Genomic DNA, 72,089 nt, shown 5'->3' with positions numbered 1-72,089 from the left:
TCCAAACAAAAACTTAGTACTTACTTGGGTTGATTATTCCTTCAGGGAGGCTCACTAGCATGACCAATGAGAAGGCAAAAACAAAATTTGACAGTAAATTCAATCTGAAAGAAAGCCATTCCATTGCAGACACATTATGAAACCATGGCCTTGAGAAGCCATCCACAAGGAGAAGATTGGTGTATATGAAACGGCCTTCTTGATCAAAAGCTCTTATTGATGCTGCTCCTGCCAAAGATTCTGAAAAATGATGGAGAATTGGAGTGATCTGAATCTGCGCTAAGCGAGCCAGTTCTCTAGCTGTAGGAGTATAATATCTCTGAAACAAAAATCATTCAACCTCTGTTAGGATTAGAAACTGAGAAAGAGACTAACTTCACAGTCATTTTCTGTCTATTGGTTTAAGATGAGTACGGCTAAGAAGTGGACTTTAAACCTAATTCAATCTTACAAAATCGGTTTATAAGGTAAGGTTTGAATCCCATATATATAAATTGTCTTATTTCTAGTCGATACGTGACTTCCAACAAGTACTATCACTTCCTTACTGTGTTTAAAATGTTTTATTTAAAATTCAAATTGAAATTTCACATAGTTTGTAACATCCAATTCCAATGTCTTAGTTTTAACTTTGTTACATCATTGACTGATGTGACTTTCATTGCTTGAGAAATCATATTAGATCTAGTGTACATTTTGAAAATAGGAATGTGTCTCACTTTTTGTTTGTGCTGTCATATATAGATCAAAAAGGAAAAGGAATCACATACTTGATACCATATGCAGACTGCAGTAACTGGAATGAAGATGACAAATACTTGCCATGCCACTTGACACATCACGGCAATGGTTCCTAGAATCTGTATTATTGAGAAAGCACACCATCCTACTTTGTTTGCCATTTCCAAATCTAGCACACTTTGATCTGTGGAAGCCTGAAACAAAAGTTTTCAAGTGTTGGTATTATTGAGAAAAGAACACTTCAAGGAAGATCCACAGATACATGGACACGTCAAAGTTCATGTACTAAAAACATATTTAATCCTAAATATAATTGTTATGAATGCGAACTTACCCTATTCAAGATTCTTCCAGCTGGGGTAGAATCAAAAAAGGACATGGGGGCTCGGAGCACACTATGCAACATTTTTGTGAAAAGTGACTGTGCTGTCCAAAGTCCAGCATTTAACACCATCATGGCTCGCAGAAGAACACAGAATGAACCAGCAACTGAGAGTGCCATATAAATAAGTAGTATGAAATTCATGTCAAATATAGGCTTGGCATCACTACTTGTGGGGCAAACCCAAGCCATCCAATAGTTACTGGCAATCTGAAGAATTTGGAATGAAGATTGTGCCAAGAGAATGAGAGGAACAAACATTCCTCCTTTGACAGTGGTCAAATAAGTCCAGTAAACTTCTTTTGCTATGCTTCCTGTTTCTCTTTCCTCTTCTTGCACCAACTTTCCATCATTTCCTTTGTCCTCTGGAGGATTGTCTTGCACTTTGTCATGCTGAAGACTTGACCTGGAGTTCAAGTTGGATTCCCCTTCTTCAGCTATTGAATTGAAACTTGTTCTACTTGAGTTTTCAGCAACAACAATTGACTCCAGAGCTTTGCTGTGAGCACCAACCAAAACTTCAAATCCTATATTTTGCTTTAGAAGATCTTCAAATTTTCCAGCTTGTGCTATCCTTCCATTTTGCATCACCTAGATTCATTTGGGTCACCATTTGTTATACACTAAGCAACACTGACAATATGCTATTATATATCACTATCATATTTTAATGTCTTCTACTAGCATTATTTGATTTGTTCTTCAGTGATTAGAAGAAAGAAATAAACAAACTTTCACAGTGCATTTACCAGAATGAGGTCTGCTGCTGGGAGAAACTCAACTTGATGTGTGACAAAAATTATAGTTTTCTCTTTGAGAATCCCCATAAGGCACTCCTGCAGAAAACATGTGGACAAAATAGTAAAGCAATTGTTTCTCACACCATGAAGTGTTTGCACACATTTTTGAAGTCTGAAGAAAATGTAACTAACCTTGAAGAGGTGAGTACCGGTATGAGCATCAACAGCACTGAAAGGATCATCAAAAAGGTATATATCAGCATCCTGGTAAACTGCTCTAGCAATCTGTATCCTTTGTTTCTGTCCACCACTCATGTTAATCCCTCTTTCTCCAATCTCTGTCATGTCACCACATGAGAATAGCTCAAAGTCCTTTTTTAATGCACATGCCTCAACAGTTTTGTCATACTTATCAGCATTGTACTCTTTTCCAAAGGTGATGTTGTCCCTTATGTTTCCAGTGAGTATCCATGCAGATTGTGGAACATAAGCTTTTGTTCCACTGATCTTAACATTCCCAGACTGTTTATATATTTCTCCCAAAATCCCTGATAGAAGACTAGACTTTCCTGAACCTACAGATCCACACACTGCCACCTTCATTCCCCTCTTAACTCTCAACTCTATTTCATCAATGGTTGGAGTTGTTGAATCAGGATCCCAGCTGAATCTCCCTCTCTCAATAACCACATCAAATTCTGTTCTCTCCTTTGCTACATTTTCAATGACATCATGCTGGATTTCTTCCTCACGGAGGAATGAAGCGATTCTATCAACAGAAACTTTTCCCTGAGCAATGACATTGAGCAGATCAGGCAAGCTGAATATAGGATCCTGCAGCATTCTGAATGTTGCAAATGCAGACAAGACCCTTCCTGCTGTCAGTTCAATCCCCATGAACATGCATGCCCAAAAGGTTATCACAGAAATGAATGTAGGTGACCCCCAGAAGATAAAGGCAGAAAATGCTGCTTGCCTCAAGGACTTTGTTAGCCAATTGTACTCCACATTCCTCAGTGCTTCTATCCTCTCACAAAATTGACTGTCCCATGCTTGAAGCTTCAGAGTCCTCATGTTTCTGAGGACTTCTGAAGTTGCTTTCATTCTGTTGTCCTTGGCATCCATGATCTTGGCCTGGTATCTTTTCTGTATCTTTGTTAGAGGTATGTTCAAGGTCATCACTCCCAATGTTGCAGCCAGTGCAGCCAATGAACCTAGTCCTAGATTCGTATGCAGAATGAACACTGCTAAGGAAATTTGTATTGGCAGCATCCATATCACATTCACGTACCAAACAAAATCTGTGATTCTCTGCACATCTACACTCATGTAGTTCATAATCTCACCACCTGTGTGACTCTGGCGCGATCTACTCGACAGATGCAGACCCTTCTGATATATATGAGATATCAATGCAGCTCTGAGGCGAAGGCCTAATTGTCTGGCTCCAAAAATCCATTGGCGCTGAGCTATGGTTTCCACCATTTTGGCACAGAGAAAAGCCAGTGAAAGAAGGTATCCACTCTTCAAGCCACGAGCTTCCTTCTCTCCCAAGAAATCCACAAAGTCTGTTATCAAGTATGGACCAACATAAGATGCTGAAGCATTCACCACTGCAAACAATGCATTCAGTGCAGCTTTCTTCCGAGCAAAAAGGTAGATCGCCTTGTAGATAGAAGGGTTTGCAGTGCCATCTTCCTCCTTGACTTTCCTAAGGCTCTCATCAAAGGAACATGTCAGAAACTCAGCAGAGTCTTTGATGTCAACATCAGGAATGTCACTCTGTTCAAGGGGTTTCTTATACCCTACTGCAAACAAAGGGTTGAGCCATGAGAAATTAATGAGTTGCAGAAGCGTGGCTTTTCCATATGGAGATTCCTTTAGAATCTCCGAATGTTTCTCAGTTTTCTCTCCAAGAAGTGGTTCTGCTGCACCATTTGTGGCAAGCATCACAGTGCCTGTTTTCCCAGTTGTGGAAACAACCAGAAGGCATGATGAAGCAATCAAACCAAGAAAATCTGCATATTCTCTGATGCTAATCTGGCCACTGTTGGTGACACTGAAATGGACATGAAGGCCTGTGCTTATGATGCACACGATGAAACTGCAGAGCCACCAAGCCCTCAGAATCCAAGGGAAATGTGTGCTTGATTTTGATGTCTTCCATGTTGCTACAAGACTAGTGACCCATGATAACACCTGAACTATCTCTGATGTGAAAGCCTGAAGCTTTGAGGTGCATTGAGTCTCTTGATTCAGCATCAGTAGCAGCAGTGATGCATGAACACCCAGCAACAGTGTGTTGCTGACAATGCTGATTTTGTAAGCAAAACCGTGTTTGATTGCTGGTGGATGCATCGATTTTGTGGCACCATCTGGAACCTTGGTTTGCTTTCTGATCAGGCTCATATATTTTCTTAGGAGTTGGATTAACAGGATCACAGAGAACCCAAGTTCCACTGGTAAAATCACGTGCTCCAACAAGCATGGTGATTCTAATGGCTGCCATGAAGTCCAAAACTGCGTTTTTTGCTCTGTCAAAGTCAAGAAACCATTCATGTCAACTTTTGAAGATATATGTCATATAGTTCCAACAAAAGTTAAGATTAAACGTGATTAGGTTGTTTCATTGTTCAAGAAATTAACGATGTCGTTCATGCATGCAAGACTTGTTTTAGGAATAACAATGAAACCGGAACTGATAATTTTTTTTTTTTGCAGACTTTTTTTTTTTTTTATAAACTTTGATAAAGTTTGTTTTTTATTCATACCAAACATTTTTTTCTTTTTTCAAATTTTTTTCAAATCTTATCAAAACTTCTTTATCCGTTGAGATGCTGATAGATATGCATTGTAAAAGGTTTGTCAAAAAACCTTTATTAAAATCTAATTTTCCATTATCAAATATAATATTATCAAATATTTAATATAAAAAATAATTTTTTATATAAAATATCAAATAATAAATTATAATTAATTAGAAATATTAAATAACAATGGAATAAATATACAAAAATGTCCCATAAATGTTACGAAACTAATGAACAAATAAATAATTAAAAATATTTTGATAATCGAAAGACACAGGAGAATGATTTATATATTTATATATGTAACTAATTAATTTGTAAATTCTCTATCAAAATTGGGATAATTTGAGAGAATATCCACGTGGCGAAATCATTCGCCAATATCATTTTCAATACTATGCTTAAGTCAAGTATACGATTTTATGTTTAGGACATAGTTTTTGAAAACAGTGGGTACAGTAACAGTTACATTATGAAGTTTTTTAATTTCCATAAATCATTAATTCAGGTGAGTGTGTTTGTTGAATAATGTTTATTGAATAAATTGTTTTATAAAGACAGTTAAAAATAAAAATAAAGTACAATAAATTGTTTTAGTAAGTGTTTATAGAATAAACACGTGTTATAATTTTATAAAGTTAATTATAGTAACGTTTAGACAATTATATAAGTTATATAAATAAATTAGATAATAAAACTTAATAGCCACTAATTCAATAATCATCACTTACCATTGAATAAAGTAAATCGAAAAAAAATGCGAATTTTAGTTCTTAAACACATAAGATACTGTTAATTTAATTAGTAATTGAAATATTGAAAGTGTCAAAGATCCATCAATTATATCTTCTTGTGTTTTACGACTAATTTATTATTAAAACATAATTTTAAAGACTATTAACAGTAAATAACAAAGACCATTCTGTCATTATTAAATTATACTATTCAAGGTTGAATCTATATAATTTCCACACATCCACATACCAATTCAGGTTCTTACTTTTTTTAAAGACTAAATTAATAGCCATGCATTTAAAAATAAAATTAATAAATTAACTATACATTTATTCTTTCTTTATACATATATTTTTGTTAATATATATATTTTTTACTTATTGATTTATTTTTATTTTTCTTTCACGTAATTCCCAAAGTTATTCTCTTTCCCTCCTCACAAGATCTATATCTGTCTTTAACAACTTTCAAATTCTCTATTCCCTCGTTTCATTTGTTATTCCTATTTAAAGAAAGCAACATAAAAATAAATAAGTATGCATTAAGAATCTAATAAACTTAAAGTAATATAAAATGATTCACCAGTCCTAAAATAACTGTCTAAGTTGTTTTTATAATTAAAAAACAGAAAAGAACAAAATTATGAACAATGATATTTTAACTACTAAATTTTTTCTCTTACAACATGATGTATTATTTTTTAAATAATTTTGAAATATTAAAAAAAAATTTATTTAAAAGATATTACCTAAGATTATAAGAAAAAGTTTATGAAAATTTAGTAGTAAGATAATATTTTCAATTATTTATATATAAATTATGAATCAAAACTTCGAATATTTCATTGAAATAACTTATAATATTGGTAGGTGTGTGACTCTGCATTCGGAGTATGATTTTTAACATTAGTTTAAGTAGTTTGTGTGAAGTTGAAAGCAATGTACGAAACAACTCAGCAATGATTGTGAAAGCCTTTGTCTTGTTCCTAAAATTTAATGAATTAAGGAATATTTGTCGTATATTCATTATGTAAACACAAAAAGTTAAATTTTGCGAGAAACCCGAAACCTATAAACAAAGTAATTGGAATCACTGCACCGCATCGTTGTCACTGTTTTTCAAAACAAAGTTTGTTTTCTCGAAAACATAAATTTTTCTCTGATTAGTTACTTATTTCATCTTAACATGTGTGCCATGTTCTCATTCTGAACATTTCATATAATTATTTTTTTGTTTAATAGTTTTTTTTCTCCGATTATTATAGTATTTTTTTTCATTATTTATATCTTGAGTATCTATTAGTTTTGAAATGGTAGTGTGAAGATGTAAACATCGGAATATAAAAATATTCAAAATTAAAACTTTAAGGTGTGATGGGTAGAAAAGAGAAAAATAAATAGTTGATAAAGTGAGTAAAATAAATAGGTGAAAAAGATATTAAAATCTAGAAAAGAAAGATAAATAAAAAGGAAATTAAAGTAAAAAAAAAATATTGATCAATTCACTTATTTCTTTTTTTTACGATACCAAATAAACCTAATTTATCTATTGCTTCTATTTTCACTTACTTCTTTTAAACACAAATTTTTTTATGATATAAAAATTAGTGAGTTATTATTTGGAATGAATTGAATGTGTTAGTGTTTTTCAATTCAACATTATTTATCCCAAACAAACTTTTTAAAACATTAAAATTCTTCACATAGTGACGATTTTAAGTTACTACCTTGAAAATTCTAATCTTTTAAGTAGAAACTTCACAAGACACCCCTTGGGATTCCAACCCATATTTTGAAAGATCAAGAAAGCAAAGTTTAGGTTTTGTTGTCTTTCCCACTTGAAGGAAAAAATTGGAAATTTATTTTGAAAGAAGATAAGAGTGAGCATGTGGAGTATTATATTAAAGGAAAATGAAAATGGTGGAAAATTATTTTGAGCACTTAGAACAATGAATCCAGCCACATAAAACTAGAAGACAATGTAGTTTCCGACAGCTACAAAGGTCATGTCATGTGGTATTTGTCATTTCAATCTCACACCAATCACTTTCAAGTATGTGGAACCTACTAGGAAAGCACTTTGTGGAATTATTTGGTTTAATAATTCATATTTTGACATTTATATATTATTATACAAGTGTTACACTTCACTTTGAATACGTAAGAAAACTAATTTTATTTAGCATGTTATTGTTGAAATATATGTTATTTTAGTCACAACTATAGTTTAAGTTTAAGTTTGATCTTCACCTTGTCATTATATACTTAAGTGTGTTAGAAAGTTTTAGGAAGTGTGTGTGTTTAATTCAATGATTGAATTGTCCTTTCATATCTTCTAAAGACAAGATTAATATAATAATTTTAAGGATTTTATATTAAAGAAGAAAGTTTAAATATCTATACAAACACATTTGAAATCTTTATAGATATTTAATATAAATAAAAATTAAAAAAAAATTGAAAGAGTAAAAATGTTTTTTTATGAAATATAGTTTAAGTTAAGTTATAAGTTAGAAACAAATCTCATTTTAGATAATAATCTTAGACGTAAAGGAACATATTGAAGATTAAACGTTATAAGTGAAATGAAATTATTACATATAAATAAGATAAAAATTTATTTATAAATTAATTAAATTAATTTTATGAAGTTCGATTAAATGTAAAGTTCACTTTCTGACATTATTAAAAAAGAAAACTTAAAAGTGTATGAAATGATTAAAGGAGAATATGCACGGAAAGAAAAAGTAGAAAAGAGAAACCATTATGTATGGTTGAGTTGTTATTTTCTTATGAGAAATAAAGAAAACGGGTATCAAAATAAAAATAAAAAACTCTATCATGAAAAATTATAAAATAAAATTTCACTAGTTATGTAGACTTTTAAAATGATTATATTATATTCTAAAAATTGTATAACTTTAAATCTTGATCATTATGCATTATTAATAACGTGAATTTAATTCTTTCACCATTATATAAAACTAACTTATTATATGAATAATCAGAGACATGTTACAAATATTACATACACTAGTAAAAAATTTATATTTTTTACCAATTTTTAATTTTGAAATTTGTTTTGTAGAAAATCACTTATACGAAAATTTTTAGTAATGATACAAATCACTCAATAGATTGCGAATAATATCAGTTTATGATATATATATATATATATATAATATAAACAAGTTAAAATTGTTGATAGAATGTATTTTTGGAGAAAACAAACTATATATATTTCATATTATGAATCACAAACTAGTGATTGTTTTTCCTCTCTTTTTTTTTTCTTTTATTAAATATTAAAATCTCTTTCAACTGAAAAACAAAATTCCTTCAAAACATGGGATAAAACAACAGAGGGGTCATCAAAGAAGTGAAGAACAAAAGGACAAATAGAATAAAACATGAAGTAAAATGCTCACACATAATCTTAATTAGTTAATTAGTATTGTAAACTCAGATTAAACCCTCAGTTTCAATCAATCAAAACAAAATTTTCACCCTCCACTGATCTTATTTATCACTGCAAATAAGACTGGTTTCAGTTCTATGGATGAGAAATTCAATGTTATATATACGTAAAGTTCTGCACTTTATGTAGTATATAGTAAATGATGGTGGACTGAAAATTTCATGACAGAAGAACATTTCATGACAGAAAAAAAGTTTCAGTTTTGTTTTATGTATTTCATGCATATATAACAGAAGAAAAAGGTGCATAAAACTTGTAAGAATGGTTAGAAGTAACTTACTTGTGGCACCAAATATGTTGTAGAAATTCTCCAAAGCCATGCTTGCTTCTGAACTTGAAGCTCAAATTCTGCAGTAAGTTCTGCAGAAAAGAGTCACACACATCATCATTACTTGGTTTTGGATTCAACACCTTGTATCTTATGATAATATTCATAATAACTACAACAATATTATATATACACAGACATAGCCACTAACATGTAATGAGTTTAGAGCTTCTGAGAGCTGAGAAAACAAGCATGAGAAAAGTGGAGAGAGTCACATACACAGAGAGAGTGAGAGAGAGAGAGAGAAGTGTTAGGGGAGATTTATAAGAGTTGCAATAGAGAAAAAGGTAAAAAGCTAATGTGCAGAAAATATGTTTTTGTTTATTTTATGGTCAATTTTCTTGGTGAGAAAGAAAATTGGACTGCTATTGTGTCACGTGAGAGTCTGCAAAATTTGATTTTGGCATTTTATGTTGGACGAATAAATGGTTTTTGTGGTCTCAGCATTCCAATTTTGATAGAAAGAAAAGCTGCCATTAACAAATGAAAGCAATCTGTGATGGACCCAGTTGAAGGGAAATACCATGAGTGTTGCAGACTTCAATTAATGCACTTCATATTCATATATATATATATATATATATATATATATATATATATATATATATATATATATATATATATGTCTCATCATTGCACAGTGCATGATGAGTTTTTGGGTCCTTCACAGGAAAAGTGAACAACTTAGGCATGTTATATAGACTTTAGAATTGGTCTTGAAATGGGTTCAAAACATGAAAGATTATAGAAATGGTTTTGGAATTGACTTTTGTGGACACAGATGGTTGGATATTGATATTTTTTTATTAACTGCACAAAAAGTTAATAAATTTCTGATAAAAATTCAAAAGGGGCACCAGTTTTTTACTTGGAAATTCAGACAAAACCCTAATTACAATTTCTCATTTAGGGGTAAAAGAAGAGATACATATATATCCCACATTTAGGTTAAATATTTGAGAATTATGCAAGTTTTCTGATGCAACATACTAAAAATTTCTTACCTCTAACGCAGGAAAAAGAAGAAGAAGAAGAAGAACAAAAAGTTGTTGCTCATAATTGGTTGAAAACCTAAAATTTCTTCAACCATGTTTGGGATTGCGTATGTAAGTACAATTAATTAATTGTACGAATTTTTCAATGATTTTATGAACGAAGAATTGTGAAAGAATTCAATGATTTTCGCATACCTAGATGTCAACATCATCAGAAGCAGAATGTTGGAGTTTGTGGTTGGAAGAATGATTGATAAAAGGAATTTTTTGAGATTGGATTGAAGAACAAAATTGTTTGAGAGGTTCTGAATTAATCCCTCAAAACCACACCAAACTACAATTTCATTTGATTGATGCTTTGTTTGCCACCATCATGTTTATAATGGAGGTAGAGATAGTATACTGTAAATACAGATAAAAGAAGAGCAATTGAATTTGGTTCACAATTTACCTAGAAGATAAATAAATAGAAAAAAAAAATTATTTAGTTCATATTAAATTTGTTTTTTTTTTTTAGTTTTAATATTGAAATTGTTTTTTAATACTTTAAAATATGTCCTGATATTAATTATTATAAGTTAATTAATATTTCAGAAGATGAGAGTGATTTGATTTTATGATTATTTAACATGAACTGGTTGGCATTGATTGTGATGGACATTTGATATTGAGGGAACAGAAATCATGATTCCTAGGAATAACGAACCAATTCCTAGCAAGGATCTATTTTGTTGGTAACAAGTATCAGTTCTTTTTAACAGATTTTATTCAAATCAAGTAGCAAAATGTTATTTTTTTCATTAAGTAATATTAAATCGTTATCATGATTCAGTAAAATCGTTATCATAATGACTCAGTAAGAGTGTTGTGATGTTATTTTCAATATATATTTTTTTTGGCGGAAACTTCATTTTTTGGGAATTTATTTTTAAAAGATAAATCAAACTTGATCTAATGTCAAAATATCTAGAAACTAAAAATTTTCTATCTAGTAGTCATTTGAAATATACACTACAACTACATAGGATGGCAATATGGTCTTAACCCGTTAAAAAAATCAGGGTAAGTCAGGACATTAAGTCTGCTGGTCCGTAGAAGTCTAACCCATAAAAACTCGCATAAATTAATAAATAAATAAATAAAAACTTGCACTTGTGTAGTTACTTTACTTATAGATTTTTGCATGAACATTCCAAAGTTTTGTATGACTAGAAAAGACAAGTATTGTGTATTTTTTAGTGTGCTAAAATTTGAATAATACATAGTGTATGTCCAAAAAACGAATATGAATATGATGAAAATGTTAAATTATCAATTTATCATCCAACTTTCCAAAGTCTTTACTTAATTTTGTGAACTTATTAAAGTTTCTTAATTTGTTGAACATTGAAAACTTTATCATATGAATTAAAAAAAAATAGGCGGGTTGGCCCACGAGCCCGCACTTATGCGAGACGAACCAAAATTTTTAGCCTACGTTGAAAATGCGAGGTTGACCAGCCAGCTCACATTTTGTAGGCCAAGTGCGGGTCGGGCCGACTCGCATTGCCACACCTAACACTACAATAAATGTTTTTATTAATAACTAATTTTGTAAATAAAAAATAATTAGTCACTATATATAATGATCAATTTAGATATCAACTTATAAATTAAAATTTATTGATAACTAAAATAGTTTCTAGATTGGTTTCTAAATTGACATACTAGTGCAGTAAGGGCTTTTGACCCCGTTGTTTCGTTATTCTGCCTCGATTTTAGAACTGAGGCATATTAGGGCGAGACCAAAAGGGGTGTCTTTTGGCCTCGAGTGATAACCGAGGTCATAGAGGTGCTTTTCTGCCTTGGTTGTAGACGACCGAAGCCATAGAGGCGCTTTTCTGCCTCGGGTCTGTCATGAACCGAAGCCATAGGTTCACAACATTTTAATTAATTAAAAAATTTGTAGAGCATTTGGCCTTGGTTAAAAACTATTTTAGTCAATAATAAATTTGAGTTTATAAATTAGTATCTAAATTAATTATTATAGTGACTAATTAGTTTTTGTAATTAAAATCGGTGACTAATAACAAATTTTCTTGTTGTGATAATTGTTAAATGTCACTAACAATAGAGATTAAAAACGAAATTTCAGATAAAAACCAACAAATAGAAATATATGGGACTAAAAGTTCAAACCTAAAAATGTATAAGTTTATCACTACAAAACTCTGGCACAAGTTTAGTGTTTAATTAATAATAATTTAGACTTATTAAGGTAGAAGACGGTTTTTAATTTTAAGATCAACAAGAATAATTTAAATTTAAGAGAAAACAAATTTATTTCAAATTCAAAAGATTAAAGTCGTATCTAAAGCTAAAATAAAAAATAAAAAGTGTATTTTTCGTTAATTTCTTAACAGGTGGAAATTTAAAAAGTAATTATTTTGTTATTATCAGCAATTTTAAAAATATAATTAAGTTACCGTTGTTACTTATGTTTTCTGAATTGTGTGGAGGATGATAAATCATGTTGGACTTTAAGGAGTCTAAATTTGAATTTTGTTATACACACAATTCAGAGACACATTAAGATGTTAGGTATTATTCTAAAATAAGTATGAACAATGATGTTGTTGATTTTGTGAAACAAGATCCTAAAAAAGAACTTAGGTCTTTAATGTCATTCGCGTAAGTTAAAATCAATATTGATGTAATTGTCAAAGGATATATCATTCTGCTTGTGGAGACATTATTAAAGAAAGTTCTTTGAAGAGTTTATGGTTGTTATATTGACGATAAGTATTTTTTGTAAATTGTGGTTATAGATGGTTGTTGTTAGAATACAAATCAATTTGTTAACTTTTTTCTTTTACATCGTTCTTTGGATTTTCAAAGAAAGAAAGATGAATTGTCTTAAAAATTATGAAATTTAAGATGTCTCATTTATTGTGGAGCCATTATCAGAGGGAGCAATGAGAACTACATTAGTCTTTCCTTTTTTTACCATAGCATTATCAGATCCTTTTATGCAGAGCTTATGGTCGGTACACTAAGGATAAAGATTTTAGTAGATTGTGGTTATAAATGTTTGTTGTTAGAATGTAACTCTACTTTGGTTGTCAACTTTTTTTTTCAAACTATTTTTTGTTACAGGTGACATCAATTATGACCAACGCCAAATGGATCGGGTCACAATCAAATCATGATGTTTGGGCTTGTGTTACACTTTTGAGTAAAAATTGTGCCGTGATTAATGACTATAACTTTTGGTCTAGTGGTAAATGCTTGATCCTAACATTTCTTAAGTTTTTAAAGGAAGATGGATGAAATGAAAGGGTCTATAAATTGATATTTTAAAATTGATAGTGTGTTTAAAATATTGACATTAGATTATTTTAATATTAAAAAGTTAAAGTATAAATAGAAGTTTTATAAACGATTTTTATTATTTAAAAACACATTGCCTATGTAGAAACCACTTTTATATAGCTCTTTCACTTCTCTTTAGAGTTTCTCACTCCCCATTCCCCTGTTTGAAGATTGGAGATTGTTGGAGTGATCCTTACAGCAAACCCTCAACTTCTATCTAATCAGATTCTCTTTTAGAATAAGTTGATTTTCTTTCATGGGTTTGTTTGTTCTTTCTTTTGCATGTGAGTTCCTTTAGCTCGCATGTGGCGTTTCAGTCTTCTATACAATTATTTGTTGATCAGTTGTTCCAATTGCGTGTCATGAACATGTTTGTGTTGTTCCTAGGTATAGATAGATCATTCAGTTAGTTTAAAGGAAATTTGGTACTCTTTGAGTTTTTTAGTTGTCTACGAGTAAGAGAAAATCTAATTGCATTGTTTCTAAGATATACCTATGTTGAACTTACCAACTATATGATTGTACTATGAGTTATATAAATGATTGAGGTGTGTGATGAGTATTATATGTTGAGTTGGGGTTAGGATTCTAAATTGTATGAGTTAGTTGCTTTATAGGATTTTGAAATATAGTCTGATTAGTACCATAATTGAGTGTTAGAAATTTTCCAAATATGTGATATGTGAGATAATATGAGATACTCACATGGTCAATTATTTCCAATAGATGTAGATGTGGTCCATTTGTCAATCAATTTTATAATTATTGTATAAATTTTGATATTGTAATCCCATATAATTGACAACAACTACTCTTATATAATTGACAACAACTATTATGTGATGGGGGTAGAGAACTCTATAGATTTCACATGTGCTTTGAATCATCAAATATGCTCTCTTCTCTCTTCTACCGTATATTATACCATCAAAGTATCAAAGTATAGAGATTGGGAGTTTGAAATGAAAAAACACATTAAAGGATTCTTATGATAGTGACAATGACTAAAGGTTAATCCTTATCCTTTTTCCGCATTAGTTTTACATTTGGTATTAGAGCAAGGTTAAATACCTTTGCCTTTGTCTTGTTTTGGATCTATTGCGGTTGTCCTTCTGGATTCTTTATTTGTGGTTTTTTTTCTTTATGTTTGGTGTCAAACCTAATATTATCAGCATTGGTGGTGTCGTTAACCCACCGTTGCGTGTTGCTGTTAGGGGTACAAAAGGTCTTGGAGCAACGACACTACGACCTTTCGAGGCTTTGTCGAAATTGCTCTAAGGAGTCCGAGATTTGTTTTATGTACTCATGTAATGCGAAATGCTGCTACTTGCTTATGACAATTGATACCATGTGTTTGGACAATGGGTGTGATGATTATTTTTAGGTTGAAAATGAATTAAAAATACACATTCTGTTTTGTTAAAATAACGAGGAGTATATAATTTTGTTTTATATCCATTTTTATGATGAAATATTTATTGGTATGATGGTCAAATAGTGCATTTGTGCATTTTGTTTGAATTACAGTATGAGTTAATTTAGGATTGACATATGATTTTTTTTTAGATCTATCTGATGAAAGAACTCCTTCATATAAAACTGAAGAAAATATTACTATATGTTTATTGTACGTACTATATGTTCTTATACGTAATATATGTTTTGTATGTACTATGTTTTTTTTGTATGTAAGATGCGTGTTTGCACTGTAAAACATAATAGTTTTATCATTTGGTTTTGGTTTATATGAGCCTAATTGAGTAAGACTTTATCCCACAGACAAGTTTTATGTCACTAAATTCACAACTAGAAAAATGTCATTTAAACACTAACGAAATCGGTCGCTAAATGGGTAAAATCGATGGCAAACACCTCTAGCCACCGAACATAAATAGTGGCAAAAACCTTAGTCGCAAAACTTTTAGCCACCGAAATTGTAGTCACTAATCAGTTACTAAAAAATTTGGTCACCTTGAAGCATTGGAGACCAATGTCACAACTGAACTTTCGATCGCAAATAGGTACGTTTTTTAATTTAATTAAAATAGTATTGGTGGCAAAATCAGTGGCTAAAACAATACCTAAATCAATGGCTATAATTATATTTCAAACAACCAAAAGAGAGGTGAAAATGGCTTATTCAAGAACTACAGCCTTCAATCTTATAAGTTCAAGCTTCTTGCGTATGAAATTGCAACAAGGATATGAAACCCTAACATAGAAAAAATAACCCAATGTGGAAAAAATCCCAATGCAACATAAAAAAAACATTCTGACCTGTGTAAGCGATAACAAGAACGGACACGGAGGATGGATGCAATACCTCGCAAAGTGAAAGAAAATGGAGACGGGGATCGTGAGTTCTGAGATTAAGCAAAATGGGGGATGAAAATATAATAGGGCACATAGATACAACTGAAGCGTGAGTTTGGCCAGTGAAAATATAATAGGGAAAATAGAATAAAGTTTCCTAACCTAGAAACAGAAATGGAGTTTGGCTAGAATACACAAGAAACTCCACAAGCTATGACGAAAATACAAGTTGTTGACGAATTTACGTTCAAACACGAGTTGTCCAGAGTTGTTGACGAAGCTAGGGTTTGGCACGAAACGTTGGAGCATAAGTGTGACACAAAATCGAATTTGGGGGTAAACTGAAAATCACTCAATTTGGGAGTCGAAAAGAATTGAGGGACAAGTCGAAAGGAATGGAAGAAAGGATTGAAAATAAAATTGAAAATAGATTAGCCACCGAAATACTATTCAATGACTAATATTTTAATTGGTGGGAAATTGGATTCATGTGTTAGCCACCGAAATCCTTTTGGTCGCTATTTAGCCACTACAACAAATGTAGTCACTAATAAATTACTTTAGTCAGTGGCTAATTCGGTGGCTAAAATGAGCACTTCCATTCTATTATTCACATCCACTGATTTAGCTATCGAATTGTTGCCACCAATATTTGTGATCGCTATTTCAGTCGTTATATGAACCAATATCACTAACAATCCAATCAGTCGTTGTTTCGGTATCTAATTTGACACTGATTCAAATCGATGGCTATTTTGGTGGAAATTAGTGACCACATTGTTTCGATGGCTAAATGACATTTTTCTAGTAGTGATTCTAGATTCATTCATTAAGGCGTGTGTTTGCATCGATAAAACATAATAGTTCTATCATTTGGTTATATGAGTCTACCTAAGTAAGACTTTAGCCCACAAAGTTTTATGTCACTAAACACATTCATTCAAACATGTGCACATCTGTAAAACATAATAGTTTTATCATTCAATTATATGAGTCTAGTTGAGTAAGACTTTAACCACATACAAGTTTTATGTCACTTAATTCATTCATTAATCCATGTTTGCATTGGTAAAACATGATGTTTGTTAAAGTCTCAAATTATGTTTGTTATAGTCTCAATATGATGAATATGTATTTTAAAATTTGCAATTTCTCAATTTGTGAATATTTCTGATATCCATGTTATTTCTAAAATAAAAAAAGGATAATTATAAGTTTTGTAAGAAGAAAGTTCTTCTCTATTATGGGTATTGATTATGTTAGTAGAAAAATAGAATTATTGTTATTACTGAGACTCGCACTTGCACTCCAAATGCTCTTTGTATCTATGGAAAGTGGAAGAGGTTAAATTGTTACTCTTGACATTAATAAAGATAAACTTTTTACTAGTATTCGAGTTCTGATCAACATGACAATGTGAGAGATTTATTAAAGGTTATTGATGAACAATTCATCACATTTTTTAAATCTCTTACCAACAATATAATCATGTATTTTCCTCATACTCATACTCATACCCAATTGAAAAAGTCGGGTATTTTTCATACTCATGCCTATATCCAATAAATGCAAAGATTCTCCTTAAAAACGGGGATGAGTCAGAGTAATACTCACATGGGCTGGTTTAGTTATCATCTTTAGTCTATGCTAACAAAATTTGTTCCTTTTGGGTATATTATTTTACTTTTTAGAGGTAAGCTAGGTTTAAAATTCAATTTTTAACTATTTGTATAGTTATAAAATAAAATACAATTACAAAATAAAAATATAAGATATATAAGAAAATGAAAAATCTCACTATATATTGCTATAACATGTTACTTTTTTAATTTTAAAATATAATAATAAAACACAAATATCAAATATATTGCTATTTTATATATTTTTAATTTTTATCTTTTAATATATAAGGGTAAAATGAAAATATAAAATGTATTATTAGTATAATCATAATCTATAATAATATATAAAAAGATACCCTCTTCCATGTCCACATCTCGTTATTCATGTTTTATCTATTTTTTTTTATCTTTAACAATTATTTTTAAAATGTATTTTTTATGAACAAATTTATTTTTTAATTTTACATTTAACAACTATTTTAAAAATTAATTACATATCTTTTGTGTCGGGCATGTGTTTTCGCTAATAATAACAATAAGGTTAAATTATACCTTTGATTCCCATTTTCGTAGCAAAATTTCAATTTGGTCCCTCAATTCTTTTTTATCTCAATCTAGTCCCTATTTTGGGAAATTTGATGCAATCAAGTCCTTTCAGTGATGTAGTAACCGTGATAAATGGGATGCCATGTGTCAGCTTATGGATTTTTTGAATTTTTTGAAATTTTTTATTTGTTTTTTTTTAAATTAAAAAAAAATAAAAATTTGCCATGTGTTAAGCTGACATCGTGTCACATGGCAGTGAGAGTGCCACGTGTCACTATTATGACATGTGTCATTTTCTCATTCTCAATTTGGTCCATGTATTTTAATTTTTGTCTCAATTTAGTCTATTTTTTTTTTAAATTATGCAATTTCGTCCCCCTCCAAATTGAAACAAAAATTATAAAATGTTATACAAATATTTTTATTAAATTTGATTTTTTTATTCAAATTGATATTTTTATTATATATTTTCAATAAAACTAATTTTATTTAAATTTATTTCACATTCAATTTTACTCAAAATTGTTTTCAAATTTTAAATTTATTTGCTTTTGATTGTTACATAAACAAATTAATTTTTCTTAAATTATATAATTGTTATTTTTATACCAACTAAAACATTTATATAGAAATTATTGAATTTTACACCTTTTAAAAATATGTAATTATTTAAAACATAAATTCAAATAAAAAATAATATTAAATTATGATGTAATAAAATATCAATATAATTTATGAATTTTTTTGTTATTAACATATTTTCTATTAACAACTTTGAAACAATTTTAAATAAAGTTTAATGTAAAATATAAATTAAAATAAACTTAATCTTGTTAAAAATATTTACTTGAAATATCAATTTTGATAGAAATATTTGTACACATTTATATAGAAATTAAATTTGGTTTTAATTTGGAGAGGGACAAAATTGCACAATTTTTTGCACAACTTTTATAAAAGTTGAGACTAAATTGAGACAAAAATTAAAATACTTGACCAAATTGAGAATAGGGAAATGATACATGGCATAATTGTGACACGTGACACTATCACTGTCACGTGATACAATGTCAGGTTGACACGTGGCAAATTTTTAATTTTTTTAAAAATTAAAAATAAAAATAAATAATAAATAAAAAAGTCAAAAACAAATTCAAAAAAAAATCAAAAAATCCAGGAACTGACACGTGACATCCCATTTAATGGAAAGGACTTGATTGCATCAAATTTCCCAAATAGGGACCAAATTGAGATAAAAAAGAATTGAGGGACCAAATTAAAATTTTGCTACGAAAATAAGGATTAAAGAGGATATCCTCTTTTGTATAATATATAAAGAAGATATTCTCTTTTTATTTACATTTCGTTATTCTAATTTTATCCTTAATTATTATTTTAAAAATTAATTATTTTATAAATAGTTTATCTTATTCTAAAAATTTATTTTCTCTTTAAGAATTATTTTAAAAACTTATTTTCTATATATATTTTATTTTTTTAATTTTAACAGTTATATATCTTTTATTAATTTTAACTCAAATTTTTATAAAAATTAAAAAATACAAACACACATACATGATCTGTGTTTTCACTAATAATAACAATAATAATAATAATATTAATAATAATAATAATAGTTATTATTATTATTATTATTATTATTATTATTATGGGAACATATCCAATTGTATATTATTTATCGTATCGGATCCTAATTTCAAAATTTGCTTCGAATAATTCCAAATGTTTGAGTTTAGATTGTGAGATCAAGATTCATTTTACTCACTACTCGATCGTATCTGATTTTGATTCGAATATTCTGAGTTAGGTACACGTTATTGGATTCTGAATTATTTATCGTATATATGCGTTAGAAGCTTATTTTGTAAATTTGTTCTTCTTATTATAAAATATGAACAATTTTAATTTTCATATATTAAACTGTTCAATTTTAGTTTATAAGTTTTAAAATAATTTTTTTTTCTTAGAACCTATTGTTCTACTTTATATTATTTGAAAACTAAGCAATTCTATTGTTATTGTTAACATACTATTTAAAGTTTAATATTTTTTGATCTTCCAATTGATACGAAGGTACAATTAATACAGTGATCATTTATATATTAAGTTTTAATTTATTTAATTATTTTTAAAATTAAATATTTAATACTTTTTTATAATTATTTACAATAGTATGTAATTTATTTATGAACCACTCCAATATATCCAGAAGCAACCAACACCAATATATCCGACAGAATATATTTACAATAATTTATTTATTCCGATCTTGTACCAAATCATAAAAACCTTGTTTTAAATAAACAATTTATAATTTCTTTGGCATAATTTATTTTTAAAAATAAAAGTCGAATATTTTCTATATTTATACCCATATCTAATCCATACAAAAAATTTTAGACAAAAGGTGGATTCATTCGATGCTCACGACGCAAGTTTATTCGTCATTTCAACTGATAGTGTCTTCTTGTATCTCCATAATTTTCTTCCTGTTTCCTGTAATTCGTTTTTTCCATTTTGTTATTATATAATTTAAAAATTATATTTTAGTTTTTGGTTTAACCAATCTAAATTAATTTGAATTGTAAAAAATAAAGTAAATTTTAAATTTTACAATCAGGAAGCTATTTTCTTTTTCTAAAACTATGGCTTCTGATTATACATTCAGAAAATTAACGATGACTTTTAGATTATACAATTCAAAAATAAAAAATACTTCTCGATTTACAATCTCTAAGCTATTTTTTCTAAGATAATTTACAAGTCCCTAAGCTCCGGATAATCAGGAAAGGATCAAGTTGGAAAAATCTTTTATGGTGGTGCAGAAAGAAAGTTACGGAGGTGCATATAGAAACTGCCCGCAAAGCTCCATTCACATAGGCCCAACACTACAGTACAAATCTAATGGAATCCATGTTACTTTTACCTTCCTTTTCTGTAATTCATACTCCATTTTTTTAATTTCTAAAATGACTACACTATACTTATTTATATAAAACCTTTTTAACATATCTAACTTTCTTTTTGCTTTTTCCTCTTCTCATGTGACTTAATATTTGATATCTCATATTGATTACAAGTGAGTTTCAAGAATTTCATTGTAAATTTCCATGGAGATGAAACTACTGAAATTCAAGTAAAATAATACCTAAATAAACGAACTATTATTGTAATTTATTTTTTCCTTTTTTATTGATAAATGTAGCAAATCATGTTTTTTTTAAGCACATTTCAATTTTGAATAAAGATGATAAATAAATCCGTTTCATAAATATTGTTTGAATTCATAACTGTTTTGATAAAGAAAATTTCAAAATGACTTAGATATGGATAATACTTAATTTTTTTCAATTTTGATATTGTTTGTATTTACTACATTAATAGTCCCAAATTTTAACATTTGCTGTATAGTGAACACATTATAAACCTTTTTCTAATGACGAGAATATGCCCATTTCTTTTAAGGAAATTCAATAAAAATTTGATATGAAGCCCACATTATCAAATATCATAATCACTTAGATTTTAGAAATGAGTTAAGTTTATAACAAAAATATACATTCAAACCGTAAAGTTGTGTTATAAAATTAACAAATTTTAATATTGAATTTAACAAAAGTTTGTATGATTATAACTTAAATATAAAGTCATGGACTGATTTCAATAATATATTTACATTCTAATATTTTCTTAATTTATTAATATGGAGGATATTTACATTCTACTATTTTCTTAATATATTAATGGTTAGTTAGAAAACTCTATAAGATTCACTCTAAATCTTTTAGATAACTTTCAACATCAAAAAGAACAAATCTAATTGATTTTTTCTGAAGTTATTTACACAAATATTCTCAAGAGCTTTCTAACTTTAGAAAATTAAAAAAATTGTGCAAAATTATCAAGTCTAAGTGATTGATTTTGTTGTGCTAAACTCTTTTCAATTTATTTTCTGAAAAATTTCAATATTTGCTTACAGATTTGTTAAATTAGTGGGTGTGCTGGTAGTGTCTTGATTGTTGTTCTACTGCTGTCCTTTTCAATAATAGTTTGTTGCATGTTTGCAACAATAGTTGATAACACATAGATCTTCTTGGATGATTAGAGTGGATAATGTAAGATCTCGGCCAGATATTACTAATTTAAATAAAATAAAGTAAAAAAATATTAAATATGTCATTATTATTCAAAGTTATTTCCCAAAACACGGAAAAATTAAAACCTTACTAAAATGTCTCAAAATTCAAAACCATAAAGTAAACTCCATGTTTACATAGTTCAAAAATGTTCAACTAAATGTTTACAAAATAGTCAAATATAGTCTATAAAACTTCCCAAGTTAACCCCTCTCCATCTTTAAGTGTCACCAGCTCCACCTGAAACAACGTCTGCTTCCGTATAACGAATTACACGATCATCGCCAAACACACTCAAAAAGGATGAGCTCATATAACAATATAAACATATAATTTAATACATAGAAGTTCACCCCCAAATTACTTTATTTCAGCCAATGCTTAACCAAGAAACCTTATTGCCCTAAGGTTTCCAACCCACAATTTCATGACCATGGACCCAGGATATATATGCTTCCACGAACCTGCCCACTCGTGGTCTTACCTCTACGAACCTCCCTGCTCGCAGCAGCCCTCAAGTGTGAGCACGGAACATACGAACCTCACTGCTCGTATCCTCACACGAGAGCATCATAATATGAACCTCCCCGCTCATATTATCACGTGTTCACCACCAGCCATGAACCTACCCGCTCATGACACAGTCAAGCACCTCCTGGTCCAAGTCCATATCGCAACACATTAAAACGAAATTAAGAAAAACACACTGCCCTATACAAGATACATACTCAAGTTGGTCTTAGAGATTCCAATGCTTCCACGAACCTACCCGCTCGTGGTCCAACTCTACGGACCTCCTTGCCTGTAGTCCAACTCTACGAACCTACCCGCTCGTAGTCCAACATGCGTGAACACCTACTATAAACCTCCCCGCTCATAGCAGCCTCAAGTGTGAGCACGGAATATACGAACCTCCCCGCTCGTATCCCCACACAAGAGTACAACATATATGGACCTCTTCGCTCGCATCAATCACGCATCTCAAATCTCCATTACGAACCTCCCGCTCGTAACTAATCCAGCGTATCCCTAACCAAACCCTCAAACCCATCCATGCAAATCCATCTGCAATGGACCCTTGCCCCTGCACTATCGCCTGGGGCTATTAAAGCACCACCAGGCGAAATGGAAGTGCATACCGCTTGGCGGTTCCACAACACCGTCAGGCATCACGACACACAAAGCTTCCCTATTTCTGTTATTGCCTAGTGGTTCACTCTGCACCGCTAGGGGCTACACCAGTAATGTGACACTACTGGTTTTAGGTACTCTAACTTAGTTCCTAGCATCCAACAATTCAATTCTCAAACATCCAGAATCCAAAATGCATATTCATATATTCAATATACTTAAATTTACAACATCACAACTCATATGCATCATTCAAGTATAATCACACATCTATCCTTTATAAATTCATACAAAACCATGAAAATAAAGTGTTATACCTAACACAATTATAGACAATCAAACAATATACAACCTAGAAAGAACACATAACCATTGCCCCAAAATATCACACGGACAATAAAATAGTAATGATGATAACAATAAAAATAACAATAACAACAATAACAACAATAATAATGATAATAATTATAATAATAATAAAATGAAACAATAAAAATAAAAATAATGAAAATAATAATAAAATAAAATGAAACAATAATAAGAAAACCATAATACTAATAAAATAAAACAATAATAAAACAATAATAATAATAATAATAAGAAAATAAAGCAATAATAATTATAATAAAATCATAAATAAAATAAAACAATTATAATAAAATAATATAATCATAATCATAATAAAATAATAATAATAATAATAATAATAATAATAATAGTAAAATAGTAATAGAAATAATAATAATATATGATAATAATTATAATAATAATAAAATGAAAAAATAAAAATAAAAATAATGAAAATAATAATAAAATAAAATAAAATAATAATAAGAAAACCATAATACTAATAAAATAAAACAATAATAAAATAATAATAATAATAATAAGAAAATAAAGCAATAATAATTATAATAAAATCATAAACAGAATAAAACAATTATAATAAAATAATATAATCATAATCATAATAAAATAATAATAATAATAATAATAGTAAAATAGTAATAGAAATAATAATAATAATAATAGTAAAATAAAATAATAAAAAATAATAGTAATAACACTAAAAATAATAATAATATAAATAACAATAATAATAATTATAATACTAATAATAATAGTAAAAGAAAAGAAAAGAAAATAATAATAATAATATTAAAATATAATAAAATTATTATTAATAATAATAAGAATAATTATAATGATAATAGTAATATTAATAATAATATTAAAATAAATTAATAATAATAATAATATTAAGGAAAATAATAATAATAATAGTAATAATAATAATAGAAATAATAATAATGATAAGAATAATAATAACAATAATAGTAGTAAACTAAAATAATAATAATAATAATAATAATAATAATAATAATCATAATAATAATAATAATAATAATAATAATAATAATAATAATAAATGTGTTTTGTTTAGAAGAAGAACTCTAAACACGTACCCTAGAAGTCGAATGCAACTAAAGCCAATTAATTAAATACCAAACTAAATTAATAAAATCACCTATGTAATCCCCATTTATAAACCCCTTGCTATAACTATTCCCTTCCCCCTTTATATAATATATTAAAAATTATTAATTATAGCACATCATAATTTCTATAAAAAAAAACACTACCAAAGAAAATTACTTATTCTAAAACCTTAACTGTAGCATACCAAAAGTTTAGTCACTACCAAAACTTAATACCTAAAAGCTACAAGTCATGTATAATATCAAATACAACAAAAAAAAGAAAGAAAGTCAGCCCCACTTCTAACCTTCTTTATATATCTTTATATATATATATATATATATATTAAAAAAACTTTTAGTGTAATCGATGCTTTGCACCAAAACAAATAATTTGTTTCGTTTTTTTTTCTTTAATATTATATAATGAATGTCGTAAAATATCCTCCTAAAATGTTATAACATACCATAACTCGACATTTATCTACTTTTTCATATAACTAAAAAAAATGAAAGCTTTAGAGTGCAACCCCAAGTCACGCCACTATAAAAGAAAAACATAAACCCTAACATTTCCTTTGCATCATTCACCCACAGATCAAGAAAACCTCAATGCATTCATGCTATATTAGATTTCGTATCACTAAAATTCATCAATCACATACTTAACATTCAAACGAAAATTTGATGATACTATATCACCATTACAATTAAAATTTCTAAAATATAAAACAAATGCATCACATATTTTTTTTATTGTAAACAATAATTCAATCAAACAAAACTTAAAATCTTCTTTCATAGGAAGATATTAAACTAGTCAGCTCCCCTTACCTGGAATTCCCGCTCCAATTGCGCTCCTAACGTTCCTTTTTGCCCAAAATTGATCTACCTTTAGCTTCTCCCACTTGACACTCTTTATAACCTTTTCACTCTCTCCTTGGCTCCATTTTCAGTGCTCTCACATTCTCCATTAGCAGTTGTACCAAAAACCCCTCCAATTCCCACTAACTCTCCTTTTAAATTTCATTTTTCAGCCCTTAAAATAATTTATTAAGATTAAAATACGAAAATTTAAAACAAAAGGTTAGTGGCCATCAAATGCCATTAACATGGTGGTTTCTCAACCCTTCTAGCTTCTCTCTATGACGGCTAGGGTCTCTGTGGTAGCCAGGGTTTTCTGACCATTCTCCCTCGTGCCAAAAAAAAAAAAGATTTGGCAAAAAGAACCTATCTCACATCCCTCAAGATTTGGCAAACTCACCTAGAGGAGGTCGAGATAATGGTCACTGACGGGAAGGATCACGAAACACTGCAAATGGGGATGAAAATGGAAAATATTCGGTTCAAAACATCTAAAATCAATCCACAATCAAATCCCAACAAGTTTGGTGGTGAAAAACGTTCAAAAATTACCTAGAGGAGCTCAGAATGGTGGTCGCCGACGAAGAAACTTCACGAAAAATTGGTGGCGCAACGAAACAATTAGGGTTTCTGTGTTTCGCGCAGAGAAAACCCAAAAATTGATGTTGGGGCTGCGTGGTCAAACGTTACTTAACGTCGGTGCAGAGGGGGTTAGACGTTAAATTAAGTCGGGGCAGAGTGGGTCAAACGTTAAATTAAGTCGGGGGCAGAGAGCTTAGACGTTAATTTTTACATAACGTCGGGGTACTATGGGTCAGATGTTAAATTACGTCTGTGTTGGAATGGGCAGACGTTAAAAAAGTCAAATAATTTACAAAAATGCCACTGGTCATTTTTAACGTGGGACTTTTTTTGGGCAAACATTATATGAGTGACGTTATATGACTTTTTTGTGTTAGTGGTTGGACCTATCGTAGTAAATGCATCATCTTATGTCGGACATTACTAGGTTCGACATAAAAAAGTATATCACCATAAAAAAACTACAATGAATGAACATTTGTGAACTTATTTCAGTTTAGCATGTTGCATATCAAATAAAGGATTTTGATAAAGTGAAAGAAGAGTTGGTGAATAAAGAAGACAAACTTAAGACAGAGGTTGGGCCACACGGGAAGAAGATTGATTTTTACATGTTCAAGTGTATTCAGTAATCTTCGAATCTGGAATACCCTTGAACTTATTCAACTCAATGTTCTCCCATAGTGACTCAATCTTTGTCCTACATTTGACTTCTTTGTTCAACATCTATTCTTTAACTCTATCAAAATCCTTTCTTTGATATGCAACACCTCAAATTGAAACAAGTTCTAAAATACCCATTTCATTGTATCTCATTTTATCGGTGGTAGAAATGAACCAAGGTGAGCACAAGGTTCAATTTTGATTTTAAATGTCTTGAAAATAAAAAAATAAAATTGTACTTTTTTTTACCAATATAATGTATTCGTACAACGACAAACACAACAAAAAAAGTCCCTAATTAAAAGTTACATTGACAAATGAAAATGCAAAAAAAGCAAACAAACATCATCGACAAAGCAAAGCCAACTATGACACCACTATTTGATCAATGGAGAACAAACCCTAACTTACAAGTGAATTTTGGTGTTTTCACATAATGAGAAATGAGGAGCAAAAATCCTATATCTAATATATATATATATATATATATATATATATATATATATATATATACAAAGAAATTTACACAAACATATCACATACGTCAAATTTTGTAGTGTTTGGCTTAAATTTTGATATATTTATACGAACGTTGCCACACTTTTTTTTACATAAATGTCTTTGTTGTTAGATGTAAATTAGGTGACGTAAATGACTACTTTTGTGTTAGTGTATGTTATGCCGTTTTCTAGTATTTTTAATGGTTTAAAAGTACTAGAAATATTTTCATACCCTAATTTGTTTTAAAAAAGAAAAAAAATTATAATTTTAAAACAATAATAAATGAAATTAAACCATATTCGGTTTGTTCAAACAACTTGTTTATCAAGTTGTTTTACACCTACAAATAGTTATAAAAGTTTTTAAATAGTTTTGCAGATTTGTAAAAAAAGTCAACATATGTTAATTTTGGTTTAAAGTGATTTGAAAAACACCTTTTACACCCAAAAAAAGAACAGAGACAACCAACAATGATTTAAAATTTAGCTACTCCAGATATACCATTATCAATACATCTACCATATATAAAAGTAGCAGCCAATTTTATATACACAGACATTTACCTGCTTAAACATTCTTACATCTTCAGCTAAGATCAAATGATGACCATCATGAGTCCATTATCTTTTTCTTATACGGTATGTTACTTTTATTGTCAATGTTGTATTACTACCCTTTCATTTCAATCTTATTGTATTCACACCTTTTCATAGTATGTGTTTAAATAATCTACAAGATTATCAAATGATTGATCCTACATACACATTTTTATGGCTAATGTTAATGGTTTATGAGTAGGTAAATATGGCGACTGCATCTAAAGTAGCAATGATTTCATTATCAATAATGATGATGCTCTTTAGCACAACACTATCAGTTAAGTTAGAGTTTGATGAGAATCATATCAAGTCAACCACTTTTTTTTCTGAAAAAGTTGAGGTGGGGCCAGGAAAAATTGCAGTGAAGACATTATTTGATATTGACTTTCCAAAGGGTCACATTGGGATCAAGAGTTTTGATGTTGAAGTAGTTGATGAAGATGGTAATTCGGTACCTTTATATGAAGCTTACCTTCATCATTGGTTTGCTGTAAAATATATTGAAAACATTACCATGTCAGAATATATTAAACAATCTCACGACATTCGCAATGGTATTGAATATGAAAGAAATGATGGTGCATGCCAGGGTTTTTTGCTTCCACATTATTGGGGCTTGGGAGGAGAATCACGAGGAACATCTTCAAATCTCCCAGGTCCTTTTGCAGTTGAAGTAGGTAATCCTACAAAAATAAAGCATGGCTTTACAGAAAAATGGTTGTTTAGCATCATGCTCATTGATACACGTGGCACACACGATAGAAAAGGTTGTACAGAGTGTAGGTGTAAGCTTATGAATCTCCCAAAGAACTTTTACAATGTCACAACAAACATTAATGGTCAATTGTTGTCTAAAAATTATAAAGGAGGACTCTTTTGTTGTCAAGATAACTTACAATGCAAATTAAGAAATGGTTTACAAGGCCCAACGAGAAAGCTTTCCCTAAAATACAAAATAAGGTGGGTTGATTGGGATGAACACCAAGTGCCTCTTAAGTTCTATATACTTGATTCAGCTGATCGTGTCATATCAAATGGTTCTACACCAATTCATGACTGTCAGGTAGATGATTTATTCGATATATATTATAATTTACAAATGAAAAGCAAACTTTTAAAACTCATTTATATTCCAAACAAAAAATATTAGGCTATTAATTACTTTTCTCGTTGGGACGTGAGTAACATAACTTTCCAAATTTGTTATATAGGTAGAGTATAAGATCCCGAGAAATCATGACAATGACTTTCCTCATGTTAAGAAAGCAAATATTCCAATAACAAAAGGTGGTTATCTTATACATGGCACTGCTCATATGCACACTGGTGTTTTCAATATTACTTTATATGGACAGGTAATATTTGATATTTGTTGGTGTTCCTATATAATCTATATCATGTAGATAAACTAATATCAAATTTTATGCGCTTAAACTTTGTTGATAAATTCTATATCTTTGTGAAAAATTTACTATTTTAATGCATACTCTATTTATTTATGTTTTCACTAAACTTAGGATGGAAGAGTCTTATGCACGTCGAATCCAAAATACGGAATAGGAAAAGAGGCAGGAAATGAAAATGGTTACCTAGTTGGAATGTCGGTTTGCAATCCAAAACCTGGTTCCATCAAAATTAAAGATGGTGAAATTCTGACAGTGGAATCCATATATGAAAACAAGTTTCGAACCGGAGCAATGGGGCATTTCTACATTTACTTGGCAGAACATATACCAAAAGAAGATTTGGAAATTTGATGTGAAACTATTTAGTTATCTTTCTATAATAGTTTATCTGTAATACATGAATTTCAGCTCTATAGTGTGATATGTGTACTAATGTTATTTTACTTTTAATATTAGTTTATGATGGTGTTGTTTTTTTTTCTATATTGTGTCTTTTTAATGTGTTATTCAGTAGATAAAATAATTTTTATACTAACCAATACACTAAAAAATCTACCAATTGATCTTATAATTTAATAGAAAATAATGTGAACTTAGTGACAATTTGAGTGTAAGAATAACAATATATTGTGCAAAGTTAATTATAAATCACATCAAAATGAAGATGAAGAAAACAAAATAAATATAAAGTTGGAAATGAATAAATCATAAAAAGTAAACATTTTTTTTTTACTAGAAATTCTCATACATGAGATTTTTCTTGCAAATTTGTTAAATTGGTTTGCAAGAAACGACTTTTTTTTGCCATGTTTTCTAAGATTTTTAATTGGTAGGTAATTTCTTTGTGGGTAATCATTTCCTACAAAATTATAAAATTTACAAGTATTTTCTACAAAATTTGTTGCGAAAAGTGTTTTATGCAAAATATTTTGCAAGAAAATTGGTAGCAATTTCTTATAATTTTTTTTTCACAACAAAATTTGTAAGTATTTCCTACGAAAAAATTTTAAAAATAAAATTGGCAGGAAATATAAGTTTTTTTAGTAGTGAGATTCATATAGTTTACTCTTGGCAAAGGAACATCAATAAATATATATATATATATATATATATATATATATATATATATATATATATATATATATATTGATAACAATGTTTCCTACCTTTTATTGATTTTAAGTTTTGTGAATAAAATCAATTCCTACATAACTTTTATCTTGTTTAATCCTCTAGTTTATGTTGTTTTTGCATTGTTTCGTATTTTAGTTGTTTTATGCTTTCTTACTTCTAATCTCTATTATGAGTGTGTGAAATAAAACAATAGGAAGCAATTCTGGTGGAGGAAAACAAGCTGAAACTCAAGGAAGCATGATTGGACATGAAAGATTGACTTTTACAAAAATACCCATGTCGAGGGGCACCGAGATCAAGTCCAACACTGCAAACATGGAGAAAGGACTCACCTATATGTATATACTGCCTTGGACCAACCTTGGAAGGCCAAAAAATGACCATTGGGTGTCAAGGTCACTCGCTGGGCGAGCTAGTGGCTCGCTGGGCGAAAATGACAGACTAGAACTGCAGTATTCGAGTCGCTGGGCGAAAATATGGCTCGCCCAGCGATGACATGTCTGAGAACGTCGATTTTAGCCCTCGCTGGGTGAGTGTAAAGCCGCTGGGCGAGAATATCGACCCCAATACGCGAATATGGTTAATCAATCATGTTTCTACAAGAGTATTAGGGGGATTTCTCATATTTTATGAATAGAAACACCTAGGGTGCTTGGGAGAGACTCTTCGAGGCTATTAGGGGTGTTGGGAAACTCTCCCTTCTCCTTCTTGAGTCTCCTTCTTCATCCATGGAGGTTTTACACCCTTTTAGGTTGGAGAGGATGATGGGCTACAAAATTGGAGGCGAAGATGTGAATGGGAGGCGCAATTAGAGCATGAAGCAGTATTCAAGAACCTTGGGAGAGGGATTGTTTCTACTTTATGGTTCAAATTTCTTCCCTATTCTTCAATTTTGTAAAACCCTAGGTTCTCCACCACGGAGAGCAATTTCTATTTGTTGAGATTAGATGTAAAACATTGAATTCTTGTGTAAAATTGTGTTATTAATTTATATGCTTTTCCAATTCATGTTAGTATTTGATTTTCATGCTTAATGCTTGATGTGGATTGTTCCCATGCTTGATTTGTGATTCTTGAGGTGTTGGGAAACATCTTTAGAATCTAGATTTGAAATTAAATACCTAATGGATGCTTGTATCTAGAAATAGAGCTTGGTTCATTAGTAATCTTAGATTCTTGAACCTAATGCATGATTTCACTTGTTGAGGATTCAAGGAATTGAAACTTTATGAGTGATCATAGGCTCAAAGGCTCTAGGAATAGGATTTGAGTATTCTTGTGAATTGATTTTGACATGAATATGGAATTGGGATAATTTAGAATGCACGAGAATGAAATGGTTGAAATCTAATCTTGACAAATTGTAAATACACCATGTTAATTTCTTGTTGCACACCAACTGTTTCATAAAATACAAAAAGAGTTTCCATTGTGTTTGTGTGAACTTTGTGTCTAGTTGAGTTGTGAGTTGCGAGAGTTGTCATACGTCCTTTGGGAGAGAACGATAAAATACTTATTACTTGCTATGTGCGACCAATGCACTTGCTGTGTTGGTTTGGTTATTCATTATTATACGATCCAATGAATCTTTCATCATATTATCTATTTTTTAGACATTTAAAAACAACTAATCTATTACAGAAACAATTCGGAAAAAAAAGGTACAATTTTTTTGTTTATTTTGTATAATTTTTAATCTTACTGGTATTAAAAATTTTGATATATAACAATATTTGATATTGATTTATAAACTATAGAAAAGTGTAATAAAAAAATAATGAAGTTAACAAGTCATTTATCTAATCTTTTAAATATTAAAAGTATTGTAACAAATTTCTTTATCTTAAATATTACTTACACTTTTTTCTGTCAAATAACATCAAAATAAAAAAAATTGAAAGCATAATGATATATATATATATATATATATATATATATATATATATATATATATATATATATATATTGTTGAATACGTCATTTCCATAAAAAATCATCATTTATTTTATTTGGATGAAGAAACAAGTATATTAGAAGCTTATAAAAAAGAGTACTTATTAGAAATATTTATTGGAGTCCAATGCTTACTTAACATGATGTGATCATGAAAAGTGATTGTCCACCTAAAAAAAATGAAATAAACATTTCTAAGAAATAAGATAAAGAATATAAATATTTGAAAAATATAACAAATTTTTTCATGTAATAAATATTGTACGAAAAGTGAAATACTCGGTATTTTTTTTCTCTAAACCAAACAATCTTAGCATAAAATAAAAGTATAGTGGTACATCTATCATATTTAAATGAAAATTTATATCTCACATCCACAAATAAAGTTTGGATCTTGACAAAAAGGAACCACGTAAGTTTTATAAATAATCTTTAGAATAAAAATATTTGAGGCGTTTGCATCACCTACATCAACATATGTTGCATATTGGGTTCTTTCTGCGTCTCTATAACTTTTTCCTCCACTCTGATAAATATATTTTCCCATCTTTTCTTTATGTATAATTTAAATATTATTTTTGAATTTTCAGCTTGTATAAATTATTATTTTTTAAAATTATATAATCTATTTTTTTAAAATAATCATATTACACAATTTAAAATTAAAAATAATTTTCAAATTATCTAATTCGAAACAAATCACATAATTTAGAAATTATTTTCTTGTTAGAAAATGACTTATGAATAAAAGGTTCTTAAACTATTTATCCCAAGTCCACCTCTTGAAATTTATAAAGATAATTATAGAAAGAAATGCATGAAGAAAGTAGTCTATAATAGAATATGCTTTGAGTATTGTGCCCACTACCTGTTTGTGTTAATGCTTTTATGCTTTGAGTATTTGTTCCCATTTGTTTTACATGGTGAGTTATAGTATCCACTTTTTTCTTCTACATTTTGGATCCTCACAACCACTATTGTTCTTATCTCTACTCTTTCTCTTGTTTCTTTCCAATGATGACTACTACTATTAGGACCTATTAGCCCTATGTTTTGGATTTATGTGCACTTATCCACAATTTTGCTTTTGCCAACCATAAATGTAGAAAAAATTGGATGTGATTAACATCTTCTTAATCTATGAAACTAAGTGTCACAACCTAATATCTTATTATTCATTTAAGAAAACAATATTTGTTAACAAAATAAAATTCTTTTACACTAATTGCTTCAAGGAGAAAACATATGTAAATACATAAAAAGCAATAAAATAAAGTCTTACAACATATACAAAAATATCACGATGAATTTACTGGAGAGATACTTCTCAATTATGTGAAAATAAAAAGAAAATTTTATATTAAAATATAATATTTTATAATTTTAATTTTAATATCTGTTCTATAATAATCAAGTATATTATATAACATACACATGTTTATGTTGTTTATATATACATATTTATGTTATGTTCGACTGTGACATATAACAAACTATTACATTAAAAATTGTAAATTATTATATTACAATTGATTATTATGTAATGTAATATAATATAATAATAATATTAATATTACAATATTAATAAAGTAAATTTATAAAATAACAATATTAATAATAAAAACAATATTAACATTTTAACTAAAATTAATTAGTAATGATAAAAATTAATTTATTTATTTTATAAATATATTATTTTACACATTTTTTTAAATATATTATATCAATGAATTATTCACAAATTTTAATAAGTTTTACTTTTTAATTTCTTTTTCTTACTTTTTTTTCTTCATTTCTGTACTTTTCTACTCCTCTAAATCTATTTTTAGTAAATAAAGTATGTATTGAAGTACTGACTAAGGTGAAGTAACTGTGTAAATTCTACTTTTAAAAGGTATGAGTTATGACAATTCTAAATCTTAAAATTGAGTAACCAATTTGAAGGGGATTTACCCATTACGTATTTACAATGTATCTCACCCTATCACCTTTTCTTTGTAAACTGAGAGAACTATATTCCTAAGATTCAGTAACAATTTAAATGGACTTTTCTCTTGTTTAAAATATACTTCAAAATATTAGCTTTTTTTTCATTAGTTCATCAACCTTAATGCTTTCTTTTGTTACTAATGTTTTCTTTATTTAGAAAAATGAATTTAGAGTAATTTTGAGCGAAATTGTAAGCTCCATTTTTTAGCTTAATAAGTGATTTGGACCTGACCTTTTCGTGGACCCAAGACCAGCCTATTAGGAGGACCCAATATCCTTTTCCAGCCCCTAACTCCTTTCATTCTGTCTCATTTCCAGGAATCAGCTCTCTCTCCCTCTCTTTTCTCCACCAAAGTGCTCTGCTAGGGTTTTGAGCAAGCATTCTCTACAGGCTAAGTTACGAGTTCCTTCCAAGTAAGTAATCCCCTCAGTCTATGTTTCACTTCGTCTTTTAGCTCATAAGCTTTGGTTTCACCTAAGTCTTGATCTTGGTCTCATTTTTTTGTCCCCTTATACTTTTGTTTTTAGCTTCCTAAGCTATTTGGTTACTGTTGCTCCTCTACTAAACATCCTATTCGTAGCTTTCAACCCAAAACGGTAAGGGAAGCTAGGGTTTCACGTTATTTCTATTTTATGTGATAAGTGTTTTGTGGAATATGAGACAAGATTGGGCAAAACATTATTTTTGGTGTATCTCTGAGTTAGGGGTTCAAATATTTGTGAAACTGTGATATTTGACATTATTTTTCGTATTCTGGAAGCGTCGGGTGGTCGCTGAGCGAGTGCCTCAGTCGTTGAGCGACTATATATTTTTCTGATATGCGCAGTTTTAGTAAAATTGACTTTCCCGACTCATTAACCCTTGGATTGAGCTCAAATTTGGACATTTGGTTCATAACATGCTATTTTGTGGTTTGACCGGTTGGATCGTTGATTAGATGTCCGTAGCTTGATAAATGTGTCACGCATTACAGCAGTGATTTTGGTTTTGTGATAATAAATTTTCTTAGGAATTTTGGTGTAAGAATTATGGTTGTGTTGTGCTTGATTGTATGGAATTGCATGTACTTAAATGTTGACACTCACTTATTTTGGATGAATATTATTTTTTGATATATGTATGTCATGGTATGCATTTGAGTATGAAATGGAAAGCATGACTTGTTTAGTTGGTGGTGGATTGGCATGAGACTTGAATGATTGAGATGACATGTGGAAATTGTTGGTAAAAGAGTTTCAAGGGGAACTCTTGGTGATGGTGGTTAGTGTATACCTTGATATAGGAGATGTCTCGATAAAGGAAGGTATCCTGAACTCTAATAATCGTTCACACTCACATAGAGCAGAATGATTTATGTGGTGAGAGTGGCAGGAGGTCCTAGTCTTGGGACATATTGGGCCCAAGACATTAGAGGATTAACCCTGTGTGGTTGGGTGATAACCCGTTGCGTCTAGACTCTGCAGAGTTTAGAAACCAGCACAGGTGCATACTTCCTCTAGAATTCTATATCAAAAGTATGATCCGGATATGAAGTCTTAGAGTCTTGCTTGTTTGCTATCACATGATTAAGTGCCTACTGTGTTGCATGTTTATAATCTGTTTTAAGTATCTGCTTGCTATGACATGTTGAAAATTATTTTACACTAGCTTACCATTTCTCTTTGTGTTTGTTCTCTTCTTTGGCTTTTCCTTTTGCGATGATCACCAAATCCTTGGTGTGAGCAGATGTGGAGACTCTTGGTGATCATGATGTTGTCGAGGAGGTTGCGGTGTAGTTAGGCTTCCTAGATCCTTTATCGCTCATTGTTGAGCATGTTTTCTTGTGTACTGTTATTTTGTAGTTTCTTGCTTTGTGAGCAAATTTTCAGTTTAACCTAATCTGTGTTTAGATTCTATTCATGAGCATTGTGTTGTGTCTTCGGGTTTCCATTCCAGTATAATTTGGGATAACTGAAAAAGGTTAATTGTAATATACTTTATGTTGATGCTCTAGTTTGTACTATAATCATGTGGCGTTCTATTTATTAGAATTATTCTACTAAATTGGGACGTTACAGAAATTCAATGAAAAGTGGTGAAGGTATATTAATTGGATTTGAATTTGGATTTATATTGAAATATGAAAATTTTAATTAGTCTGTATTTTTTATGAAGGATAAACCATTCTGTTGCAAGTAAAATACAAGACAGACTAAAAGTAAATGAATCAGCATCTGCATAAATAATTAGTAGAATGAAATATGTTAAAATAGTGCATCAATATTATTGCCATGAACAAGTGCAATAAGAAGACATATTCAGCTTTTATGATTGATGTACTTTTGAAGATATGTGCAGTTAAATTTCTTATCAAACACATATTTTAGGTTTGTGTCCCTTTTGAATGTTTTCCCTTCAAAAAACGTTTCAAGTTGCATGATTTTAAGACTTTTACATCAAATATATGTAAGCGAAAATTGGATTTTAAATCACCTCAAGAATCATTATCCGGTAGTGAGGGAGAGAATGTCTGAAAAAGTTCTCTTAACCACTGAGAAAAGTAAGAAATGTAGTGACAAGCACAAGAATTAGTGTAGTGATCCTCCCAAGTAATTTCTACAGCAATTGAAGCAATGAAAGTAGAATATCTTCCCTGTATATTGGGCACAAGTATATTACAATGAAGAATATTTGACAAGAAAGCAGGTGCATCTTGTTGATATCAATTTGATTGTTGATGGAAAGGACAATGATCAAGTGATGTCGGGTGCATGTTCGCATCGACTAGGAATTCAATTACAAATCAAAATCTAATATTGAATAAAAATGAAAAAGTTGAACGACATATAAAAAGAAAACTCACAAACTCATTATTTTAAGGTTTAGACGATATTTTTTAAAAGGATTTTTTGAAATCTTTCAAAACACATCCTATGTACGTGACTCTATTGTCATTTGAAATTTTCTTTATTATCACTTTTGTTATTATTATTTTTAATAAGGACCTAATAATTTTTGTACAAAAGACTTTTTTTTCTACTCAAAATTACTATTACAAGCCGAATAAGATGAGTTTCAAAACTCTTCCTTTTAAAAGGACATAAAAATAACACTCTTAAAGTTTTAGGTTGAAATTTACGAAGTTAGCATTTTATTTTATTAATGTTGAATCTCGCAATGAAACTGAGTTAGCATATTTGAAATTATAATATGTTATAATTTTTAATTAATTCTCAAAACTATCTATACACGTTAGATCAATAAAATTGATTTAGACTTAAATTTATTTTAAATTTAGTAGATGTTTGGACACAGTCTAAAAATATATGGAACAACCTAATTGAATATGTTAGAAGGGGTGATATTATTATAATTTTACCAATGTTAAAGTAAAAGGTTCAGAGAGAAGAGAAGGGAAATTAGGGTTTCAAAATCAATATTGGGACCATTTTGGGGAAGAAAAGTGTTTCGCAATGTTGATATGAGGTATTGTGTGATAGCATCATATGATGTGGGGAAAGTGGAGGTGTGAATAATTTAAGAAAAAGCTAAATCATTTCGCAAATCCAACATGGGATTCTTTTGTCCCTACTACACACTGAAAATGAAATAACAGAAACAAGAACCATAGACACAGAAATTTCAGAGGGAAATCATAAAATGGGACAAAAAATCAACTAAAGAAAATCTAAAACAACACAAAAGAAGAAAACAAAACTATTACTTTGATGACAGAAAATGTAAACAACAATGAAAATAAAAGAAATCGAAACAGAACAAGGAATTTAAGATAAAAAACAACAAGAAATAACAACAATAGATATTATTCTAAAACAGGATAGAATGTTAGTAATAAGTGAAGAAAACAAAATAATTTTAGTTAAAACTAGTTAAAAGTGGACTTATTTGGATATTTTATCATTCAACTATCATTATTTTATAATTTTTCATGATAATTTTGTCTTGAACATTTTCTTATTATGTTTTTCTAGTTTTCCACATTCTTCTGATTTATTAAATGTGTGTAATGAAATTAATAACGGCTTTTAAAGAATGCCATCATTTCTGTGAATGGATGAAAATATAATGGTAAAATGGTCGAAAATAACTTAAAAAATTGAGTAAAATATTTATTTACGTTTAAATATTTTGTGTTATCTATATTAAGAGATACTTAAAGACCTATACTAATATTAAATGAAATATTTATTTATTTTTACTAAAATTCTTCCTACTTTGAAGGTTGGTAAGTAGTCTTCAAGTGTTCATATATATCCTTTCTTTAACAAGTTAGAATTATTTTTGCAAAAAAATTATAAAATTTGAAATATAATTTACTTTAAATCGTGTGTCATCAATCAGAGATAATATCAATTTATAATATATATATATATATATATATATATATATATATATATATATAAAAGTAAGTTCCTTACAAATCAATTTTGTAGGGTTAACTTAGACTAATCCACTATTTAAGATGATATTATATTTATTTAAAGTTTATCCTACCAAATTTTATTATTTGTTGGGTGATGAGAAATCCCTAACTAAGGGATCAAGTAATGTAGGGTTATAGGCTTGTATTTGGACCTTGAGTAGAGTAGGGTTAGAAAGCCTAGCTAGGATTTCTGTTAGGCTCACATAACCCCGAAAGAAATCCTAGAGTGGAGTGTAACTTGATCCACTCTACACACCTATTTTGAAGGAAATTCAAGTTTGAATTTCCCTCTCTTTTTTCCTCTCCTTGGTTGGACTCTATGGTTTTAAAGGACACTTATCTCTTTGTAAAAATCACTTTTGAATGACTAAAGATATATGTTGCACACCTCAACTTGTTCTTGAGTCTTTTTAGACTAGGCCTCTCTAATTCAGCTATTCATAGTTTCTTTCTTAAGAGTTAACCCCACCTCTCTCTTGGGAAACCTTTTCACCACTACAAATTTGAAACACATCTTTCCTTCAAACAAGCTTCTACTACCTTCCATCCATTCATCATCTACTAAAGATGCTTTAGCAAGAAGGAACTTCATCATTGAGTATAAAATTTCATCCTTATCATATCACTATTGAACCACACACATATTGTTGGACTGATGAAAATAATATATCTTGAAAAGTTCCACATCACCTAGGATAAGCTAGGGACTGAGTGTGAGTGACTATATAATAGACTCTAAGTTCATGATGTTTCTTGTACTAAGTCAAGAACACTTTGAGCTAGTGTTTGACTTTTGTCATACTTTTGTAATAGGATATTGTGAGGTATAGTTAAATTATTGCTATGAGAGTGTGAGTGTACTTGCAGTTAAAAAATTGAGAGTGTCTTTTGTGTGTTGCAAAAATTTACACATAGTGATTATTTTTTAGTTGTCTTTGGACAACAACATGGTTTTTTCTTTGTATTTGGAGTTTTCATATTATATTTAGTGTTCCTTGTGTTTATCTTATTTATCTTTTAATAGGTTGATTCTTGAAAGTAAAAACTATGATGTTCTTAATTGATGATGCATTTTTCCCAACACATAAATCTAGTTTCACGAGATGGACATATAGAATTTCCCAAATCAAATTATCATCACTAGTTTGATGGAAAACATGAATTCTAATTTTGGTTAAACTCTCATTCACTATTAAAAGAAAGAAAACTAATACATACAAAGAGTCTCAATTAGTTTCACAATGTACAAAGGTCCTTTCCATCATCATTATTATTATTATCATCATCATATCACGGGACCTGTCTAATAAATATTTTTCCCACTTAGAATTGTACGAAGTATTTGCATGACATTATGTAATTAAGGTACTTTCTTAACCTAATACTTTTGATTGGCCGACCCTAATACGCATGTCAAGGGTGTGTTTAATTGATTTATGTAACTTTTAAATCATATGACTAATCATGATTTGAAGCAATTCTTGAAAAGGTTCTTATTTTAATAAATATGGTTCTTATTTTAATAACTTTAGAAATATTTTTTATTTTTTAAAATTAATACAATAATCTCAATTCAATTTCATATTTATAATGTGGTAATTTGCCTCAACCAACCTAATAAATTTGGAGAAAGTAGAATGTCCATCCACCATAACTATAAAGAGCAAGACAAAGAAAATTCAACAAGTAAAAAGATGTCATAAACACTATCCCTAGAAATGAAAAGAGGTGAAAATAATTGTGAAATAAAAGATAGATTCAACACAAAGTAATTTTACAACATTAATTCATTACTAAAATTTGTTACATGTTTTAATATTTTTCTGAGTTCTTACCAAAAAAATAGTTACAATTTGAGTTTGTTTTTTCTATTTACTTTTTATTAATTTTATAAAAAAGATACAAAATATTCAGAGAATCCCACAAAAAAAAGAAAAAAACTTTAATAGTCATCACTTACTCCACCTTTATATTAAATGAATATTTATTTTAATTTAATTTAACTTTGGAAGAAGAACTCATCACGTGGACTAACAAAGTCCATATTTTATTTTCTTTATATGAGATGCTATATGATTTTATTTTAAGAAATTCACATGACACTCAAATTTTTGCTAACATGGATTTTGATGGTGACATGACAAAAAACTTCATTTTTCTTTTGTTTTAGTAAGTAATTTGTTAGTTTCATAAATTCTATGATGTTACATAAATTTAAATACTTAAATTACATAAAAGTTATTTGTTTTTAATTTTGTCTCACTATATTAACTTCCATATTTATAATCCATGTGCACCTCCAACCAAATATTGTAGCATGAAAAGGTATAAATTTTAGCGTTTCAAACCTAATTTATAGAATGGCCACCACTTAGGTTAATTGACTCACTTTTAGTTTGGGAAAAAAATTGACCAAAAAAATTGCTTGATCCAACGTGCATGGTTAATGGATTAATTGGTGAACCAACCAATTTCTTTTTCTTTTTTTCTAAAAAGTAGAAAATCATTAAAATAGAGTGAAAGCTGTAAAATAAGGATTCATCTCATCGCATTTTGATAGTTAATTTTATGCATATGTTTATGATATTTAGGCACTTTTTTACATAATTTTATCGCGAGTTAGTTGATTATATTATTTTTCATTTATGTTCTATCTAGAAAAAGAAAATGTCAATTTCAATGAAAAAAGAACTAATTGAAATCAGTTAAGGAAAGAATTAATGTAAGTTATGAAACATTTACGAAGCACTTAAAAGGTAACATCTTTTTTTTTTTTTATCTTATTTCTTATATCAAAAATCCTTTTTGTTAAAGAAAAGTTATACAAAATTGAATTCCCTACGAATTCTTATTTTTCACAGGTGTCTTCTAAGGATTGAATCTTTATGTTGTATTATGAATGAACTCTACTTTTATTACTAAAAATTCTCATATTACATGGAAATTTTCTTGTAAATTTGAAAAAATTTGCAAGAAAAGACTTTTTCATACTATTTTTTCTAAAAATTTTAATTGACGGATAATTCTTTCGTGAGTAATTATTTCTTACAAAATTATAAAATTCGCAAGTATTTCCTACAAAATTTGTCGCGAAAAGTATTTTATACAAAATATTTTGCAAAAAAATTGACAGCAATTTTGCTGCAAATATTTTTTCATAACAAAATTTATAAGTATTTTCTACCAAAACAATTTCAAAACAAAATTGGCAGAAAATATGAGTTTTTTTAGTAGTGTTTATATTAAAAAGCCCACGAAACAAATGGTTATCGAGAATTTTAATCTTAAACTTAAAAAGTGTTAATGGTTTATATTAATTAAAATTGTATTTTAAACAAATTGCATGTAACATTGACACAAAACTAATATTAATATAGAGTTAGATATGTTTTTTATTCCATAACTTTCAGTGAATTTTGAAATTAGTCCATTTTAAAATTTTGGACCAATTTAGTCCTTCATCTTTTGAAATACGTGAATTTAGTCCTTTTAATCAAATTTTGTTAAGTTTATTGTAATGTAACAATCTTTGGCATCGATAATTGTAATGTAACATTGTATGTAAACATGCAAGATGTCTTTGAAATAATCTAGGGTAATCAGATGTTGAACATGGTAGTGATTTAACTTTAAATGATGTGACTACACTATAAATTTATATTATTTATTTAACTTATGTTTTGTGAAATCAACCTAAATCTTATGTTATCAATGCAAGTGTCAATACAATCTTGCGTCGTTGGTGGGGTTTAGAAGAAATGGTGGAAGAGATTGTGGGTTCAACTTTCCCACTAATAAACATTAACAATTAACAATTATTGATAAAAAAATGTCTTTTTCTATATACTTTTAACACACCTTCCTAAACCATGCAATTCTAATCATAAAATACATGTTAAATAAATTTTTCAAAATACAACCTAAAAAAAACATTAAAAAATCAAATTAACTTTCAGACGATAATATTGAATAAATTAGGATACTACTAAAATCAATTTAAAAACTCTAATGCTTAAAAGTTATTTTTTAAAAGAGACAAAAATATTTAAATTTTTTAATTTATTTAAATAAAAAATATTTATATTAGTGTTGGATTAGTGTTTATTAGAATTAGTTTAATCCCGAATGTTAATAGAATTGACTTAACCAATTTTATGGTGAGATAATTATTTTTCGATAAGTAAAAGTATGTTTCACCCACACCCATTTTTTCATCCACACACACATTTTTCATTCACATTATTCTCCTCATCTTCATTCACACTTTTTTCTTCATCTCTTTCATGTTCATCACCTTCATCCACGTTCATTTTCTTCATTCACTACAACTTTTTTTATATATTTTCTCAATTTTTATTTTTGTACTACTCAGTTCAAAGTCAATCAAGGTCCAAAACCATATTAAAATAAAGAGGTTCACTTCTAAACATAAGGTTTGTATTACACTAGCCCAACCCAAGTCCGTTAATGTATTCAATTACCGTTATTTTGTTATATTGTTATGATCTCACTATCTTATTATCTTATATCAATTACTACCAGAACTTATGAGTCTATTAAATCCTATATATATGCACTCACAAGATCCATACTCTCTTAGTGATTAAGCATCATAGAGTTTTTTACAAGTGGATTTCTCATCTAGTCTCCTTTAGAGCTTAACCTCACCTGGTCTCTAAAGATTGTTGACTCCCCTCGAAGATCCTTCACTAGATCCCGTTAAGAACAATTTTATTTATTTTATAACATGGAGACATTGTATGGAATTTTTTTTTTAAAACTAATGCAAGTTAAATTAATATTAGAAATATATTTTATTTAGAATTCTGTAAATTAAGTAATTTTAAAATAAAAAGTCACTAGTATCTATTTAATCAACATTAAACTTCTCTAATTATAAAAATCAATTTAATATTAGAGATGAATTAGTATAAACTTAACATAATTCTTAATGAATTACACAATTACACTAGTGCAAAAAAGACATTCTAGAATAGGGGTATTAGATCATTTTTGTGGGAACTGATTTAAAGAAAAACACGATGACAAACATGTAAATATTGAAAAGTATATTAGATTAGTTGAATTTTAATCATCTAATACGTGAATATTAGATCGATTCTCTGCATAACTGATCTAATATGCTTCCCAGTTTTCATGAAAACACTGCTCACTACTTTCATTTTCATGACGAACTTCTTCTTTTCTTTCTCTTCTCTCTCATTGACCAATACTCACTACCATTATCGCCGCCTACGAGTCCTAACCTACCCCTTCATTCACCGAAAGTAGAAGCTTCTTTCTTTTCTCTCTCGCACCTTCCCTACTCACCACTGGTCACCACCTCTGCTCATCACCGTCTTCGTCACCCACAAGCCCTAACATTATTGCTCAAGCTCTAAGCTTTTAGCTGTCGCCCACGAGCCCTAACCCTGACATTGTCGCTTCCTTCATTGAAAGCATAGGTCTCTTCTCTCTCGTGCCTCCAATGTCGCTGCATTGGATCGTCGCTCCACTTGTGTTTCCAACGCCGACGAGGTTCAATTTCACCCTCCTCTATTTTTATCTGCTTTGTTCTTTCTTAATTTAGGTTTATTCGAAGGGTGATTAGTGTTGATTGTAGGTATTCTAAGGGTTGATGTTGGAGCCAAACATTCCTTGCAATAATTTGTATTGTTTATGAAGTTTGAAAATTGTACTCATCTCTCACTCTTATATGTTTTCTTTTCTTGAAGAAAAAAGGGAGTTACATATAAACTTACTATTTTTTTCTCTCATTTCTCATTTCCTATTTCTTTTTTGAAGAAAAAAAAAGTAATTCTCTTTTATCTTATTTGATAATGAAATATTAATTTAATAGTTAACATTGTTTTTTGTCTCATGAGTCTTTGGTATATTAATTTTTTATGAATATAGAAGAAAAAATAATGTATTATGTGTTTTTTATAACTGATTTTTAATTGTGAGTTAACTATAATATATTTTTCCTTTAATATTTACGCCTCTCAATTTTTTATTAAGTTATGATAGATTATTTTTAATATTATTTAGAAAAAATAAGTATATAGAGAATAAAATAATAGATTCATCATTCAGAAGTGATAAAAGCGAAGCTATTTGTGAGGATGGAAACAAGATATATTATACTTTTTTACATTATACTAATATCAAATTATTCCGTTAAAGGAACCAGATTTTGAAACATTATACTAATGATCCAACAATCTAATGATTGAATAATTATATTATTTTGATCCCTCTAAAATTTTTCATTAAAATTTGTCATTGACCCATAGAACTAGAGACTATTTTAATTTTTAGTTATTGAGAAGTTTTTTCATACACTATATCTATAGAAATAGGATATAGATTTTTCACTTCATGAGACGTATTACAATATTCATCTTGACAAAAATGGTATCAACAAACAAGTATCTCCCCCCACTAAACTAGAAAACAAAAAGGAATTAAGAAATGAAAACCCATGCATTTTTGTCGATTAGGGTTTGGATTTCTTGGTTGCTTTTGCAGCTGTAAAACTTTATATCCATAACTTAGCGTTTTACAATTAAAAATCTAACAAACATACATGATGAGAAAACCATTTTGTGATTGCACATTTAAAGCAGTGAATCGTACTTCTCTGAATTCTCACAGCAATTTGATCAAACCCTGACAATGGACAGTGATGAATAAACTACACGAAACAAAGAAATGAATCCATATATGCCTTTTTTCAGACCTAGCCCTAAAAGCGTTACGAAAACCAACACGACAATAGACATCCAAATAAATGACTTTTAATTACACTCACCAACCCACACCAAAAGTTTGGTGAGTCCAATAAATGAAAACAAACGAAAAATAAATTTATTCTTCCATTAGTTGTGCCACTAAAAGTCGGTCATACTACATGAAAAAATAAATAAATTAAGTGTCCTAAAAAAGTAACTTACTATTGCTTAATTCAAAGGCAAAATACCTAACTTCTCTTTAATTAAAATACTTACTCAATTTGTTTTACTTAATTTTATGTATAAAAACAATATTTTTAAAACAACCCATAATCATATTTATTAGAAATAATACTCGTATTTAAAATAACCACAAGGGTATTTTTGGAATTACGGAATTAAACAAAGTTAATATTTGTGGGATATTAAACTTTTAACTAATTAGACTTTGCCTTTTTTATATTCATGTTTTAAATAAACTTCATATAAAATTTATTGAAAATACCACCTTTGTCCCATGATTGTATTTAAAGTTTTTATGACACGTATTAAGAATAACAATAGTGTGATAGTTTTTTGAAACGAGTTTATTTAAATCGCCTCGTTTTTCAACCAACATATTAGTTTGATTGAGATGGAGAAAGTAATTAATTTGAGAATAAACTATGAATAAAAATATTAATATTTTTCATTCAAAACTGATACACACTTATACTTTTTTCTTAAAGTGCAGTGTCTTTTTGTCAAGAGAAAAGAAAATCACTATCTAATGAAATTAGGGTTAAATATGTTTTTGCTCCCTTAACTTTCAGTTAATTTTAGAATTAGTCCATTTCGAAACTTTGGATCAATTTAGTCTTTCATCTTTCGAAATACGTGGATTTAGTCATTTTAATCAAATTTTGTTAGGTTTATTTGATGTTTCGTACACATTTCAGGATTGTATTTAAGTTGTTTATATTGTTTGACATACTTTTGCTTTAATGTTAAGTCAAATACTATTATGAAACGCGCTTAAAATGTTAAATAAATTTAACAAAATTTGATTAAAAAGACTAAATTCACGTATTTCGAAAGATAAAAGACTAAATTGGTTCAAAGTTTCAAAATTGACTAATTTCAAAATTCACTGAAAGTTAAGAAACCAAAAACATATTTAACCCATGAAATTATCCATAGTTTTCAAAAAAAAAAAAAGTTATCAATCAAGAATAAAATGTATTTAAAAGATTTTTTTTTCCTTAACATTCTTTAACACCAATGTCATCTACCTGGTATCAATGAATTATAGCATCTGAAAATACGTTTATGTTTGAAAAATAAATGTGGGAAAGTGGTGAGAGAGGTTTTTCATTTTAAAACGCAACATTATTGGTTCTGCTTTCCCATGTGATGGTAAGTTGTGGGTTCGGTTTTCGTTGGTAAATTAAATGCTTCAATTGTTCCAAAGGCAAAACTGAGTTAGCTCTATAAATAAAGTTACTCACAAACAATGCTTCAAACCATACAAAAACACTTCTCTGTGATATCCTAACAAAACACACTTTTTCTTCCAACAACATTGGTTGTTTTGTTCTTACAACAAACCATGGCTTCAATGCCTGGAATTCTCACAGATTGGCCATGGAAACCTCTCGGAAGCTTTAAGGTTGCACCCATCATTCCTCATTACTTCTTATCTCTCTACTTCTATAAACAAACATACATTGAGTTCAAGTTTTCTGTTTGATTTTTTGTGTTGTCTCTTTCTACTGTTTTTAATGTATTTTAAAACGTCAAAATCAGTATAAGTCAGTATCTTTTGAAAACACAATAAAGAAATAACACAAAATTTAGCAAAGACACACGTACATGTTACATTGCTATGTTTGTATCATTTGTTTCTATGGAAGATAATGCAAGCATGAAAAGTTTTTGTTTATGATTGTCTTTTGTTTCAACACTTCATCTATTGTTTTATCGATGTTGTATATAGATTTTATAGGAAACAATGCATTTTTTTATAGTATTCTTTAATGTTTTGAATTTGAAGAGATTATAAGTTATATTACAATATAGGTTTGTTAGTGGAGATAATTTTATTTTTGCAATATTAGTGTTGGAGAATGGAGATTGAACTTCTAAATCTCTTATCTAAACTTTTGGCATATTTTTGTGTATATGGGTTAAGATATTTTTAATATCTCATTCTTTAGTTTTATTACTAATTATATTGTGGATAAAGAAAAAGTATTAGTATGGGAAAAACCAAGAAAACTACTTTAACTTAGAATGTGTTCAAACATGCACCTTTGGTTTATAGTTTCAACAATTTGTGGTGTTGTAATTGGTTAAAGGTTGCACCTTTTCATATATGTTCTTTGTGGAGTGACGATGGAGATATAGAATTAAGTGGTTGAATGTTTAATACTAAGTATTAATATGAACTTCAAATCATTATAAATGTACTTTGTAAAGTTAATTAATAATTGTTGGATTCCTTAAAATTATTAACTGGACAGTTAACTTGTCTCTCAATGTACTTTATTGGCAGAGATTTTTTTTTTTTTGTGTGTGTGAACTCATTTATTATATTTTAAGGATTGATTTGTTTTTAGATTTTTTTTTTTCTTCTAATTAAGATCTAGGTATGGTTTTGAAGAAAAATTTTATGGGCATTCTTAAAATATATATTTTTCCAAGTTAAATTTATTTTATTGTATGGAGAAAATATATATATTTTCTTACAAAGTGAAAATGAGTGGATATTGTTTGTGGGTTTGGTTTTATGTTCTCCAAACCCTTTTACCTAATTTCTTGAAACTTAATCATATATATGAAAAAAAGTCTAATTAGTTAGTTACTATTTTGACACTTTTGCATGCAAAATGTCTTGCTAAAAAAGGAAAGGGATTTGGTATATATACCCTTCATTAAGGTGCATTATTAATTAGTTATCCACAACCATATCCAATTATTAACAATCAACATCACAACTTCAATACCAATAAAAATCACACAGTTGTTTATAATATAAAACCTTAGTTTATGACTTTTGAAAGTTCAATTATTCGGTCCACAGAACAAATTATTTTTTCTTGATTTAATTATACGGAAGGTTTCCGTTTTTGTTATAAAATCTTAATTGGGATAACTTAAAAGTTAAGGATCCAATTGAGATTTTGTAACGAAAACGGAGATCTTCTGTGTGATTAAACATTTTTCTTTTATTATAGATTTTTCAAATCCATCTGTACAAAGACGGTTTTATGATATATCAGGGTAGATGTAAATCTTATCTTACAAGTCGTTTCGATTTTATGGATACTGCATGACAAAAATAGAATTGTATTTATGAAATTTTGATTGATTTTGCAGTATGTGGTGTTGGCTCCATGGGTGGTTCATAGCACTTATTCTGTGTTGGTGAAAGATGAGAAAGAAAGGGATTTGAGCACTTTTCTGATATTACCATTTTTGGTTTGGCGAATGGTTCATAATCAGATTTGGATCACTCTCTCTCGTTACAGAACAGCCAAAGGAAATGGTAGAATTGTTGATAAAGGACTTGAATTTGATCAAGTTGATAGAGAAAGAGAATGGTTAGTTTGTTTCATTCTTACACACTCTTTTAACCTAATTTTTGTTTTTTTTTTCTAATTGGTAGAAAAAAAAATATAGTATAAACATTTTAAAAATATATATAATTTTAGTTGACAATTTAGACTAGGTTTCTCTAACTGGGAAAATATATTGGATAATACATGCAAGTGTATATCTCTTATGAAATTATAATTAGTAATTAAAAGGAGATTAGAATAATACCTATATGTGAATTTTTATATATATCTATATGTATATTACATAAATTAGTTTAGTTTTTTTTTTTTTATTACTGGGAACTACTTTTGTAAATGGGTTAGAATATCGATAACAATTTTTTATTATAAATTTTTTAATGATAAAAAACAATTAAAGTGATTTATCTAGTAGTGTATGTTTGAATAGGTTTTTCAAGACCTCAAACATTTTAATTTTTTTGATAAATAAAAGGTAGTTTATAAATAAATTAATTATAAAATTCTCTCACATATAAAATTTTTAAATTTTCATTTAATTTGTTTATAACCTTCTTTAAATTTATATTTTTATTTTAAAAAATGTGTTGTTTGAATGAGAAGCGATTTTTTGAACCTAGGCTTTTAGTTGGAACCATTTATGAGAAATATTAAAGTCCAACTTCATATTTTACCAAACTCTAAACTTTAGCATTCATAATTTTGCCAACTTCAGCATGGTCCTTCATTATCAATTCATATTATTTTATTTTTTTCATTTTTTTTATTTTGGATCATCTTCTATATATGATGAGTCATATAAGCAAGGTGGTTCATCTTTTACGGTTAAAATGTCTTAGTTTTATTGAATGAGGGTACCATATTTAAGTTCTTTTAAATGCTTTTGGCACAGAATTAAAATATGTAATATTATTATTTTAATTTTTGTTACTCATATATATATATATATATATATATATATATATATATATATATATATATATATATATATATTGATTATTTCAATATATATTGATCATTATTTATTTAAAATGGAAATTTTGTCCTTTTCTTTCTTTTCTTCCTGAAACATAATTATTTTCTCACAGTCTTTTTTTTTTTTTTTCACAATCACCTTGTAGTAGTACCTCTTTATATCTTTCACAGTTTTTTTTTCTTTTCTGTTCATGACACGTTACACCCTCTTTTCAGAGATTTTTTTTTGACTGGTTCGAAAGATATTTTTCTAAGGAAACACGTGGCCATGTGTCCATGCAACACACATAAAAGCGTTAGTAAATATGCGTTGAAAATAATAAAGAAAAACAAAAATAATTATGTCACTTTACATCTCGATAACTTATTAGGAAAAAGCTATTTGATACCGTTACTACATTTGATAACCTTTTATAAGAATAAAATAGTTCTAACAAAAATTTTTTTTTTTATTTTTAAAAGAAAAGGAAGAGAAAAATAATAATAAAAGATAGTGTCAAATGAAAATAACAAATTTTTAAGTGTTAAAATACTATTATCTAAATTATAATAATTTTTTAAGATTATTTGTTGAATAATATTTAATAATAAAATAAAGAAAATAAGATACTAAAAATATAAATAAAATGTTAGAAGATTATATATAAAAGTTTAAAATTTATATTTTTGTTTTTTAATATTAAAATTATAAAAATTGATGAGAGTTTAAGTATAAACACTACTAAAAATTCTCGTATTACATTAGAATTTTTTTGTAAATTTGTTAAAAAAATTCGTAAGAAAAAACTTTTTCCTATTATTTTTTTAAAAATTTTAATTGACAGGTAATTCTTTTTTGAATAATTATTTCCTACAAAATCATAAAATTTCAAGTATTTCTTACAAAATCTATTGTGAAAAATGTTTTATACAAAATATTTTACAAAAAAATTGGCAGCAATTTTCTGTAAATTTATAAATATTTCTTACAAAAAAAATTTCAAAACAAATTTAACAAGAAATATGAGTATTTTTAATAGTTAAATTTAAATAAAAAAAATTAAATATCATATAAAAATATTATATATTTATTAATTAAAGATTTTAAGTTAAAAATATATCATTTATTTTAATTTACACCTCGTATTATTTACTAGGTTTTTACTCATGATTTGTTGTGATACTAAAAGGTTTTTTGATTTATTTGTAACATAGATGAAGGTAGAAAACCTTACAGTTCTTTCTTTTTTCTTTGGTTCAGGGATGATCAAATACTGTTCAATGGATTACTATACTACTTGGCCTGCTACACATTACGTGGTGCTTCTCATCTTCCACTTTGGAAAACCGATGGAATGGTTATGGCGATGTTGATTCACGCAGGGCCAGTGGAGTTTCTGTATTACTGGTTACACAGAGCACTTCATCACCATTTTCTGTATTCCAGATACCATTCTCACCACCACTCCTCCATCGTCACAGAACCTATAACCTGTGAGTCATCATTCATCTCATTAATTCCTCTGCTCGCAAAATTCAATGCTGCCCAACAACCTTTTCCTCTTTCCATTCACAAATTTATTGCTGTCTGTGTTGTGTTGTGTTGTCACTCAGACACACACACACACTGCATAATATGTTGTTGTTCTTCATTTTATCATCTTAGGAAGAAGGACCACGCGTAGAAATATGTTTCGTTTCGAAACATGTGTCGGATTGTTATAGGTTTAGATTCACTTTATTTTTATTTTGTTATCATCATATATAACGTAGCTCAACTATATAATAACTTTAGTAGGTCGTGTTATTATTAACTGGTTCGTGTTCAAGGAATTTGAAGAATATTACAAATTATGTTACTAAAAAATATCCACTTTTGATCTTGGAACACTTGCTGGCATTTGTCATCACTTTATTTGCTTTTGACAATGATGTGGTATTGATTCTTTTCACACATCACTATTGTTTTCCCTTCATTACAGGTAGTCTATGTTGTTGTTGTTTCACTATTGGAATTTTTAATATTCTGTCAGATTTTTTCAATAAATTTCTTATTAAATTTTGAAAGAAAAATATTTTTTTTATAAATTTTAATTGACATGTGGATAATTATTTTTTATAAAATTATAAAATTTACAAATATTTCTTATAAAATTTTATAAGAAAAATATTTTGTGTAAAATATTTTATAAATACTAACAAATTTTTGTAAATCATATTTATAGTGAAATTTGCAAATATTTTTTAAGAAAAAAATTTCAAAAAAAATTAACCAAAAAATATGTAGTGCACAACTAAAAATTCTCATATTACATTAAAATTTTCTTACAAATTTGTTAAAAAAATTTGAAAGAAAATTTTGTTCCTGTTATTTTTTCTAAAGATCTGAATTGACACGTAATTCCTTTGTAAATAATTATTTCTTGCAAAATTATAAAATTCGTAAGTATTTTTTACAAAATTTGTTACGAAGAGTGTTTTATACAAAATATTTTGTAAAAATTTTGCACCAATTTTCTGTAAAAAGAATTTTATAACAAAATTTATTTCTAACAAAAAAAATTCAAAAAAAAATGAAGAAAATATAAATTTTTTTAGTAATGGTAATATTTGGATATATAAAGTGGTATAATTTTCTGATGGGCAGCTGTAATATTTAATAATGTTAATTATGAGGAGCAAATGAATTTGATGAGTTGATTGATCCTTTGTCTAACTGGAAGTTGTGTTGATGCAGCTGTGATTCATCCATTTGCAGAACACATATCATATTTTCTTCTGTTTTCGATGCCAATGTTAACCCTAGTATTCACAAACACTGCTTCTGTGGGGGCCATGGTACTGTATGTTACTTACATTGATTTCATGAATAACATGGGTCACTCCAACTTTGAGGTTGTTCCAAAATGGCTCTTTGCCATTTTTCCTCCTCTCAAATATCTCATCTACACCTCTTCGTAAGTATTTTTAATCTCATTAATTGTTATATGATGTTACACACAAATCTAATCAAAGTCACAACTATCTATCACAATTTTCACTGTAAATATTATTATAAGAATTAAGTATTTCAAATATTTCATTGACAAAAAAATCTGTCAATAACAAACTTGTATGTAATTATTATTGACGGATCTTGTATCTGTCGATAATTATCAAAAAAATTTATCCGTCGGTACATGTTGTTTAAACAACATGTACATTAATAACCTCTTTCTGGAGAAGCAATTGAGTAACAAAGAAATGCTTTGTTTGTGTGATAATTTGCAGGTTTCATTCCTTGCACCATACTCAGTTCAGAACAAACTACTCCTTGTTCATGCCGCTTTATGATTTCATCTATGGCACCACAGATAAAGCTTCTGATACATTGCACGAATCTGCATTAAAACGAGAAGAAGAAACACCAGATGTTGTGCACCTTACACATCTCACAACTCCTGAATCCATTTATCATCAAAGACTTGCTTTTGCTTACTTGGCTTCTAAGCCTTACACATCAAAATGGTACCTCACTTTGATGTGGCCTCTCACAGCTTGGTCCATGGTCCTCACATGGATCTATGGTAGAACGTTCATTGTTGAGGCAAATCGTTTTCAGAAACTCAAGCTGCAAACTTGGTCAATTCCCAAGTACACTGTCCAAGTAAGTTTTCATGTTCATATGTTTCTCTTTTTTTTTTTATTGACAAAAAATTTTAATTAATTGAAGCAATTGGGATATTCTGATTGATATGCATGATCCGATAATAATTCGATAATTGATGATATTATAAATTTAAAATATATTTTAAATTTGATATCTGTTATTTAAAAAAATGAATTTTAAGTTTAATTATTAAGAATTTTACATTGATTAAAAATAAAATGATTTAAAAATATAAAAAGTAAATGTAAACTTTATTTTATAAATCGAATTTATGAATTTGAATTAAACTTAAAATTTACTCTTTAATTTTAAATTTAATCTAATTTTTTAAAATTTAGTTTGGAAAGTAACACTGTAAAATTATCTAAAGTATATCTAAGATGAGATAAGATCATATGTATAGAAAAAATATATATATATTTAGAATTAAGATGTACGTATATTTTACTCTAATTAAAAATTATTTATTATTTTTTTCTTATTATATGGTTGCTGTGTTCCCCCTGTCACATTAATTGATTTCATAGACATTATTTGCTGTGGTGACAGCCCCATGCTGTGGAAAAAGAAAAAATATCATATTCAAACTTGGACCAGAGATTTGTGAGATGTTATGTCATAATAAATTTAGAGAATATTTATGGGAGTTTGCTAACACATAATTTGTTTTAGGTATATAAGCTCTCACATATATATATATATATATATATATATATATATATATATATATATATATATATATATATATATATATATATATATATATAGTACATTTTGGTTGATTTATTGTATTTAATTTCGTGGCCTGCATTAATTTTTCGAGAACTACTCATAAAAATATCTGATCTCTGTTTGGTTCACAATCCCTTAAAACTTTAGTTTTTCAAAAAAAAAAAAACAATTTTTTTATTATTATTGAAGGACATAACTTTTGTAGGGTGCCCTTTTGAAAAATTTCCCTAAATGTAAGAGATTGAACTATGGAAGTGACTTCACTATTCTTGATTTTGCTTAAATATTCGTTCTTTATATAATTTATGTACAAACTTGCTCTATCAATATTCTTGTTTTGTTTTGATAATATATATTATGCATGATCTTAAAACCCATACTCTATGAAATAATTTTGTCTACATTGTTGACTTTTCGAATATTTATTTTGTATCATTATGTGTAGGTCAGTGATTTCATTAAAGCTTTAGAATTATTGCATGTGATAATTTTTATTTTTTATTTTTTGCAATGTGTTGGTTTGTTTATTATTGATCTTTCAATGCATGCTCAAAATAAAATTCAAATAAATATTTTTTTTTTTTGTAGTACTTCATGCAATCACAGAAAGTGGTTATCAACACAATGATAGAAGAAGCAATACTTGATGCAGACAGAAAAGGCATAAAAGTGTTGAGTTTAGGTCTAAGAAATCAAGAAGAAGAGTTAAACATCTATGGAGGATTATTTGTTAGCAGAAATCCAAAGTTAAAAGTTAAGGTTGTCGATGGAAGCAGTCTTGTAGTTGCTCTTCTTCTTAACACCATTCCCAAAGGAACAACTCAAGTGTTACTTAGAGGAAAACTCACTAAGGTTGCTTATGCTCTTGTCTTCTCACTGTGTCAACAAAATGTTCAGGTAATTTTTTTTTTAATTTTATTTCTTCTAAAATAGTTTAAATTCAATTTTAGTCAACTTTGTATTTTTTTTTTACTCTTTTAAATTTAAAAAGCACAATTTTTCAACCTTACTATATATGATGTTTGAATTTACAATTGGACTGTCCTGATGGATGAATATAAGTTATGATTTTTTGACTTATAATCACCGATCATTTTGTATTGTAGATACATTATGTTATGAAAACTTTTTATATTTGTATATGGATTGGAGCACTCTGGTGTTCCAAAATATATACATACATATATATTTGCTGATAAAAAAAAAGTTATCCTTCAAATGTGTACTGTATGTTTAAATCGTTTTCATACTTTTGTAAAATGTTGTCTAAATCATTTGAAGACAAAAATTGATTATTTATTTTAAATTAGAAAAATGAAAACAGTTTTTTTTTTATTAAAATGCAACTCAAAATTTATAAAGACTAAAATTTTTTATTTTATTTTATAACTAAGTTCTTACTAGATATGGCACATGTATTTAACCCTTGAGTTATATTTCAGGTTGCTACATCGCATGAGGATGATTATGTGAGGCTCAAAAAGTCAATCAAAGGCTCTGAAACTAATTTGACCTTTTCCAAAAGTAGCACACAGAAGGTAAAATACATGCAAACTTTTCTTAGCTTCACTTTTAGAATTCACCCTAAATTTGCTTAACTAGGATTTGGATTTTTTTTTTCTTAATTAAAAGTTTTTCTTAGACATTTTTGGAATTAGTAGTAAATTTTTTTTTTTTTTCATCTTCATTTTTTCTTTTGATAGATTTGGCTGGTAGGAGATGAATTGAGTGAAGAAGAACAACTGAAGGCACCGAAAGGAACATTATTCATTCCATACACACAATTTCCACCAAAGAAATATCGCAAAGATTGCTTCTACCATTGCACCCCAGCAATGTTAGCTCCTCCTTCTGTTCAAAATATCCATTCTTGTGAGGTTAGTTCTATTAACTTCAACCAAATCTTTGTTCATTTTTTTATCAGAAATAACAAATATAATTAATAAAGATAATTAGGTTGTCTTAACCTAATGATACCCGAAAGATTATTGTTCGTGATATTTTGTATAGAATTTATACACACTTGAACTATTGTATATATTCTGTAACGAATAATGTGTATATTTCTAAGTATGTGTTAGGAATAAGGCAATAAATGAAAGAATAAAGGAGAGAAAAATAGATACAGAGAATTTAACTTGGTTCGGCATAGTCGTGGACGTAGACATACACATTGTACGTCGAACCACATTAAATTCTTTGTGTCTATTTTTCTCTCATTTATTCTTTCCTTTATTGTCTTATTCCTAATAGTATGTAAAAGGGTTAGAGCATTTCAAGTACTTCTTATATTATATTATTTTTTTATTATTGATGAAAAAATTGTTGACACATGAAATTACTATAAAATCTTGATATTTGAATTGTAGGATTGGTTGCCAAGAAGGGTAATGAGTGCATGGCGCATAGCTGGAATAGTGCACTCTCTTGAAGGGTGGAATGAACATGAATGTGGCCACACAATGAATGACATAGATAAAGTTTGGGATTCAACTCTTCAACATGGATTTCAACCTCTTCAAGTTCAAGTGAAAGAGTTAGCTAAATATTATTAATGAAGACTAAGAGAAATATTATAATCAAAGTATTTTACTCCTATGTTTAAGCTCTTTGGTGGGTGATGTGATCCTATTTATGGATTATCCCCATGTTAAATAAGGGTTTTAAGTGTTACACTTGGACAAGTTAATGGATACCATCTACATATATATGTAATATATATATTTCCATTGAGCTTCAATGATGGTAGTTACATAAGTGTAAAACATGACATATATATATATATATATATATATATATATATATATATATATATATATATATATATATATATATATATTAGAAGTATTATATACTTTGCATACAAGGAAGAAAAGACTTTTTACCTATATTGCTAAGGAAATGCCCTTTAAAAAAAACACTTGTATAAAACTAAATAGTGCTTTGTTTATAACAAAAACCCTACAAATCTCCAAACAAAGGATTAAAAATAAAAAACCCATATTTGTTTTTTTATTTTATTTTAACCCATGTGCAATAACTAAAATAATTTATATATCTCACTACTAAAAATTCTCATATTACATAGGAATTTTCTTGCAAATTTGTTAAAAAAATTTGCAAGAAGAGACTTTTTCCTGCTATGTTTTCTAAGAATTTTAATTGGTAGGTAATTCCTTCGTGGATAATTATTTTCTTACAAAATTATAAAATTCGTAAGTATTTCCTACAAAATTTGTTGTGAAAAGTGTTTTATACAAAATGTTTTGCAAAAAAATTGGCAGCAATTTCCTGCAAATATTTTTTTCATAACAAAATTTATAAGTATTTCTTACAAAAAAAATTCAAAAACAAAATTGACAGGAAATATGAGTTTTTTTTAGTAGTATGATACAACTATAATAATGAAAAAAAAAATGTTTCTTATACCTCTAAGTTATTGTTTCCTTCTTGTATTAGAATACATTTTTAAAGAATTCGAGTATGTGTTGATGGTAGAAGTTGAGAGTTCCACCTACTTAGCATGTTCAATGAATGCAGGAGACAAATAGTGTGTGTAGGTGTGGTCCTCAAAAGCAATTTCAAACAATTTGGCAATCAAAGAACCCTCATTCATGACTTTCATGTACAGTTGATGGGGGGAGGTTATATTCATTTCATATATATTCTGTTTACATTTTTTTTTTAATTAATTTTTTTTATCAATTACTTTTCCTCTATGCTTTAAATAATTGTATGAACAAAATATATATTTGTTATTGATTGTAAATAATAATAAAAAAAGAGTAGCATGTATGAATTAGAAAATTGTTTTTTTTTTACAAACTTTATTTTTAACAAATTTGACAAAATTTTTATAAATACAATTAAATAGATTAATTTTTTTTTTTTATTTTTTAATCAAAATGAGGAAATAAAGTACTATTTTATTTTTTTTACCTAAATTGGTAGTTTCTCAAGGTTTGTAAAAAGAAATTTAGTTAAACTATCATAGTCCTTTATGTTAATAGGTGTCCCATGAGATAATTAATTAACATCCCCTTTAACACACGATGGAAAGTAGGGGGGAAAATGAGTATTTTAGATTTTTGTTAAAAAAAACAAAACTTGTTTATTTTATGCGGATAAATTATATTTAATTTTAGAAATAAAAAACATTGGAATGGTTAGATTAGATCGCAATATCGTTAATTTATTGAATTAAATTGTAAATTCATTAATCCAATGTAGGATTTTCAAAACTTGTCTTACATGTTTTTAGGAGTGTGTGGTGTAGTTTGATTTGGTTATTGATTAAAAATAAATTTGAATTAAATGTAAAAGTTATGTGTGATATAATTTGGTTTGGTTTCAATAAGAAAAAAAAAGAAACTAAAGAAAATTAATTTTTAAATTTGGTACTAGTTTTACGACTTTTAATTCATAATTCTCAATTTGTCTCTATTTTCTAATTTTTAATTCTTTTGGACAGGATGTTTTATTATAATAGAATTTAAATGATATGCAACAAGAAAGAAGCCAAGAAGAAGAGCACAATAAATCAAGAAATCGTATAAGATTCATCTTCCTTTAGTATTCTTAGAATATTTTTGTATGGAAAATGGCAAATGAAATAATAATATGGAGTGATTTTTCTACATTTATATATATATATATATATATATATATATATATATATATATATATATATATATATATATATATATATATATATATATATATATATATATATTCAATATTAAAGTCTCTATTCCCAACAAATAACAAGATTTCGTAAGACATAAATGTGTTAAGAATGAATGAGGACCAAAGGTAAGTCTCAATTAGTAGCATGCACATCCAAACTGCCTCAACAATATTAATATTACCATTAGGGTGTAAATAGCAATTAAAGTTAAACAAGAAAAGTCACTTTCCATAGCCTCCTTCTCCATAAATATCTTAACAAGTTTTCAAGATGCTGTTCATTTACGACAATGAATTCGAGAGAGAGTGGACAAATAGATTTGAATGGATTTGAAGGTAAAATTTGTGTTTTTATGTTAAAGGATTTGAAGGTGTAAGTAAAAATATTTGAAGATAAAATTTGTGAATATTTGTTAAAAGTTTTATGAATGTAATAGAAAAGAAAAATGTTTTAATAAATTAAAATATAAAATTATTAATTTGTCCTTATAGTTAAAATTAATATATTATTATTATATGTGAAATGTTTTGTATTCTTTTTCCTATGAAAATTGCTTTATTTGATGTAATACAACAAATTAAGGAGTGTTTTACAACAAAAAATACTTTAAGATTGTCACATAAATGAATGATACTAAGTAATTGTGTTCATCATGTCTTGAGTAGATTTTTATCAATGTTGTGTGAAACTATCTCTATAGAAGACAACTTTCTTGCATACACTTAATTTGAGACGCATTTCCATTTTATTTAAAGTGTTGGAAAATAACAATAAATAAATAAATATATATATACATACATATATATATATATATATATATATATATATATATATATATATATATATATATATATATATATATATATAACAACACAAATTATATTTGCAGAAATATTTTTGGCAATAAAATATTATATCATTATTGAAGAAAAAATAATTGAAACTTATCTTTAGTTGTACAATCCAAAAAGAATATCACATTGATCATTAAGATTTTTAAAAACCTTACCAAAACAAGTAAAATACATCTAGGTCCTATTTTATGATTAGGTCCTTTCATGTTAACAATATAAATGTTGTTTTTGAGCAATCAAAACATTTTCTACATAGAACACCAACATTTTTTAGATAACAAGAATTTGATTTATGATCTTTTTTAAACAATAGAAACAAGATGTGAAAGTTGTAGTGAATGACATTTTTGGATGAAAGGAAAAGTTTTTGAAAGACCTTTTGTTTTTTAAAGGGAATACCCAATTTCATCTTTGTCCATTACACCCTTTTTAATGAAAATGAAAAAGAAAGGAGATCTGAAAAAAATTGACAAAAAAATATAATCATATAAAATTATTATCAAAAATTATATATATATATATATATATATATATATAAATATATTTTTGTTCCTGAATTTAAATGTGAAAATGAATTTCGCCTCGCTCTTAAACTTTGATACATTTTAGTCACTGAACTTTGAAAATGAAGAATATAGTCCTTTTAACCTAATGTTGTTAAATTTTTTGACTCTGTTAAATGGTGTTTCAAACTAACATTTTAGTTTGAATGTGTCAAAATGGTATAAATAATTTAAACAATGTCCTAAAACCCTGTAAAAAAAATTTAATGCAACTGGATTAGGATGAGACAACAACTATTCCAAGTTTATATATTGTATATATGGACACATTTTTAAATTAAGAAAATATTATTTAATAATGATTTCATACTGAAATTGAAGATTCTAACATTTTTAATGTGTAAAATATCTATCATTTGTATATAATATATATATATATATATATATATATATATATATATATATATATATATATATATATATATATATATTAATAATTTAAGATAATTAATTGGCATATAGTTATTTCTTTAAGAAATGAAGAGTGTGAATCCCAGCATAAGGTGTAGTTCAAGAATGTGATGAGTAAATTACAACCACCACCTTCCAAATTTTGAAGAACAATAAATTTTTGAAGAGAGATAGAGTAAATAAAATATTGTACGAAACCTGAACAAAGGATATTTAAATCATTTTCACTGTCTTGTCAGTAATCATAGCTTTTCAAGAAAACAATGTCACACAACAATCTTTACCCTTCATTCATTCACTGTACTTTTTCCTCAGTGGATTTATTCATGCACTGCTAACGATATAATGATGGTTAAATTTTTGTATTTTTTAATGTTTCTATCTTAAATTTTTTTGTTCTAGTCGGTATTCAAATTTTTATTATTTTTTTAATTTAAGAAAAAATATATTTTGACTATATACTTTTTAACTTCTATATTTGATTCTTAAGAAGATTTGATGTGGGTAATTAATTTTTTAAAAAAAAAATAATGATATATTAATCAATTACATATTTTAATTTATATTAGATAATAAAAAGTAAAATTAAAAAATAATCGATTTTGTAAGTTCACTTAGCTAATTTTAGCATTACGAAGGAATTTAGAAAGATATAGTTTTCTTACATATATAATATATTGATTGTTAAAAAAATTGTGTCAATTGAAAGATAATTATACTTTAATAAAACTCTGATAAAGGAACAAAGATCAACATATAATTTTCAATTCATAAAGTTTGTACACACTACACCATCAAATATTCTATTACAGGATTTAGAGGTAACAAACTTTATTTGTAAAAGCTTCATTGTGTTAAGTTATCTCCTATAAAGAGCTTTTATTTGCAAGTAATCATACATGTAAATAACTGTTTTTTTTTTAAGCCTAGGAGTCACATTATGCACTCGCAAAAGCCATAAATAGCTTCTTTATATTGAATGATATAAAGTGATACCGAGAAATGATTTTGTGTATTTAGGATAATTAATAAGAATTATTAGGTATGTTATTTTAAGCTTTTTAAGTTGGTTGTAAATAGACAAATGTAAAAGATTGTTACCGCACACGAGAATGAAAAAATTGCTTTTGGTCACCAATAACTCTCACAAAAATGGTCTTCATTGTCAAGGAGGAGCTTCATGCAAGGAAAAAAAGAGAGGAGAAATGGACGTTGTAAATTTTTTTTAAACACATTTACGTCTAACCTATAAACACTAGGCGTAAAAAAGGGTTTTATATTTAACATTTATGGGTTAGACCTATATTTATACCTCGCACTTATAGGTCAGATATAAATATTGATAATTTAATTATAAAAATGTCATCGCACACATTTCTTTTACATTTATTGTCTACATGTTAGACGTAAATTCAGTGATGTAGTAACTTTTTTTGGTTAGTGTATACATTTTATAAAAGAGATCTTAACATAATTTAAATTGGAACAAGATGGGTTTTTTTAGGAAAAATTCATTTTTATCAAATGTGGGACTTCAACTCATATTTGGATTCCAACAACAATCTCCCCTTAAGGATGAGTCACTTTCACATTGGTATATAATATATTGCCTTCGAACAGAAACATTCTCAACCACGAGTATCCTTTATGTACTCGTATGAGCTGGTCACATAAGGAAATAATTCCACCTTAATTCCACCTTCAACCTAAAGTCTTAAGCCAATGAATTTATGAGTCTTCTTCCTTATATGGTGCTCAACTTTTCCATTTTTATCTAATGTGAAACTCAAGCTCACATTTTAATTCCAATAACAATCTCCCATTCAATGATGAGTTACTTCCACATTGGTATACTTCCCCTTAAGCGAGAGTATTCCCACCTACGAGTATCACTTTTGTATTCGTATGAGTTAATCATAAAAACTAACCATTGGCTTGAGGAAGGAGATTTATTACGGAGATATAATACTAATGGGACCTTCGTCTAATCCAAATAATGGATTGCCACCACCTTAAATCCAAAACCTTAAGACTGTGAATTTATGGATTTTCTACCTTGTATGTTCTCAACTTTTTCATTTTTATCCCATATGAAACTTAAATTCACAGCTGAATTTTCAATAAAATAAAATAATGTAAAAACCGAAAGTATGACAGTATTATTTATATTATTTATGTACTTACTATTGGTTGTTCTAAGAAACATTTTAAAATTTATAAAACTATTTTCAAACTACGAGACAACTCTTTAAATATATAATTAGAGGCTTATTATAAAATAATTTGCAAAACAATTTATAAGTTGCATTCCTCTTTTGTAAAGTTAAGAAGTTATTTCAATATTTTATCTCAAATAAAAACAACATTCTATAAAAAGAAAATAATAAATTTTTCTAATAAATATTAATTAGGACAAAAATGATTTTATGTCACGAATATTACATTAGTTGCATCATGGTCTACGATATACAAATACGCTATGTGCATCAGATACTTGATATAACAAGTATCTAATATGTCGATATGCTAATTTTGAAAATAATAGGACACGACATGTGATATATGCATATTGAAAAATATACAATTTTTTTTAAAAGCATGAGAATATACAATCATTCTTGTACAAAACTAAATTAAAATAAAATGTATTAAATATTTTCAACATAAAAATTTATAAATTATTGTCATCATAAAAACATCATTAATTTATATATGAAATATTTCATTAATAAATATCAATCAAGTATCAAATATAAATACGAACACAAATATGTGAGACAAATTAAAATAAAGGTGCATATATCATGATTCTTTCACCTATTTCTTGTTCCACCCTTCTTGTCATTTGAAAAAATTGCCTACACCACCATTCTCCTATCATTGCTTCTAAGTAATTATAATAATTAATTATTTATTTTATTTATTCATTTTAATATTTATTGATTAAATAAATATTAAATATTATTTTAATTGTAAATTTAATTATTTATTATCATATTACATCTTAATTAATAAATCTTAATATTTATTGTTTTTATTGAACATAAAAAATTTGCCTAGCTGATAAAATATATTTATTATAATTGGTTTAAATTGGTTTCAATTATAAATTGGAAAATACATGTAATAAAAATTACTTTTAAAAAAAAATCGCTCAAGTTTTTATCAGTAATATCTGCGATTGATCTTTAATTAATGTATAATATAAAAAAAAATCATTTTTATTTTTTTCCATTTGGATTCTTCATAACCATTTTTTTTCGAAAAAAAAATGTGAATATTTTTTGTCCTGCCATAGGTATTTTTAGTTTACTGAGCCAAAAATACCAATCTCGTTCATGACCGCTGCTTACTCAATTATTTTTTGCACTGCATGAAGATTAAATACTTATTATTCTTGATGGTGAAAAAATCAATACATAAAAGCTATATTAATAATTAACTTGATGACAAGAAGAAAGAAAAAAAAACATGTTAATTAATGACCACAATATCTTTCTTTTTTATTTTTATTTTTACTTTTTCAGAATATATTTTTTATCTGTTTCCTAAAGATTATTAAAAGTATAATTGATTGAGAATTAACTTTGTGTCCCCATTTACTCCACTGCAAGAAGTAGTTACAAAATAAATTTTGTTGTCTCCATACTTTATTTTTCTGCTCAGATGCAAAGTGTAGGACAGCTTCAATTCACCCGACAAAATCGGAGTTTCAGATAAACATAAAGACAAAATTTTAAATACATTTTCTTAATCACTGCTTATGAGTTTTATTATTATCGTTAATTTGTGTAATAAAATATTTTAATAAAAGATAATATAGAATATCACACTGTAACTTTTCATATTCTTACCAGATTTCTCTATATATACTTTGAAAAGATTTATCAAATTCATAAAAAAAAATAAGTGAATTTTTTGTGATTTTTCTCTTCAATTTGTAAGAAAAAAAAGAATAAATATTAAAAGCTTTAATAGTGTCAAAACTAAACCTTAATTCTTATTCCGAAAAACAAAATAAATAAATGGATTAAATATGTTTTTGTTGAACTTTGGAATTAGTCTATCTCAAAATTTTGAACCAATTTAGTTTTTATCTTTCGAAATACGTGAATTTAGTCATTTAATAAAATTTTGGTAGATTTATTTAACATTTCAAGAACATCTTATAATAGTATTTGACTTAACATTAAAGCGGAAATGTGTCAAATAGTGTAAACAACTTAAATATAATCCTGAGATACGTACGAAACATCAAATAAACATATCAAAAATTGATTAAAATGACTAAATTCATGTAGTTTGAAAGATAAATGACTAAATTGGTCCAAAATTTCAAAATAGACTAATTTCAAAATTCACTAAAAGTTAAGGGACTAAAACATATTTAATCCCCTTTATGTATTATGTATAATTAAGCAATTTTAATATTAATTTTAGTCTTCAATTGTTTCAATAACTTTCTTAGTATTCTAATCTTCCAAGTTTCAGTCATGTTTTTCAAATATGTTATTCATAGTAATCCAAATACATCACATCAATAGAGATTCAAATCAAAAAACACAACTAAAATTTTGGACTAAGTTAAAAACACACAATTAACACTCTACAACGTCAATAGAACTAAAATATGAAAAACTAATAAAGTTAGACATTTATTATTCTCATCTCAAAACGAAAATTATCTAAACTTTTTAATCTAAATATCTACCCTACACGTTCGCCATCAAAGCCCGTCAATATAGCTCACACATTTTCTCTTTTCCCCCACTATAAATATCAACACTTTCCAACAACAACATACACATCAATTTTTGGTGCTCCTTCGTTTTCTTACCCTAAACTATTGCAAAAACAAAAAATGGCTTCAAAACCTGGCATACTCACCAATTGGCCATGGAAGCCTCTCGGGAGTTTCAAGGTTTCATACTTTTTTTCTCATTATTTTCTCATACTTCATTCTTATTTATAACCTAAACATCAACTCTTCCTTCATCCTTTATTGTTCCTTCCATTTTATCCTTCAATATTGCATATGTTTTCAACTTTCCAAAAACTTCCATAATCTTAGACTAAATTTTCAAACTTCAATATATGCAAATATAAATGCATATATATCGCTAGATTTTCGACAAAAATATAATATAGACGAATCATGAGTCAAACTCATATAAAAAATTGATATTATTTCGAGCATGATAGTCGAATTTATGAGTTTTTTTCTCATAAATGATATTTCATTTTTCTTTTAACGTGAGACTTAAATCATCTTTAATTTTTACAGAAAATAAATAAATATATATATATATATATATAAATAGGAAAATTATATTTTAACAAAACTTTTATTTACGATCTTGACAAAGTTTTCATAAATAGAATTAAAATAGATTAAATTTTTATTTTTCAATCAAAATAAACTAATAAAACAGTATTTTGTAGTTAAATAGGTAGTTTGTCAAAGTTTTTGTTAAAAAAACACATTATAAAACTATATTTTTCATATAAATATAATATAATAGAGTGTTGTGGAATGGTTTTTGTGGTGAATTAACAATACAATATTGATGGTGATGACAGTGGGTGATTTTGACACCATGGATTGTGCACAGCACTTACTCCTTCATAGTGAATGATCCAAAGAAGAGAGACCTCGGTTACTTCCTCATCTTCCCTTACATGTTGGTCAGGATGCTGCATGACCAAATTTGGATCACACTTTCTCGCCACAGAACTGCCAAAGGAAAATCCAGAATCGTTGACAAGGCCATCGAGTTTGAACAAGTTGATCGAGAAAGCAACTGGTTAGTTCTTCACCACTGAAAACTAAAACAAAAAACCACTTTCTCTGTCATGCTGCAAAAAATACTCATTATCATAATTTCAATAACAACATCAACGTAATCTCCCATCGAAGTGACATTCATTAATCACCGTATCTGAAATATTGTCCGTCTAGATGTTAGAAGTGAAGTTTAAACCTAACTCAATTCCACAAAACTACTTTCTAAGATGAGGTTTACACCCCTCTTATCTCTGGTCATGTGAGACTCTCAACACACCTTTCACGTCGAACTATATACATCTCGTGCGTAAAACTAGAAATGGGTGGTCCGTTAGCAGTCCGATAGCGGGTGGAACAAAATGTCCAAAAAAGTTTGTTAGGATAGACTATAACTGGTTCTGATAACATATTAAAAGTGGACTTTAGACTCAATTCCACAAAATTGGCTTGTAAGGTAAAATTTGCACTCCATCACGAGTCGATGTAAGACTTCCAACATTTGGAATATGAAACTTCAGCTGCTAAGCGATGTAGAACTATTGGGTTATAGAACTGAAGACTTATATATATATATATATACACCAAACTTTATATATAGAACAGTTCTTAAACATTGTTGAACAAGTGAACTAGAATGTTTGATTTAATGTTAGAAATATGAAAATTTTGCAGGGATGACCAGATCTTGTTCAATGGGATCTTGTTCTATATAGGTCATAATCTACTTCCTGAAGCTTCTCAGATGCCCCTGTGGAGATTGGATGGTGTGGTTATCACTGCACTTTTACATGCAGGACCTGTTGAGTTTCTTTATTATTGGTTACACAGAGCACTTCATCATCATTTTCTGTATTCCAGATACCATTCTCATCACCACTCTTCCATTGTCACAGAACCCATTACTTGTAGGTTTTCCATTTTCTTCTTTTAGTAATATTTCCATTTTTTTATGCATATTACAAACAGATAATGTTTACTTGAAAAAATCAATCCTTTACACTATGCCAAGTATCTGAAAATATCCACTGTTTTTTTTTATTATTTTAAATGGATAATTAATACAATGTATTGAATCACCCATTTTTTTAATTATACATGTTACATTTAAACATGTAAAAATTTTCATTTAAATGCACAAGTTTAATCATTCTATTGTATAAGAAAAATGAAAAATATTTATAGTTATTAAGTAAATGTTATCTATTTTTCTTTTTCTTGAGGAGAAATTACAAAAAAGATATATTTGATGCACACAAATTAATGATAATGGGTGAGTCATTTCCCTTTTCCAAGCCATTATTGTCACAGAAGCAGTTTTTGATTTTGTGAGACAAGGACCACATGAATTATTCAAAAGAAAATTATATATATATATATATATGTTGTTTTCAAGAGTGCATGTGACTTTAATTAGTGTGAGAGGTATAGTTGACAAGTTTTGTTGAACATAAGTAATTAATTACTTAAAATTAATTAAAAATAAGTTTTGTTGATTAATTAATTAATTAATTGAGTTGTTGATGAATTTTGCAGCTGTGATCCATCCATTTGCAGAACACATAGCATACTTTTTGTTATTTGCGATTCCACTTTACTCAACTGTGGTTACAAGAACAGCTTCCATAGCATCCTATGCTGGTTATCTTGCATACATTGACTTCATGAACAATTTGGGTCACTGCAATTTTGAGTTCATTCCAAAGTCCATTTTCTCAACACTTCCCTTCCTAAAGTATATCATGTACACTCCATCGTAAGTTTCTAACTCTCTTATTTTATTATTATTTTTCATCTCATATTTGTTTCGTCAAATTTCTATATCGATCAGACATAAAATTAAATAAGATTGTGTTAAACTGTAAGATTGACTTACGAGTAAAAAGTGGGAGAGAAATCATGAGTTCAACTCTCTTATTAACATTTAGAAGATATAAAGTTAGGTCGAAGGGTTTGATACGAAAGATAAGAAAGATCGTAGGATCAATTCCTCATTAACAAAATACTAATAACTAACATTTGTTGATACAAATAAAAAAGTTAAACTTAAAATATATCTTTTGATGCTTAATATAATTATCTCATATTTCATCTTTAGATATAATTATGTCAATAAAATATTTTAAGTATATTGTGATTATGAAGCAAAATTGATCATTTTTAGACCTTAGACACTAAACTCCTACAATGATGGAAGATTAAAAGAACAATTGTTTTTTTTTTTTTTGTATATGATAGAGAAAAGTCAAGTGTTTAATTCCTTACTTCATTCAACATATTTAATTAGAAATGTTGCATTGATTATTTTACTTAATTATAAGTTTCTATGAAATAACCTTATTCCACACATAAAAAGAAATATAATAATCAGGAGATTATTATTAAAATCATTATTTTCAAAATTTATTATATGAACCGTATCCTTCATTCACGTTTTCATTCAAAAGCTCGACAGCTCAATAAAAGTGACAAATGTAGGAAAGTGTTGCTTTCATGTTTGCATCAATAATGGTGGTGTGAACAAAACAACAACAAAAAAGTAATCCGTGGAACAATTAAATGTGTTTTTTTATTTAATTTACTAACTTAGTGAAAAAAAATGTTAAATGATTTGAAAATAATACGTATTTGTCATGAAACTATTGTAAGGTAAAATTTTGTTATCAATGTAATGAAAATAGGAAAGGTTATTACATCATATATGTTCTATTTTAATAGGTTATTATCTATTTTCATTCTCTTCCCTTTTTTTTTTCCTATATATATTGTTTCAAAAATCCATAACATAGATAATCTCATTTCTTTCAAAAACTTATCTCTAAAGGAAGAGAATGAAAAATGGGAGATAAAATAAAAGTTATATATATATTTCACCTTTTACATCTTCATTTTTCCCCAACCAACATTACCAAAATTGTTATAATGTGATGTCTCAATTATTATCATTAAAATTTTGATTAATTGATGCTTCAATAATTATCATTGAAGTATATGAATATATCATCACTAATACTTGTGTCATTATATGACTATTATATATAATAATACTCATTTACACTTTACAACAATCATTTTCACTCATATCTCTTTTATATATCATTAATTATTCCCACAAACAATATTTACATACAACCATTATATGATTCTCTTTATTATCATTATTACAACTAATAATATCACTATTATTATTATCATCATTATGTTATACTATTATTATTATTATAATTATTTTTCATCTTCATCCAACAACTTTCAATATATCCACTACCAACATCACTATATTCTTTTTCCCACTATTGTCATGATTTTTCATTGGCATATATTTGAAACTATAAATATTTAACAAATTGATAGATATTGTTACATTCCTTATATATGACATTCAACAAATATTTTGAAGGTGTGAAAATTTTTATATAAATATTTTTTTTTTTGAAGTACAAAATATACTTAATATTTTAAAATTAAAAAATATATTTTAAATTATATATTAATATTAATATAATATATATATATATATATATATATATATATATATATATATATAATCATAAATTTTTTTTTATGTTTCTTAAAAAGTCAAAGCATCATTTTTTTTATGTTGTTCATAGTTAAAGCTATAGGGAAAGTATAATGATCCAAGTAATGTACAAGTAAGTAACATTCCACAACATGTGGCTTGAGTACATTGGTGACACATAACGAACAACTACTTGGTATTGCATTTAATCATTGTACTAAGCATATCATAAATCAATTCTATAGGTTGAAATTAGATGAAATAATTTAATGCAATGCAATCCTCTTAGTTCTACTATTTACAAACACTGACATTCAACAACTAATGATACACGTGGAACACAATCAAACGTTTGTTTTACCTAAATTTGAATCAAAAACATTACTCAAATATGATAACATTAATTGAATCACCGAGTTTGATTTGTTCTACGGTTTGGTTTCAGTGTTCATAAGTGGTTATTAGTTCATAGGTTTAGTTATATTGCGTACAAGGATTGCATTAATTTAGTTCTGCTAATTTGAACACAATCATTATGGTTTGTTCATATGTTATGATTCAATTACATTAATTTCGGTTAATTGATTCATTAATGTGTCACCCTTGTTGTGAAGCCACCTGTAATTGGTCACCTATGATTGAAACAACAAAACTGTGACTCATCACAGTAGGAATTTATGTGACTTCAAAGCAACATTAATTATTCCTATTGAATTTTCATAGTTGCTGTATTTATTTGTTAGAAAATGTTGATTATAGGTAAGGATTTCATATCTTTCTTCATAAATAGATGAAATTAAGTATCATTACACAAAAATTAAATAGTGATCAAATTTAAAGACAAATATTATAAATTGGTATTTAAAACAGTTTTTATTATTAATAAAAATTATAATTGATTTATGAATTAAAATTTAAATTCATGTCTAACATTAGTATAATGTTGAATGTCTCACCTCGACCTAAAATAAGGTCAATTCATAATACATAAGTAGATATAAATCTCATCTTACAAATCAGTTTTGTAAAGTTAAATTAAACTTAAAATTTATTTTTTAACATGATATATCACGGTTGTGATTTTGAACTTATTCTAGTAAAATTTGTTTGTTAGGTCAGTTATTTCACCCGTCAATAAACCGTTATCGACCAATTCTTAATTCATATTTAGGGTTTAACTATATATTATTATTAATTCTAAATTAGTCACTAATACATGTACTAATTTGATTGATGTCTCATCTTAACCTAAGATATATAAGATCACTTCATAATACATAGTGGATGTAAATCTCATCTTACAAACCAGTCTTGTAAAGTTAAGTTAAACTTAAAATTCACTTTTTAATATGATATTATGATTGTGATTTTGAACCTATTCCAGTAAAATTTGTTTGTTTGTTAAGTCAGTTATTTCACCTGTTATCGGCCAATTCTTAACACATACCTAGGGTTTAACTATTTACTATTATTGATTTTAAATTAATACCGATACATGTACTAATTTGATTGATGTGAATAAATGTGAAAAAATGAAGAAAAAATGAAGTAAATTTTGTGTGTGACAGGTTCCACTCACTGCATCATACCCAGTTTAGGACGAATTACTCACTGTTCATGCCAATTTATGATTACATCTATGGAACCATGAACAATACGACAGACAGAACATACGAAACATCATTGAAAAGAGAAGAGATTTCAGCTGATGTGGTTCATCTAACA

The 72,089-nt window shown here is 27.8% G+C and overlaps 4 protein-coding genes across 5 annotated transcripts in view; 3 read left to right on the top strand and 1 right to left on the bottom strand.

Annotated features, from left to right (window-relative positions):
• The window catches only part of LOC114166629 (putative ABC transporter C family member 15), a 12,436-nt gene extending 2,920 nt beyond the window's left edge, over positions 1–9,516 (bottom strand). Inside the window, exons 1-7 of the mRNA XM_028051380.2 lie at positions 9,365–9,516; positions 9,166–9,245; positions 2,056–4,397; positions 1,873–1,959; positions 1,076–1,714; positions 771–935; positions 25–319 (exon numbers count right to left, since the gene is read on the bottom strand). Coding sequence (XP_027907181.2) covers positions 25–319; positions 771–935; positions 1,076–1,714; positions 1,873–1,959; positions 2,056–4,397; positions 9,166–9,205 — 3,568 coding nt within the window. The 5' untranslated portion in view covers positions 9,206–9,245; positions 9,365–9,516. The remainder of the gene's footprint in view (positions 1–24; positions 320–770; positions 936–1,075; positions 1,715–1,872; positions 1,960–2,055; positions 4,398–9,165; positions 9,246–9,364) is intronic.
• Positions 9,517–28,220: 18,704 nt separating this feature from the next.
• LOC146881994 (uncharacterized) lies at positions 28,221–29,772 on the top strand. Its single transcript, XM_085668133.1, has 3 exons — positions 28,221–29,078; positions 29,227–29,370; positions 29,533–29,772. The coding sequence occupies exons 1-3, from the start codon at positions 28,221–28,223 to the stop codon at positions 29,770–29,772; spliced, it is 1,242 nt and encodes a 413-aa protein (XP_085524259.1).
• Positions 29,773–47,144: 17,372 nt separating this feature from the next.
• On the top strand, positions 47,145–57,287 carry LOC114166486 (very-long-chain aldehyde decarbonylase CER1-like). The gene is made up of 9 exons (XM_028051226.2): positions 47,145–47,303; positions 49,013–49,236; positions 51,428–51,660; positions 52,904–53,123; positions 53,437–53,812; positions 55,136–55,444; positions 55,990–56,085; positions 56,251–56,424; positions 56,917–57,287. The coding sequence occupies exons 1-9, from the start codon at positions 47,244–47,246 to the stop codon at positions 57,100–57,102; spliced, it is 1,878 nt and encodes a 625-aa protein (XP_027907027.2). The 5' UTR covers positions 47,145–47,243; the 3' UTR covers positions 57,103–57,287.
• An 8,575-nt stretch (positions 57,288–65,862) lies between these two features.
• CER1 (Fatty acid hydroxylase superfamily) overlaps positions 65,863–72,089 on the top strand; it is a 9,771-nt gene continuing 3,544 nt past the window's right edge. For both annotated transcript variants that reach the window (XM_028051166.2, XM_085668316.1), the window contains exons 1-5: positions 65,863–65,983; positions 66,643–66,866; positions 67,520–67,752; positions 68,381–68,600; positions 71,933–72,089. The exon at positions 71,933–72,089 is cut by the window's right edge and continues 219 nt beyond it. In XM_028051166.2, the coding sequence (XP_027906967.2) occupies positions 65,924–65,983; positions 66,643–66,866; positions 67,520–67,752; positions 68,381–68,600; positions 71,933–72,089 (894 nt within the window). In that variant the 5' untranslated portion in view covers positions 65,863–65,923. The remainder of the gene's footprint in view (positions 65,984–66,642; positions 66,867–67,519; positions 67,753–68,380; positions 68,601–71,932) is intronic.

The sequence above is a fragment of the Vigna unguiculata genome, chromosome 10, assembly GCF_037176805.1.
Source record: "Vigna unguiculata cultivar grain cowpea cultivar isolate G323 ecotype 2 chromosome 10, ASM3717680v1, whole genome shotgun sequence".
NCBI lineage: Eukaryota > Viridiplantae > Streptophyta > Magnoliopsida > Fabales > Fabaceae > Vigna > Vigna unguiculata.
This window is presented reverse-complemented; position numbering and strand designations above follow the sequence as displayed.

Bases quoted from the DNA above. Each gene is read 5' to 3' on its own strand.
- LOC146881994 (XM_085668133.1), top strand. From the start codon at position 28,221: ATGGCGACTGCATCTAAAGTAGCAATGATTTCATTATCAATAATGATG. The intron at 29,079-29,226 runs GTAGATGATTTA...TTTGTTATATAG, and splicing joins CACCAATTCATGACTGTCAG to GTAGAGTATAAGATCCCGAG. The intron at 29,371-29,532 runs GTAATATTTGAT...CACTAAACTTAG, and splicing joins ATATTACTTTATATGGACAG to GATGGAAGAGTCTTATGCAC.
- LOC114166486 (XM_028051226.2), top strand. From the start codon at position 47,244: ATGGCTTCAATGCCTGGAATTCTCACAGATTGGCCATGGAAACCTCTC. The intron at 53,124-53,436 runs GTAAGTATTTTT...GATAATTTGCAG, and splicing joins TATCTCATCTACACCTCTTC to GTTTCATTCCTTGCACCATA. The intron at 56,086-56,250 runs GTAAAATACATG...TTCTTTTGATAG, and splicing joins CCAAAAGTAGCACACAGAAG to ATTTGGCTGGTAGGAGATGA.